Consider the following 72,089-nt stretch of genomic DNA (forward strand, 5'->3'; position numbering starts at 1 on the left):
GTAGCCAGCCTAATACAATGGTGGAGTAGCCTATAAAACGCTGGAATGGACTACAGTTATGTCACCAGTTCAGAAGAAATTCTATAAGGCACAGAATTTTATCTTAAAAGGTAACGTAGATACTTTTAATCAGCAACCAATACATGGCACTATTTATCCCATAGCCAGAATACATGAATCCGCAAGTCACTGGGTTAAGGAAAGAGGAAATTCATCATTATACCTAATAACCACTCACAAAATTACTGTCCTGAAAACTTTTGAGTTCTTCTAATTGGGAAATCTTGGTTTCCAAGGGAGGTATACCTCCATCGAGATGACAGAATCAAATCCTGCTAAACTGGAAGTTGAAACTGCCACCATGCTATTCTGTGCTTTTGCTACATTGAATCAAGAAGTATAGAAGGAGATGGCTATACTCATTGGGGTATTTGATTCTAATTAACAAAGGGAAATCTGGTAGCTACTATTAATAGGGTCAGGAAGGATCTAGTCTGAATTTCAAGGGATTTTCTGGACCTCCATTCATTAATTACATTTCCAATAGTCTAAGTGATGGGGAATTACAGCAAACAAGAACAGACAGGATCATGGAGGATTCAAAGATTTCAATAACAAAATGTGGGGTCTCCCTGACTAGAAGGGGGGCCAATTGAGTTCATGCCTGAGAACAAAGAAAACAGAATGGGCTGGGCAAGAAGGGTGTTATAAATGACAATTTCAGCTTATCATCTTACAACAATTAATTCTATAGCAGTGATTTGTACTTTTGCAGTAGACTGCTTTTTGTAATGTAGACTGTTACATCCATGGCCTCCAATGGCCAACATTGATATTAATATTCTTGAGTAGTTTCCTTTACATTGACTCTGGGTTTGGTTCTGATTACTTTTGACCAAATGAAACATATCCAGTGGGATTCAAGTAGAGCCTTAATAAGGACTTTTCATTGGGAGGGACTCCTTCTTTTGCAAAGTTTTCTTATTTCCTTGTTTGGTACAAACTCCCTGGGCCATCAGATTTAATTTCATATTTTCATTTCTATCTGTATGCAGAGTAACACCAAATTAGTTACTCTAACCAGAATCGTTTTCATGAGTTCAAGATCTGTAATTTTAACTGTGTGTTGAAAAAAGTTTCAACACATCAAAACTAAACTCTTTTTTTTAATGCTTATTTATTAATTTTTAAGCCAGAGAAAGAAAGAGAGAGCAGCAGAGAGGCAGAGAGACAAGGAGAGAGAATTCCCAGAAGGCCCCATGATGATCGCACTGAGCTCTGTGCGGGACCATATCTCACAATCCATGACATCATGTCCTGAGCGGAAATCAAGAGCTGTTCACTTAACCGACCGTGCTACCCCGGCACCCCAAACTCTTTTATTGTTTGATAACAGTCATACTAACAGGTGTGAGGTGGTATCATATTGTGGTTTTGATTTGCATTTCCCTGATGTATTAGTAATGTTTAGCACTTTCTCATATACCTGTTGGCCTTTTGTATGTCTTCTTTGGAAAAATATCTATTCATGTTGTTTGTCCATTTTCTTAGTTGGGTTACTTATTGTTAATTTTTTTTGCAGTTAAATTGTATTATTTGTATTCTTAAATATTTTGTATAAAACCCTTTATAAGATATGTGGTTTGGAAATACATTTTCCTAATCTGCAAGTTGCTTTTTCATTTTGTTTGCCGTGCTGAAGCTTTTTTGTTTGATATAGACCCATTTGTTTATTTTGCCTTGGTTGTTTAAGCTTTTGGACTCATATCCTCCCCCCCACTCCCAAGATAAGGACATTATGCTAAGTGAAATAAACCAGACACAAAAAGAACACAAAACCCTGCATGATCTCACTTATATGTAGAATCTAAAAATGTTGAATGCAAAGAACCAGAGAGTAGCGTTTGTTACCAGGGGCAGAGAGGTGGGGGAAAACAGGAGATTAGTCAAAGCGTACAAAGTTGGTTATGTAGGATGAATAAATCTAAAGATGTAATGAGCATGATACAGCATGATATAGTTAATAATACTGTTCTGAATAGTGGCAATCTGCTGAAAGAATAGACTTCAGGTGCTCTCATCACACACAAAAATGGTAGCTATGTGAGGAGATGGATACGCTAGTTAGCTTGTCTAGGTAGATACCAAGTAACCATTTCACTACATAAATGTATATGAGATCATGCTGTACACCTTAAATGTAAATATTTTGATTAAAAATAAATTACAAAATCTCTTTTCCTATCTCTAAAACTTTCTTCTGTTTCTATTGTCAAATATCCAGTCACTCAAGATGGAAATATAATACTTTTTCTTACTTTTACTATTTACCTCAGCAAATTCACTTCAAATATTTTCAATTTCTTTCTTCTTGGGAAAAGAATGATCATAATAGATTAATTACCAGAGTCTCATAGTTTGTCTTTCACCTGCTTTTCAGTGGTGATGCCCATTCAATACAGTCTGTACTATAGTCAAATAAAATATTCTGTTGTATAAATCTGTTATCCTAGCAGAGAGCAGGAAGCAAATAGAACTGCCAAGATTTTAAAGGAAAGTGTGGACAGGAAAAAAGTGATTGAATAAACAACTAGCAAATAAGAGTTGAGATCTTGAATTGCACTAAGCATGATATAACCGGAGAAATTTATCTACTATGTTTGTTTTGCAATGGGTATAACTGAAGTATTTCATGAAAATATCAAATTCTTATATATAGGAACTTTTAAATAATTGTTACATTCTAAATTTCGATAATACCCGTTTAGGATTGTTTACTTTTTCTCATCAAATCAATGCATTTCTAATTCTTGGTAAATGGCTATAACAATTATTTTTTAAAGGTTGCCCTTAAATATACTAAATAGTTATATATTTACAAATTTAATTATATCTTATTGCTTATATATAAAAGTCATTTTTTTACATATTTCTGAAGGTGACATTTATACTGTTTGAATGATGTATTCACAATATCTTCTCATGTATTCGATCAAATTGTGCAATTTCTTGGGGCACCTGGGTGACTTAGTCAGTTAAGCATCTAACTTCAGTTCAGGTCAGGATCTGGTGGTTTGTAAGTTTGTGAGTTCGAGCTCCACATTGGGCTCTCTGCCGTTCAGTGCAGAACCTGCTTCAGGTCCTCTGTTCTCCTCTCTCTGCCCCTCCCCCGAGTGTGCACACCCTCTCCCCCGCCCCCTCTCTGTCTCCCTCGCGCACGCATGCGCTGTCAAATATAAACATAAAGAATTGTGCAATATCTTAAAACTTATTAGTTTTGATTTGGACAAGTTTAAAACATAGAGCTTAGCTATCCTCTACCAGCCGGAGATGGATTAGTGGCACTATTTAACTGAGTAGAATATTATGAAGGTCACAAATCTCAGTCAGGGTTAGATTATCAGTGAGGAAGTATTTCATCACAGTGAGAATGTGGTTACATGTTTACATTTATAGATGGATCCAAACTAAAAGGAATACTCTCATAGAACTTATAGTAAATACAATTCCTCATCCTATTAAAAATCATAATAAATATTAAGAAAATATAGATGTATAAACTTGTTAATGAAATCTATGCATAAAAATAGAAATAATAATAATAATCATTAAAATGTATTTTGTTTTTTAAATAAGTCGATTTCAGTGTCTTTGGAAATATTAACAAAATAGGATATTATTGTTTGAATAAATAATTTTTGAATCATATACATTATAGACTACATGTAGATTTTTTTCCTCATTTATTTGCCTAACTTAATTGTTCTGATGAAAGTGGCTATATTGTATAAATACCTCATGCATTCAATCTGCTTCATTTAAAGACTCAGTGCACAAGTCATTAATGATAGCTGATAATCTGGCTTTGCAAGTGGCCGTGAGCCAATCTGCTGCAGATGCCCTGTTCCAGCTTGAGCAGCTACTAACTTAGTATCTATTTCGTTATTTACTTGACTCTTTTATGCTCCAACTTCCTCATCTGAAAAATGGACCAGTGCTATCTATTTCAAAGAGCTGTAATGAGGCTGAATGTGTTCATTTATAATATACTTCTTAATACCCTGCCTTGAATTAGCAGTGTTTATTGTGAATTATTATTGTATTTGCTCATTATATAATGAGAGTTGATTTACAGGAATTTTTATAGGAATAGGTAAATCCTGTGTAGAATTTTCACTTCATTTTATTTTATTTAAAAACACTATTTATTTATTTATTTATTTATTTATTTATTTATTTATGTATTTATTTTGAGAGAGAGAGAGAGAGAGAGAGAGAGCAAGGGAAGGGCAGAGTGAGACTCTCAAGCAGCTTCTGCACTGTCAGACCAGAGCCCGTCACTGAGGTGGAACTCATGAACTGTGAGATCATGACCCAAGCAGAAATGAAGAGTCAGGTGCTTAATTGACTGAACCACCCAGGTGACCTGCATTTTCATTTTAAGTTGAGATTGGAAGGGTGCCTCTCTGATCCGACTGTTAGGCATCCAAATTTGGCTCAGGTCATGATCTCCAGGTTTGTGGGTTCAAGCCCTATGGCGGGCTTTGCCCTGCTTGGGATTCTCTCTCTCTCCCCCTCTCCCTCTGCCCCTCCCTGACTTGCAATTTTCTGTCTCTCAAAATGAATAAATAAATTTAAAAAATAAGTTGAGGTTAGAAATAGATTTTACCTTCTTAGGATGGCCCTAAAGATATGTCTAGTTCTTGCTATCCTGTCATGCTGCAAATCATGCCTCAGACTAATGAACACTAGTTGAAAAGCTTTGAGTTATTTGTAATTAACTGCTTTTTAAACAGGTGTTATTGTTATTATTATTTTTATTTTAGAGAAACTTTTTCCCTGAAAAGTGTTCAGGATTTGGAAAGCACAATTATATTAATTGTCTCTGTATCTCTATGGAGAAAAGTGAGAAAAAGCATTGTCTTTATTTTGAATATAATAATGTTTTTTTAAAACTATCTGGTAATTAGTGAACATCCATTCTATTTAAAGAATTAGTAAAATTATTTCTCAGATATTATCGAACATAATAGCAAAAGAAATAACAATAACTCTAATCTATACAACTTAAAAATATACTAAGACCTTTGTGGTGCCTGGGGGCTCAGTCTGTTAAGCCTCTAACTTCTGGTCAGGTCATGATTTAAGGGTTCGTGAGTTCGAGCCTCCTGTTGGGCTCTGTGCTGACAGTCAGAGCCTGGAACCTACTTCAGATTCTGTGTCTTCCTCTCTCTCTGACACTTCCCTGCTCGAATTCTGTCTCTCTTCAACATAGATTAACATAGGGGCGCCTGGGTGGCTCAGTCAGTTAAGCCTTCGGCTCAGGTCATGATCTCACAGTTTCTGGGTTCGAGCCCCGCATCTGGCTCTGTGCTGACAGCTCAGAGCCTGGAGCCTGCTTCAGATTCTGTGTCTCCCTCTCTCTCTGACCCTCCCCTGCTTGCACTGTCTCTCTCTGTCTTTCAAAAATAAATAAAGAACATAAAAATTTTTTTTCAATAGATAAACATAGAAAAATTAAAATAAAATATACTAAGAGCTTTAACATACATTATTCATTAGATTGCATTTTTTTCCAATTCTAATATATTACTGATTATCGTCTGAATGTTCCCCCTCCCCCCATAATACATATGTTGAAATCCTAACCCTTAAAACTGCTAGGATCAGAAGGTGGGACTTTGGGGAGGTTTAAGTCAGGAGAGAAGGACTCTCAAGACGGGTCAATGCCACAGCGATCATGCAGAGATCTCTAGCCACTCACACCATGTGAGGACACTGCAAGAAGCTGGCCATCTGTGGACCTGGGAAACGTTCCCAAACACTGATCTCAGATTCCCTCATCTCCAGAACAGTGAGAAATAAAATTTCTGTTGGTTAGAAAGCTACCCAGTCTGCGGTATTTTGTTACAGCAGCCCAAGTGGGCCAAGACATTAGTGAACATTATATTAAATTTGAAACTACAAGAATGATTATAGTGAATATTCTCTTCCCAAGATGTAAAGAGTTACCAAGGTTTCTCAACCTTACGAGCTATAATTGAAGGTTTTTGTGTGATCACGTAGAGTGACCAATTATCCTTTACTTTGAGAACAATCTCTATTTTGTCCAAACAGAAAGAAATTGTACTAGGTATTAAACTAGGTGGTTTGTATGTATTATATTATTTAAACCTCATGGCAACTCTTTTAGATTAATATTACCAACATTTTCATAAGTGGAAACCACAACAGTCCACTGGTCAAATAACTTGACCAAAGACATTCAGCTAGAAAGTAGCATAATGTTCTTTACAGCTCTAAGCCTCCTGTGTCTGTATGTTTTAGAAGTTATTTTCTTTAAAGACTTTCTACTTTATACACATGCATTTAATTTATACATTCTAAATATATCACATTCTCTTTAAATTGTCAAACTCTGAGGCTTTTTTTTCTAATTCACTTAAGGCATAATTATTATAATGGAAGGTCTCCTTTGTGATGAAGTATACACACAAAAAAACGATTAAGTAAGGATTTAATAATGACATTTGTATCAAATAGCAGAATTCTGAGAAAATTAAATACAAGAAAATCAGTGTTGCTTCATGAACTGAGTACCATATGGTATTGTATTAACATACGGTTAATAGTATGTTCTTAACACAGCAAGCAGATGTGATGCATAGCATGAGATTTTGGCTGTGAGAATGGCACGTATGTGGCCTAAGAGTAAGAGGAAGGAGAAGGTACAGTAGAAATGTCTAGCAACAGATTAGAACTCTGAGATGATCACTTATTTTATTTATACAAATTAACATGTTCAGTGAGGTAAGAATCATATATGTATGTCCATATATGTAGTATTTTATATAAAATTAAACAAAGAGTAGAAAATTTTTGTTTTTGAAAGAATTCAAATAGATTCGATAAAAAAAACCACATCTTGATGTGAATTTAAAAATTACTTTTTCAAGGGAGTACAAAGAAGGAAAATCCTACTTCTTTCCACCAGAGGGTGGTATTGTAACGTTATAGTATTTCAAATAAACCTGGCTGCAGAAAAAATTTTTTTCATGATTTTTACTGAAAAAAAATATTTATGTTTTAATTTAAATTCAAGATACTTTACAATGTAATATTAGTTTCAGGTGTACTCAGCACTTTGAACAGTAGCTGGTGCTCATCACAAGTGCACTTCTTACTCCCATCACCTGTTGACCCATCCCCCACTCATCTCCCCCCTGGTAACCTTCAGTTCGATCTCCATAGTTAGGAGTCTATTTAGAGACTGTTTCATGGTTTACCTTTCTCTCCTCCTCAGAGCCTCAGTTTTATCATGAATAAATCAGTCATGACATTATCTTGTGAGTGTGTTGTAAAGACTACATAAATTTATTAATGTAACATACCTAATACAATACCTGGCACATGGTAAATGAGTGATAAGTTTTGCTATTGTTATGCTTATTGAAATAGAAGAATAGGACTGCCAATATGGAAGGCATAGAAACTAGGAAAAACAACAAAGGCAAATTTTCTTCCCTTTTCCTAGATTAAGGCTGGCTCCACTGGGGCTATTTGACATTTGGCTCATATTGCAATTAATGGCCCCTCAAACCTAGATCAAAAAGAAAGATTAAGCGATCAAGGGAACATGGGTACAAAAATTTCTTATCTGATATGCATTAACCTAAGGGGATTCCACATTCTCTCTCAGCTTGGCCGTTGTTCTGTTAAAAACTGCCATGCTCTCTGTGGATGCGTGCATTCTGCTCTGCTGAGCCCTTGGGAGGGTGAATCTTGTCACAGGGAGAGAGCCTCTCCAGCGGGCTAGCCAAACCCCCAACAACCTTTTGCCTTTCTAGCACTTCACTGTGCACAATCTTTCTATATTGGAGTTCCTACCACCTTTGACGAGAGCTTTCTTGGACTGAAACTTTTAAGATGAATTAAGGTTGACTTTTCTAACCCAGGTTTTACCTCTGACCTCAAAATTTTCACCACTTTAAGATGTTGAGTTGGAGCAATATCACAACCTCTCATTTTTATTGCTCAGGCTTAGAGACGTCCATCAGTAGAGCAAACCCATGTAAATGCTGTCTGTGAGACGCACAAATTTTGTGTTCTTTATACATCTCTTAAATGTCAACACTTTTAAGCTCTCAAAGTGAGTGTCGCTCATTTATTTGTTTGCTTTTCACTTTGTACTTTCTTGCATGGCAATCTTACAAGCAAGTAATCTTACAGTCTTACAATCTTACAACCTCGGCACAGGTCATGATCTCGTAGTTCATGGGTTCGAGCCTTGCATCAGTGTGCTAACCGCTCAGAGCCTGAAGCCTGCTACAGATCCCGCGTCCCTCTCTCTCTGCCCCTCGCTTGCTCACACTCTGTCTCTCTGTCTCCCAAAAGTAAATAAACATTAAAAACTTTTTGTAAAAGTAAAAAATAAATAAATATAAGGCATGTAAGGTAAGTACATACTTCTCTAAGTGTATAAGGATATTATTAAATTCTCTTAGAATGGATCAAAGCCTTATTTATCTCTGGGTTCCCCAAAATGCCTCATTATGTAATTTTCACGCTTTTAACGTACAAAAAAATAAGAATAAATTAAATGCTTTGTTATATTTAAATAATTTATTTTAGGGGGTCCCTAGGTGGCTCAGTCATGAGTTTGGGCCCTGGATCAGGCTTTGTGCTGACAGCTCGGAGCCTGGAGCCTGCTTCAGATTCAGTGTCTTCTTCTCTCTCTCTCTCTCTCTCTCTGCCTATCCCCCACTATTTGCTCTCTCTCTCTCTTTCTCTCTCTCTCTCTCTCTTTCAAAAATAAATAAAAATTTAAAAAATTAAATTATTTTATGAGACAAGCATGGTTATAACATCACTTAATTTCCACTCCATGGTAAAGAAATTACGCTACCTTTTTTCTACTTAAAATATTCAACTATTAAGAGATGGGGGAATTTAAAAATTAAAAAAACAAAATTAAGGCTATCAAATATTCTTGATATCCAAATAACTATGTAATAGTGGTTAAGAACAACAAGCCTGTGCCAAATACACTAAATATTAGTATAAAGGCAGCTGTGTATTCATTATGGACTTGTCAGGTTAAAATTTCTAACCATTATTTCTTCCTTTGTAATGTGTAGATAATATAAATACCTTCATCATGGTATTTTTGCAAGAGTTCAGTGAAATGCACACTTAAAATATTATAATGTTTATTTCAGTGTAAGTTTTCAGAACTAATACTAGTAGCTTTTTTAACAAGACATTTGCAAATGTGAAGATCATTGGTATAGCAGTCTTACCTTCTTTATTTTTAACCATGTAGGGATCTGTGTAGCTTCGAGTACAATCTAGGTGTCACATCACGTCACCAGGACTTAGATGATCTCCCCTCACTTCTCTGCTCCACTTCTTCAGTGCTTGTTCAATTCTCGATCCGAAAATGGACATGATAACCCTGAGTCCAGTCGCCACATTCCCTCTCATTTAGAGCTGGAGGGAAGAGTTCAATGACATCTTTTCCAGCTTTTACAGGAAAAAAAAAAATGTGTGGCAAAATGTATTGCAAGGCTCACACTAGGTCAGGTGACTATTGTTTTACCAATTTGTAAGGGCAGGGGAGATATCAAAACCAACTGGCTCAGAGCAGGACCATATATATTTTTTTTCTTTTCCTGAAGTCAGAGTTCAAGCACTTACTCAAACTTTCAGTTACAAGAACAGGTAAAATGAATGTCCAAATAAATGTGAAATACTAGGATTGCATTCTGAGTACCTAAAGGATACATACTAAGAATTTAATACTTCAAATTTGTAAATATATCCAATGGTGAAATGGAGGAATAATAAGGTTTTCATAGCATTTTTCTTTTATTTTTTATTATAATATTAAACCCCAAATCAAGATATGCTTAAATCTAAATGAATTTTTATTAATTTATGCCCATTTGTAATGTTACTTTCTAATTTGAAACATAAAAACAGATATTACAACTTTTGCAATCTATTGGGATTCGGTCAGAATAAAAACATTTTCTTAGAAGAAAAGCTTAAGTATAAGCATATACAAAAAAACATTATTTGTAAAATATATTCTACTTTTCAGTTCAAATAGATACTCTTTGGGATTTTGTGGGAGAAAATAAGTAGACAAGTTTTCTATCCCAAATAATCTGACCTACAAGTGGGTGTGGCTATGAGAGGAAATCAAGGTGTACACAAAAAAAAAGGAAGGTAATTTGAGAAAAAGTTAATGCAATATAGTGATAAGAGTTTCATTATAATGAACAGTCAAGAAAATTCAAGGACTATTTAAGAACTTGAATGATCAGATCGAGTTACAGGTGACAATATTGAGGTTGATGGTGAGTAGTTATTTTTTTCTAAATAGAAGGCACTGGGGCGCCTGGGAGGCTCAGTCAGTTGAACGTCCAACTTCAGCTCAGGTCATGATCTCATGGTTCATGGGTTCAAGCCCAGCACCAGGCTCTGTGCTGACAGCTAGCTCAGAGCCTGGAGCCTGCTTCAGATTCTGTGTCTCCCTCTCTCTCTGACCCTCCCCTGCTCCCACTGTCTCTCTCTGTATCTCAAAAATAAATAAAAAATATTTTAAAAAATTAAATAGAGGGCACTGTGTATAGAAAGAGAAAGAGAAAGAGAGAGAGAGAGAGATCTTGACTAGCCTGTTACATGTATGGTGAAAAGTGGAACATGTTTAGGCAGTGAGGTGGGGAGAAACCCAATTACGATAGTGCACATTATAATCAAAGTAAAACGCTGGGATTTTATGTTGACAATGGGAAACATTTAAACAGAAAGTTATCATAAGACTGCTTCAAAGCATGAATCATATATATTTTTATATTTGACTGTCCCCATTAAAGAGGAAGAAACAAGGGCTCCTGAGTGGCTCAGTCCATTGAGCATCCAGCTCTTGGTCTTAGTTCAGGTCACGATGTCACGATTTATGGGTTCGAGGCCTGCTGGAGGCTCTGGGCTGACAGCATGGAACCTGCCTGGGTTTTTGTCTCTCCCTCTCTCTGCTACTTCCTCGTTCACTCATGTGTGTGTTCCCTCTCTCTCTCTCTCTCTCATAATAAGTAAATAGGGAGAAGCAAATCATGGGATGGTGACTCTGCAGACTATTATAATTCTTGGCCATAGAAACTTACATTAGATGTAGTCAAGCTTGAAACTACCAATGCTCACTGATTAAAATACATGGAAAGAATGTTTTTAAGACCTTTTAAATTACTGAAAAAAAGATTTTAAGATTTGGTTAGGTAGTTAAGATTGCTAGATTAAGAGAGCTCCATTGACATTCTTAAAGAAAAAATTGAAAAATTAATCGAGGCCTATAAAGAAACTTTGATTATAGAAAAATTGGACTAACTGATATGGAAGATACTTTGTGGATAATAAAACAGTATTTTAAGTGTAATCTTTATTGTAATGAATTTTCACTCTTTGTAAGGACTCAGGAACCTAGTATTCTAAAATACAACACCAAGGTAATCATTATATAAAACAATATTGAAATGGAAATCTTTATATATTATTTACACCAAATTTTTCAATTGCCTGTATAAAACAATACAGTCAAATACTACCATATTCAATGGTATGCAACACTAAAGAATCTGTCAGTTGTAGCTGAAGTTCATGTTTAAGTATTAAAATAGTGCAGCTTAAAGAGGAAAAGAAAGAAAAATCTTTTAAAGATGGTTTATGAGATTCTGTGTCTTCTTTTTTTTTTTTTTCTTAAGACTTTATGTTTAAGTAATCTCTACACCCGATGTGAGGCTTGACCCCACAACCTAAGATCAAGAGCCTTCTCTACCGACTGAGCCAGCCAGGTGCCGGGATTCTGTGTCTTCTTTAACACCTCTTGTTTCCATGGTGGGAATATATCTCTGTCTCAAATCAAGCGAGAGAATATTACTCTAAAGTAACACCTGGAAACTTTGTATGTGTTTCAGAAGTTTAAGGGCACTTAGAGGCTGGTGTTAAGAAGGGGACTAAAACGAGTAAAAGTGAAAGGCTGTGGCTTAGCTGACGGTCTTGGCACTCTGACAATCCATGTTCCCTGAAGATTAAGGTGGGGATGCAATTTCTTGAGTTCACTTCCGTTTTAGAAAAGTAATCTATCCAGAGGGCTTCCCACCCAGAGGAGACTGGTAGCCACTCTCAGATGCAAAAGCTGAGTAATGATCAAAGAAGCCAGCTCAAGGGCAGAGTTATCCGTATCAGGTAGCTACTTCTGAAGGCCCCAGAGCAGGTACTCAGAAGAGCCCATGAAATCACTCTAAAGGAAAAGGAAGTAGTTTTGAGACTCTGCCTCACCCAGGAGGCAACCAGGCTGGATTACTAATAGATCACCAAGATGCACAGCAATTAACTTCTTTCCTATCTTCTACCTTCCCTCCTCCCTAGCCCATTGATGCCAGAAGCAGACCTTGTTGTTACAGTAAAGAAGAAGCGTGTACCTGCTAGGAAAATAAAAACACTGTCCACATACACTACACATTAAATTGCCAGTTTTCCAGCTGAAAGCAGGCCACAGCAGGGGGATAAAGAAAGTTTTACACTGGATCAGTGCATGGAATTACATTACAAAGATGCTGACTGAACATTTAGTTATTTTTATTTTTAAATTGTTTTAATGATTATTTTTAAGAGAAGGGGGGGTGGGGCAGAGAGGAGAGAGAGAATCCCAAGCAGGTTCCACACTGTCAGTGCAGAGCTTGATGTGGGGCTCAAACCCATGACCCTTGAGAACACAACCTGAGCTGAAGTTGGATGCTCAACCGACTGAGCCACCTGCTGCCCCTGAACATTTATTGAAAAGGCACTGTTCTTAGATGTTAATATGATCATAAAACTTTTATTATTGGACATCAAGAAATTATAGGTTCTCTAAGTGGTAGGGAAATAATTAGGGCGCAGAGTGGATTTGAGGTGGCAATGCATCAAAATTTGAGTCGATTTTTATTTCCCACCTGTGTGTCATTTATTACAGTGTGTGTGTGTGTGCTTGTTTTCTTATTCACTAGTATGTCACAGTTCATAGCCCATGCCAAAATTTGCCTCAGTGCTATGCTTCTTGAAGTAAATTTAAGTCATGAATTATCCAAGTGCATGGAAATACAGAGTGTCAGTGGAAGGTGGAGTGTTTTAGACTTGATTTGCCCCTATTAGGGTGTCATTACTAGTGATGACAAGGTCAAAATAGTCTTCTAGGACAGTATACGCTATCAATTTTATGCAGAAAACAGGATGGAAGAACCCTGTTTAAAGAGTTTGTACACTTATTTATCTATATGATAAATACTTTAAAGTGAGAATGTAGAGAAATATTTTGGAGATAAATATTTCATGAGATGGAATGTAGAAAGTACAATAAATAGAATTTGAAACCTGGCCTAAAACTGTAAGCCTAGAAATAAAAATTGCAAAAAAAAATGTTCCTTCAGATCCTTTACTATTTTCATGCTGCCCAATAGTGATATCATGTTAGGTTTATAGAAAAATAAGTGTCTTTAAAGCCATAAAACAATGAGTAGGTTGTTTTTTAATTTTTTAATGTAATTGTCTTTATTGTACTCTGCTGGATATTCGCTTTGACCTATGTGGTCAGTGAGCATTGTGTGTATAACATCTGAATTCAAGTTGAATTAGCCATTTTTTTAGCCTGGTCACTGGACATCATCAGAGTAGATAGTTTAAAATACATTTTATTTAGTGATGATTTATATTGGTAAACTTCATTCATTTGAAAATTTAGAATCTGATGAGTTTTGACCTGATATTTCCCCAAACCCTCAAATTATATATATAGTCAAGATACGGAGTGTGTCTGCTCCTCCCCACAGTCCGCTCATGTCTCTTTATCGTATACTCTGTCCTTCACCCTGCTGTCTCCATGCAGTTACTGCTCCGCTTTTTATTATTATGCAGGTTGCATTTTACCCTTATAGTTGGAGTGATATAGTCTGTTTCCATCGTCTTTTACCCCACGTAAAAATGTTGACAGCAATCCATTTTCTTGCATGAATCACTAGTTGTTTATTGTGTTGTCTTTTAAAATTACTTAGTAATTCTAATTATATGGATATATTACATTTATTTAATTTTTTCATCATTATTGGATAGTTAAATTACTTTCGAATATGCTATTAATAAAAGGATACAAACATTCAGGTCCAGATGTGAATGTGAATATATACTTTTACTTATTTTAGCTAAATACACAGCATGGATAGATTGGATTGTGTTTTAGGGGAATGTTTAATTTTATAAGAATGTAACAAATATTTCCAAAATACTTGTATCACTTAAAATACCCAACAGAAATGTATGAGAATTTGTCTTTCTACATCCTTGCCAGTGCTTAATATTAAAAAACTATTTATAATTTTAACAGTCATTTGCTGGTATTTACTATTTTAGTTTTCATTTATTTGATAACTAATGATTTTGAGCATTTTTTGATGTGCTTATTGGCCATTTATATATGTTGTAAAGGACATGTTAAAATTTTTGCCAATTATTAAAATGTATTTATATTATTATTGCATTTTAAGAGTCTTTTGTATTATATACAATTTTTTATCTGATGTATGGTTTGCAAATAAATTTTTTCCATACTGTCACTTATATTTTCATTTCTCAACATGGTCCTTAGAAGATAAAATGTTTTTAAATTGATCAGGTTTTGCTTTTATTCTTTAATAATTTGTACTTCTCATATAAAAGAGTTTTTTATGGCAATTTCAAAAGATTATGTACTATGCTATCTTCTATGAGTTCACAGGTTAGCTTTTACATTTATATCTGATCCATTTGGGTTAATTTTGTAATTATTTTAAAATTAGGGCAAATGTTATTTTTTAAAATTCATATATCAAGTTTTTCAAGCATCATCTATTGAAAAAACAATTATTGAAATTCCATAAATTGGAAGACAGCCTGACTGGGGACTCATTGTTTTCATTTCTTCCTTCATTGCAAAGAAAACAATATGCCAGACAGCACACTTAGCTGTTATTTTTACCTTCTTCAATTGATTTTTCCACAGTTGGTCATAGTACTATGGCTTTCCAGATAGTATGATATATGTCCACCTTGATGTTTATTTATTTTGGAAGAAGAAAGAGAGAGAATATGAGCAGGGGATGGGCAAAGAGAGAGGGAGACAGAATCCCAAGCAGGATCCAGGATCCAAGCTGCCAGCACAGAGCCCATTGCACGGCTCGAACCCATGGACTGTGAGATCCATGGACAACAAGATTCATGGAGTGCGAGATCTACGGACTTAGAGATTATCACCTGAGCTTAAGTCAGAAACTTAACCTACTGAGCCACCCAGGTTACCCTGCTATCTGTCCACCTTGGAACTTCCATCTGTAAATGAAGAAAATTTTGTTCATCAATAGAAAGTAGTTCATAGGATACTGCCCATTTGGCAATAGATCCATGAGCTCCTCAGGTAGTTCCAAAGTCAATTCTAGAAAAAAATAGGCCACCTGCTCTTGAGTACCTCCTTATATTCCTTCAATAGCATGCTTCTGTATGAACCATTTTAGTTTTATTAGGGAAAGCTCCTGGGCATTGTCTTTCTTATTGGAGTGTTTCTTTATCCAATGTCATGTAAGACATTATAGATGTTTCAAGTTTTGATTATTTTATTTATTTCATTATAGATACAATTTCAAATAACACCGAATAGCAAGCCAATAATTATTTCTCAAACAGTGTATTCTAATGCCATGGCTGAAAATGTTCTGATCCAATATTCCAGAGGTCATACTGAAATTTTGCCATAAGTTCCAGACTGAATAAGTTGCAGATATTTCCAAAACTATATTTGAATGAGAGTCATACAGACTGAAAGTCACTGATTGAGTCACACTGTTGTCCAATGCAGACACACTTTGCTGTTGTTCAGAAACCATTCAAATATGTCTTTTTTGGGACATTGGAGCAGTTCAGATATGGAATATAAATTCTTCCAAAATATAAAAACATGACCACTTCTTCCACACTTCTTCCTTAGTTCCAGGGACTGTCAAAGATAACAAATAACATTTAGTTGCCTATGAAAATCATAAATGGTTTCTGTCTATGATATTTTAAAAATCACATCATTCGGGGCAAGCCTTTGGACATTTGTTGGATTTATTAAGCAGTTTCGGTTAGTTGTATGTGTCACCACTATTTTTAAGTTAATCCTACCTTGGTCTTCCATTTATTTTTTTTATTTTTCTTTTTTATTTGTTTTTATTTATTTTTGAGAGACAGACAGAGACAGTGTGAGCAGAGGAGGGTCAGAGAGAGAGGGAGATACAGAATCCGAAGCAGGCTCCAGGCTCTGAGCTAGCTGTCAGCACAGAGCCCGACACGGGGCTCACAGACTGTGAGATCATGACCTGAGCTGAAGCCGACACTTAACCGACTCAGCCACCCAGGCGCCCCTGGTCTTCCATTTCTAATATTATCATAATATCATCCTTGTAGTGTGTTACTACACTCAGGATTTGCATCAAGTCCAAATCCCTTCTAACCAAATTTTAACAGTAAATTGATGAAATCAAACACTGCTACAGTAGACAGTGAGTTTGAGTTGTATATTCTGTGGAAGAAAACTAGTTGACTTTTTATCTAGTTTAGTATTGATAAAAAGCATTTACAAGATCTCTGATCACCAATCTCTTTTGGTTTGTCTTATTTCCTGCACTGTTGAAGCCATGTCAAGGAATGCTGGTACTATTAGGTGAGTGTGGTGCTAAAGAGCTCAGTTGGGCTGGGTGCAAGAGTTAAGGTTTAGGTGTCTGTCACAATAGCCAATTATAAAAACAGCAAAAAGTGAGAGTCAATCATTCACTGTGATGGTGTAAGTGTCTAAAACTCCCTCTGTCCTATCTCTCCCATGGAATGGTGCACCATTTGCGGGCTAAGTGAATCAGCACAGATGTGGACATCATCTCACTGTTGAGAAAGCCCTGTTAGGTTTATGGGCTCTGGACTGTAAGATGGGGAGGGGAAGGCGTAGAAAAGCATGGGGTACTGAGTCAGAGTGGGGAAAAGTATCTTTAAGGTTTCCCCTACCTATCATCCATGAAGTGGTCTCAGAAGAGGATGGTACCTGAAGAACCCCTCTTCCCAAGAGCTCAGATAGAGTAGAGATAACAATAATCAAGAGATTCTATGTTTAGTGTCATATTATTTAACATTTTTAAAAATATTTATTTATTGAGAGAGAGAGAGAGAGAGAGAGAGAGCATGCCAACAGGCTCCATGCTGTCAGTTCAGAGCTTAACAGGGCTTGATCTCACAGTGGTGAGCCAAAAGCAAGAGTCAGACTCTCAACCCACTGAGCCACTCAGAAACCCTATTTAACATTTTCTTATGTATCCAAGGAGCCAACTCTTCAGGAATTGGGTCTGTCATTCCTAAATTCCATTGGTTACTTTTATCTTCATTAACTGACATCAGTGGAGCTGTCATCTCATGTTGTATCCCGCGGGCAGGGGCCGCTCATTCCCAGCGATCGGCGGTACCTGTTCCGTCTGCCCCGACCGACCGGCAGGGCGGAGAATCGTCGTGGGTCCTTCTCCTGAGGGAGGGAGAGAAAAAGGGGGCAGGAGAGGGAGACGCAGAGAGTAAAGACAGAATTCATGGTTTTCGGATCAGGTGAAAGAGAGAGAGATTTATTCAGAAAACCGTCTTTTATAAAGGTTTCAAGGCGGGAAAACAAAGCAGCTGACCAAGGTCAGTTACCAGGTAAACAGAGTCAAAAGAACATCAAAAGAAATGCCCAGATTTGCCTCAGCAATGCTGGGAAGGGGGGAGTTAGCACTGAATAATCCAAAATACGGTTTTGATCTTTTGTGCACCTTGGCCACTCACGTCTGGCCCAGCATGACAGACGCCAAAGTTATTTTGGCCAGGAAATGGCAGTCTCCAGCCTCTAGATGCAAATCTTGTTTGCTGGCTCACTCTCCGGAGAGTGATAATCCTTGCCTGAGGCAGACAGAAAACTTGGTGGCCCGACAATCTCATGCCTGACAATGGTGACTGGGCAGCCATTCAGGTATCCAAAGTTCATCATTCCTACCCTCTTCCTTCCTTTCCCCAAACAATGGTTTTATCCTGTTTCAGTGAGTCAGTGATGCTATTTTTTTCAGGCTTTTTTTCTTTGTTTTATGTTTGATAGTTTAGAATACTATGACTTCAACACCACTAATCTGTTTCTAAAAAGTCTATTCTACAATTAAAATCATTCAGTGTATTTTTCTTCTTAGACATTAAAGACTTTATCTCTAGAATTTCAGTTTGGATATTTTTATAACTGCTCTTTACTGCAAATACTTAGTTTCATCCAACTTATTGAACATTTTGTTTACATTAGAACTTAGATTTCTTTTTTAATAATTTTAATATGTCAGTTATTTCTGAATCTATTTCATTTGATTGATTTATCTGCACATTGTGGGTCATATTTTCCTGCTTTATTATGCCTAAATATTTCTTATTGGATGTAAGCCTTTGTGGATTTTTCTTTGTCAATTATTATATATTTTTGTATTCATATAAATATTCTTGAAGTCTGTACTAGTATTTACCTAAGTTACTTGGGAATTCTGATGAGACAATAATGACTTTCACCACAAATATTCATGTCCTTTTCTCATTAATCTGTGAATATATTATCTTACATGGCAGAAAAGACTTTGCAAGTGTGATTGAGTTATTGATCTTGAAATGGTGGGATGTCTTGGGTTATCTTGGTGGCCCAATAAAATGATCAGTCTGTTTTTGTTTTTAATTTATTTGAGAGAGAGAGAGAGAGAGAGAGAGAGAGAGAGAGAGAGAGCGCGCGCGCGTGAGCAGGGTAGGGGCAGAGAGAGAGGGAGACATAGAATCTGAAGCTGGCTCCAGGCTCTAAGCTCTTAGCACCAAACCCGATGAGGGGCTCGAACTAGCGAACTGTGAGATCATGACCTGAGCTGAAGTTGGATGCTCAACCTACTGAGCTACCCATGTGCCCCTAATGATCAGTCTTTATAAGAAGGAAAGAGGAAGATAAAGTAGAAGATGGCAATGTAACTAAGGATGGAGGACCACATGTGCAGTTACCAACATTTCAAAACGCTTTTCATAAAGAGACACATTTTATGTGCTATGTTTCTTTTTCTTTCTGACATTTCACTTAGCATTATAGCTTCTAGGATCCTTCTTATTATTGCAAACTTCAAGATTCTATTTTTTATGGCTGGATAGTATTCCATTATATATATATGTACCAATTTTCTTTATCCATCATCTATTGATGGACACATAGGTTCTTTCCATATCTTGGCTATTGTAAATATTCTTGCAGTGAACAAGGGTGCATATATGTTCTTGAATCAGTGTTTTCATTTTCTTTGGATAGATACCCAGCAGTAAAATTACTGGATCAGTTTTTGAGTAATTTTTATACTGTTTTCTGTGGTAGCTGCAGCAGTTTATATTTCCACCAACAGTACAGAAAGGTTCGCTTTTCTTCACATCCTCGTCAACACTTGTGTTTTCTTATCTTTTTGATAGTAGTTATTTCCCTAGATGTGAAGTAATATTTTGTAGTTTTGATTTGGATTTCCCTGATGATTACTGATGTTGAGCACCCTTTAATGTGCCTATTGGCCACCTGTATTGTTTTTTTTTTTTTTGGAAGAAGGTCTATTCAGATTCTCTACCCATTTGTTTTAAATTGGATTGGTTTTTTTCCCTCTTTTTTGTAATTGAGATTGTATGAGTTCTTTATATATTTTAGACACAAACTTTGTGTTGGATATAAGATTTGCAAATATCTTCTCCCATTCACTAGATTGCTTTTCCATTATGTTGATGGTTTCCTTCACTGGCAGAGCTTTTCAGTTTCATTTAGTCCCAAATGTTTGTTTTTGCTTTTGTTTGCCTCATCATTGGTGTTAGATCTGAAAAAAAGCATTGCTATGCTAAGACCAATGTTAAGGAGGTTACCCTCTATATTTTCTTCTAGTTTTGTGGTTTCCGGTTTTGCATTCAAGTCTTTAATACATTTTGAATTAATTTTTGTCTATGGTGTGAGAAAGTTGTCTGATTCCATTCTTTTTCAAGTAGCTATCAGGCTTTCCCAATATCTTTAATTGAAGAGATTGCCCTTTTCCAATTGTATCTCTTGCCTCCTTCACCATAATTCAGTGGGTTGTATATGTGTGGGTGTTTTTCTAAGCTTTCTATTCTATTTAATTTATCTATATGTCTGGTTTTATGCCACTAACATATCTGTAGGTGAATCTAAAAACAAAAGAAACAAACAAGAACCCAGAATCAATGATAGAGAGAATAGATTCATGATTGCTAGATGAAAGAGGGGTTGGAGGATGGGTCCAAAATGAGTGAAGGGGATTAAGAATCACAAACTCTTAAGTTATAAAATAAATTGGTCATGGAAATATAATGTAGAACATGGAGAATATGGTCAATAATATTGTATTAACTTTCTAAGGTGACACATGGTCACTAGACTAATTGTGGTGACCACTCCCCGATGTGCACAAATGTTGAATCATTATGCTGTAGACATGAAACTAATATAAGTGTATGTCAATTATACCTTAATAACTTTGTAAAAAGCCCACTTTACTGTTATAAAATAGAAGAATTCTATATGTATTAAAAAAGACAAAAATAGAGAGATTTAAAAATTATCCTAAACATAAATCCTGTTGTGCTTCAAAGTTAAAAAAAAAACTCCAGTGTTTCAGCAAGTAGAGTCAAGATGGAGCTTTATTAAGCTGGTTGGAAAAGTAGTTCCTGTTTTGAAATTCAAGCCCCTTCTGTGTCATGGAGTCCGTGGAACTCAGGGAAATCTGTGTTTTTGTTTTGTTTTGTTTTTTCAATTTTGTTTTTCCTTCTCAGGTCATTTTGGAGCTGGGAAAGACTGAAAGGAACTATGAGCAGACATACCTTACTAACCAGTCTTGAAAGGTACAGATTTCTAAACGATTATTGTAGACTGCACCTGCTGACTCTCACCATCTTTACTCCAACTCATGACACTTAATCCATATCCCACTCCTAACACTGACCATCTTCCTTGTGTGTATTAGCTGCCAGACCCCTTCTTGGAATTTGTTAATGCTTCTGGGATTTAATAATTGTGAATAGCTATGTTAGAATACTTTGTTTCTTCTTTCTTTTTCATGAATTGAAGCTGTCTGTTTAGACATTTGGCTTCCTTACTAGGGCAGGGTTCAGAAAATCAGCTGACTCTGAATTTGAGGGTGGGAAACCAGCAGAGTCATAATGCTATTTTGAGTGAAGTGTCTTTCTAGTGTTACTTTTACTGTTTCTCTATTTATTATGTCCTCCCATGGCAGCCATGACCTTGCATTACTGTGCAGCACAGATGACTGGCAGAGAAGGCTGCTGCCCTCCTAGAAATACTGTGGCCTTCACCCTTAGCTTGCACGTTTCCTGGGCTATTCCCAGCCAGTGATTTAGCACAGCTGCAGTATGAGCATCCACTCATTCTGACGGTCATGGGGCTTGAATAAGTGGTAACTTTGCCTTTGGTCTCTGCATTAGCCTCGCTGAAGTTTTCAGAATTATGCTCCAACCTCACACTCTCTCTACACATTTCTCACACTTTCATCCTCTCTTGTTATAGATGTCAGTCCACTTTAAAGTCTGAAGGTTATCCTTACCTACTCCTTCTCTACTCTTTACTTTTCATAGGGGTTTCCTGCAATAAATCTCTTGTAATCCAATCCCCTCTTTTTATCTGTTTCTTAGAGGATCCAAACTAAAACTCTGCCACCGAAAGAAATCTGTCTATGTTACGTGTGTGTGTGTGTGTGTGTGTGTGTGTGTGTGTGTGTGTGTGGTAGTGGGAGTGCTATTAAAATTCATATCACTTGTGGAAAAAACACTCTTCTTTTGACAGGTCTGCCAATTAGAATGGCTGCCAAATAAAAATAAAGCTTAAGCTAATATAGTTTAATCGCTTAGAACACTTCAACTATTTCAATTTAAAAAAAGAAAACAGAGAACTTAATAGGGGAGATAAAAATATATTCCAAATGAAAATATATTCCAAATGAAAATAACACTAATATAACATTTTATTTATTTTCAACATTTTATCATGTTCGAAATAAAGAAAATAAAATTGCCATTTAGTGGCTGACTCCTGATGTTGTTATCTACTTGTTTTCAAAACTGTAAATTGGATAAAAACAGTGAACAATAAGATCAAAATGTCTCCTACACATATTGATTATTTAGGGAATGTGTGCAACTACAAATAACACTGTGTATTTTAAAGACAGATGTTCTTTATACGTAAACTTAAGAAGGCAATATCACTTCTGATTCCTTTCTAAGTCCAATTATGCGTCCTTGAATTTTCAAATGTTCCACTGTATTAAGCATTTTGTGTTCTATTCTATAGTAAATCCTTGCTGGCATCGGATTACTTCACAGTTCTTTACTAAATAGAGTTGTTTTGCTTTCTCTAATTTTTCTGTTGGGGTTTTCATAAAAATATTATTCCCTCCTTTAATAAAATTACATTGTAAAATAAGATTAATTTTATTAAGCATATATTAACTGTTAAAGGAGGTGAGGCTATCACAAAATAAATATTTGTTTTAAAACATTTGCCCATTTTCCTTTACACTTACATTAGTTATATGAAGTGTTATTAGAAAAGAAATACTGTGACTATGTATGAAGCATCTTTGAAAATATTCAATATACTTATTGATAAATTCAGGTTCCCAAACACTCCTTTATTCTTTGCTTTTGTCCATGCTGATCTGCGTGTTTGACATTTCTTAGTTATCTTCTCTATCTGAACAAATCAACCAATCTTTGTGATAGATCTTATTTTCTAAAATTGCCACAAATCAATTCTTGCATTTCATGGGCGATTTTTACAATGAGATGTCATGCTCCTCCTATGAAGAGATGAATCTCTTGCATTCCACTAGCATCTGGACAGGCCTCTTCCTACATCTAAGGTAATTTCTATAACATCCCAAAGTCATATCATAAAATGCAATACCATTCACTTGGCTGTCTTCAGATATTCACTTTTGCATTCCAGCCACAGTGCTGAAGGTCAGGCAAGAACAGTTTGCAAACCATGTGAGAGAACCATCTTCAAGGTGATTCTTTCCGTCCCAGTCCAGCCACCCCAGTCAGGCCACAAACAGCCAAAATGAGCCTTTTATGCTCCATACTTCCCAAATTGTAAGTTCAACGTCTTAATTGTTAATTATTGTTTTTTGGTGATAACTGAACTGTTGCTTTAAGGCATTGTTTTGAAGTCACTTGCTATGTATCAATATTACATGGAACATCACAGTTTTAGTCTGTTGAGGCTGCTATAACAAAATACTACAGACTGAAATGACTTACATTCATAGACATTTATTTCTCATAGTTCTTGGTTTGGAATTCCCATATGGTCTGATTCTAGTTAAAAGCCCTTCTCAGAGTTCCTGACTGCCTGATTCTTGCTGTGTCCTCACATGATCGAAGGACCAGATATCTTTCTGGGACCTCCTTTATAAGGGTCCTAATCCCATTCATGAAACCACTGTCCTCATGAATTAATCACACTCAAAAGGCCTCACTTTTTACTATCATCACCTAAGGCGTTAGGTTTTCAACAAATTGATGGTGGGATCCAAACATTCAGACTATCGTAACCACTCTCCAATACCCAACTCAAATATTTCCTCTTCTGGGGACATTTTTGTCAAGTCCTCCAGACCCCAGTAAGCCATTGCTTTTTGTACATGAAAACATTATCTTCACATCGGTAACACAATACTCATTTATATGCCTAGCTCTTCTACTCTACTAGCATGTCTTTCCAAAGCATGTAGGATGACTCACGTGGTTTTGCCTGTGCCTTTCGTAGTGCTGGACACGTGGGGAGTTACGAGAATGCATGTTAATAAATAAACCTAATAAATTAAGGCAGAAAGGATTAAAACAATGAAAGAATAAATAGTAGTCTGACCTTGAATATATTAATGTATCTGAATGTCAAGATAATAAAAATATATTTTTTTTTACATATTTTTTATATTAACCTCTGCTTTACTGTGTTTCCTTGGGCCAGTTTTATACCCTCATTTCCTAATTTAATATTAGACTCTTAGGATTTAGAAATATATTCGAATTGGTCTTAGTTTTCATCGAATTGTTTTCTAATTAAGAATAAACATAGAGAGAGAATAATAACTTATCCAGGACTACGTAGTGTCCTATGACTATTTCTCCTTACTCTAGGTCAAAATACGTCTTTTTGTAAATTTTTATGTCAACACTCATATTTTGTTAATGAGCAAACCATAAACCAGCGAGGTTCTGTAATTTGCCTTAGATCACAAAGACAATTGGTGGCAAAATAAAACTGGTGTCTGAAATCAGAATCTGGTCTCTAAATCATAAACCAGTATCTCTTATATTCGCATTCATTGTGTATGGTTGTGCTTAATTAGGTTTAAAACTCAAATCAAGAAAGTTCATCAAACTTTTATAATGCAATATAATTACAAATCTCACTTATTTAGGAAATTATAGTACTATTCTCTTTTCCCAACACCTTTTATGTCATTTCTCATTGAAGCACTAGCAAGTCATATAATTTTTCTCATGAATGTGGTGTTTCTTATTCTATAAGACTGACTCTGTACATTCTCCTCAGAGTATAAGTAAAATGACAAGACATTAATTTGTTCCCCACATTAAATTGAAAGTTTCACCCATATAAACACATAAGGAGTCATTTTATCATTATAATATAAATGTTACACATAGTATTAAATAACAAGCCTTCCTGGCATCAGTAATGTGCTTTAAATATCTTTGTTTTTTATTTATTTAGTTAATAATATATGATGAATTTTGTATCTATAATTTTTTTCTAAATATATTTGATAAACTAACTTGTACTTGCCTAAGTTGTGTGTTCTGAATCATTTATTTCCTTGCTATATATTTCACTTTATTGTTTAGCATATGACAGATGGAGCAGAACCTCCAATTTTTGCTCTCCTATTTGGCTTTTATGCCACAAATTACTTTTCATGACATATAAAATGTCTCATAACCTTTGCAAGTTTTGCTTGTGCCACAAATTTATCATTTTTCTCCCAGAGAGTATTTTATGCTTACCCTATCAGATTGTTTTAACTGTTGCTCTGTGCACCTTCTATCCTATGAAACATGAGTCATGGCCTTCTCTACATTGTGATGATAAAATGTTTTTAAGCCCATATATAACAAACCATTTTTTGCCTATCATCTTGATCTTAAATGAAGTCTATAAGTTTGAGAAGATGCTTTTGTGAAAATATTTGAACAAGCAACCTTGAAACAACGTGAAAACCATTTATAAAATAAGAAAAACTAGTTATATTCCTATTACTCCCACAAGAAAAATGGTTTTAATTTAGAGTCTATTTTTTCCCTGTCCTTTTTCATATCCATAACTAAATTTTATATAGTGATTAAACTATGCTTATTTCGAAGAAAGATAAAATATTTGTTTGAAATTATATTTTATGTGACTGTTGCACATCTTTTCTGTATATTAGTATATTTTAATATAAAAGGAGATCTCTCATGAACCCTGAATGTCAGAAAAAAAGCAAATGAAATTGAAAATAATGTGAAATAGCATAAAAACAGCAACATACTTTCTGACACAATTGTGGTCATGACCATTTTTGGACAAATAACAAAAGACTATATGTTATCCCCACAAATGGATACAAATAATAGCCATAAACCATCCATATCTATTTAAAGTTAATTTTAAATGAATTGAAATTAAATAAAATTTAAAATTCAGTTTTCAGTCACATTGGCTATATTTCAAGAGCTCATAGTTTAATATAGCTAATGGCTATCATATGGGAGAGCATAGATTATGTAACACTTCCATCATTAAAAAAACAATCTACTGGACAAAGTTGCTGTTTAATAGAAGATCTTGTGTAGGTCTCTATATCTTCTTATAATTAATTAAATAATTAAGGCAATTTCCTCAAATATCAAGATTCTGCATATGGCTCTTTGTAATCTTCTAATTCCCCAATTGAGCCCACAAGAAAAGTTAATTTAAGTACACTGATCCCCCTACTATTTTAAGAACCAGTCATATTTGCTTCAACATCATTGTATACATGTCACTTGCAGCATTTGACTATTGCAGAATAACTTTTAAGTTAACAAGGAAAGTAAATTATCTAAATGAAAACAACAATGAAATTGCCATGAGGCAAACCACCAAGAAATTTTGAATTATTGAAAGATGGACAATTCTTTCTTTTCTACCTCCTTCCAAAAGGAAAGATTTTGCCCTTAATTCACATTTTTTCACTCATTTCCCCCCACCCCTACTTTATTCATTATGCTTCTGAAAAAGAGAGTAATTTGTGTGTTGGTAAATTTGGGAAGGTAGGTATAACTCTCTCCTGCCTTAATTCTTCATGAGAATGAAACATGTAAGAAAGTGAGAGAACAAGTGTTTCCCATTTCCTGTGAAAACCATCAATATTTTGGTTTGTACAGGGGGCACCAGGGTGGCTCAGTTGGCTAAGTGTCTGACTTTGGCTTGGGTCATGATCTCACAATCTGAGAGTTTGAGCCCCACTCTGGGCTTTGTGCTGACAGCTCAGAGCCTCGAGCCTGTTTCAGATTCTGTGTCTCCCTCTGTCTCTGCTCTTCCCCTGCTCATGCTCTGTCTCTCTCTCCTTCAAAAATAAACATTTAAAAAAATTTTAAATATTTTTATTTGTACAAATCTTTTTCTCATCAGTATATCTCAAGCATAGAAACAACAAAAATAGCCATCAGTTATTGTCTTCTGAATGTAATCTTTTCTTGGCCTACTAGTAGGAGTCCTCTAAATGATTCTGAAAAACAACAAAGTTGGAAGATTTAAACTCCATGTGTTTACATTATTGTCCTGTATTAACACAACTATAAAAATATAGATCAATAGAACAAAAGAGAAAGATACCAAAGATAGGTGCATAAATATATGCATTCAATTATCTTTTGAGAAAGGTGCTTAGTTTATTCAATGATGAAATGATAGTCTCTTCTATAAATGGTATAGGAAAATTATAGATATCTATATGGAAAAAAAAAAAAACAAATCCCTTAGACCAGTGTTTCTCAAACCCATTTTTTGTTATCATTTCCACACACACACACACACACACACACACACACACACACACACAGTAGTCTTTTTAGTTTATTCTTTCTAGTCACTACTAAAACTATGAGAAATAAAATCTCTTCTACTGACTGCAACTAAATGGAAATCTCAGAGGTTGGTAAATTTGTACAGGTTTGACCGAACTTAATTCCCAAGTAGGAATACTATTTAGTTCTATTCTAAAGTCTCTCCCAAAAGAAATATGATCTAATAGAGTCCTGAGCTGAAACTATACATTTCCAGAAGATTGTGTCCAGGTCAAAGTCACTCAGCCCTACAACCTCTTAGCTTAAATGATTTTAAAAGTGTCTGAATCTAGAATACAAGCCTTTGATCTAAGGCAATCAAATACAGTTATTTAATGGAGACTTCTGGAGTTTTAGACTCAAAGCTGCTTGATGCAGCTGCTTGACATATACCTACTGAAAAGAAAAATTACTAGCTTGTTATGAGTGTGGAAAGAGATTTCTATCAAGGAAAGGCACACAATTCTGGGTGATGTAAATAAAAAGTTGAGTATAGACAGAGCAGCTCAGCAGAGTTTATTGATAAACTGGAAATGTAATATTCAAGAGGGGTTCACAGGGGGAAATTCAGGAGCAGTTCACAGCATATACAGTAGTCCCCATTACCCATAAGGGATACGTTCCAAGACCCCCAGTGCATACCTGAGACCACAGAGAATGCCAAACCCTGTATATACTATGTTTTTTCCTATACCTATGATAAAGTTTAGTTTATAAATTAGGCACAGTAAGAGAATTATAACTAATAATAAAATATAGTGTACTAAAAGTTCTGTGAATGTGGGCTCTCTCTTATTGTACTGTGCTCACCCTTCTTGTGATGATGTGCAATAATAGAATGCTAACGTGATGAGCTGAAGTGAGGTGAATGATGTAGGTATTATAGCATAGTGTTAGGTTACTATTGACCTTCTGGCAATATGACAGAAGGAGGATTATCTGCTTCCAGACCTAAGGTGAATGCAGGTAACTAAACCCCACCACCCAAAACAACATTGGGGTTGCACCTGGGTGGCTCAGTTGATTGAGCTCAGTTGACCTGGCTCAGATCTCACAGTTTGTGAGTTCAAGCCTGTATTGGGCTCACTGCTGTCAATGCACAGCCTGCTTTGGATTCTCTATTCCCTTCTCTCTGCCCCTTCCTCACTTCTACTCTATCTCTGAAAAATAAGTAATAAAAAAAAAAAACAGGGATAAAAGAGGACTTTTGTGTACATAGACTGCCTCACTGCCTGTGCAGTCAATGAAAGAGCCTTGGTTAGTCTACTCCCTTTGCTGTAGAGTCTGAACCCTATGAATTTCTCCCAGCCAAGACAAAACATGGTACTTGTCTCACTGATAGTGGTTCATAAAATGAACATTGTTAATTATTTTTAATTCTTATTTGTTTATTTATTTATTTATTTAGAGAGAGAGCCTGTGGGTCTGTCAGCAGGGGAGGGGCAGAGAGAGAGAAGGAAAGAGAATCCCAAGCAGGCTCCAAACTGTAAGCACAGAGCCTGACATGGGGCTCAATGTCATGAACCATTAGATAGGGACCTGAGCTGAAATCAGGAGACAGATGCTTAACTGAGCCATTCAGGTGCCCCTAAAGTTGCAATTCTGACGAATTTGTAAATGATAAATCTGGTGGGAAAAAAATGACACTAAATACACAACAGTAGGCAGAGCTGAAAATCTTGAGTGTACTTAGGAATTAGAGTCCTGCCCAAGAAATATATTTGGGTATTGATATACTATTGGGCTGAATCCAATGACCTTACTGTATGTTCAGAAAAATGGGTCCTAGATGGCAGGATAACTAAAAAAAAATCCTCGTACAAAGCACTGAGTTAAGGAAGTCTCTAAGGAAATTTAGAGAAAGAGTCAAGGTGGGTGTTAGTTATGTGCCCACAAAAAAGTCTTAGTTGCTATCTTAGAAGAGGATTGAAATGCTAATGAAAGTCATTCATTCAGATCTCTAAAATTAATGCATTTTTTCATGAAATGACAAACATGGGCTTGCTCAATCCATGTGCAGAGAGAGAGAACAGTAAATCATTATCTTTTCACTAGATGAAGCCACTAATATGCAAGGAACTGTACTCAGTATCCAAAGAGAGGAAAATACTTGAAGATGGCTTTGGCAAGTTTTTTTTTCTGATAATGGGTAATAAGTATATGACCTAGGATGTCCTTAACTAAGAATGTTTCAGCAGATCTCTGTAGATGGTTCTCTTTAAATTGCCTATGGTAAATTAACTAGAATTCATTGGATGCAGCTAGCTGGAGAATGGAGTTATACACATCGACTCTCTCCCAACATGCCTAATGAAGTATAAAAACTAAGACGCTCCAAACTAAATGATTTCCTCTCAGCTAACATGAGGTACACCTAATACTCTTCTGTTTCTCTAAAAGCAAAACATATTCTCATGCAGAAAAAGATACATTTCTTTTTCCTTTCTTCTTTGAATCCACGTTTTATTGCTCGCTTTCCAGAGATTGATGTTTCTATATTTGCATTTGCTTTTATTTATATTTTCTACTAATAATTATTAAAGTTTGGTATTGGGTAACATATATGATTTTGTGAGATTGCTTTTCAATATATTCTTAGTGATTCTTTTTCTAATTTCTTATTTAAAGCACTAAAGTTTACTTGGAAGCCATGATATTTCATAATTTTCTATCATATTGTTCAAAATATATATGATTTTAAGTCTATGATCCATATTGAGTTAGTTATTGTGAAAGGTATAAAGTCTGTGAGATCTGTGTGCTTACATTCTTTTCCTTTCTTTGTATGTGGATGTAGTTGTTCAAAAATCATTTGTTGAAAAGAATATCCTTTCTCCTTAAAATTGCCATTGTGACTTAGTCAAGATCAGGTGACTTATCTTGGTGAACATACTATGTGGACTTAAAAATAAACATCATTTAGGTAAAGCTGGTTGATGTCATTCAAATATTTTCTACTTATTCTATCAGTTTCTGGGAGAAAGTTGTTGAAATTTCAAGTTTGATCTTAGATTTGTCTGTTTCTTATTCTTTTAATTTTTGCTACATTTGTGAAGGCTTATTATTATTTGGATATATTTTTTATGATTGCCATATATATGTTTTTGATCAATTGACCCTTGTCACTAAGAATTATAGCCCTTTAACCCTGGCACTGTCCTGGCCTTGAAAACTTCTTTGTACATTTAATAAAGCCACGGTTCCTATCTTATGTTCATTGTCTGCATGGCATATTTGTTCTTCATCCTTTTGTTTTCAATGTATATGTACCTTTCTGTTTAAGGAGCGGTATTTTTATCAACAGTGTGCAATTGTCTATTTTTTTAAAATCACGTTTAATGATATTTGTCTCACCTCTTTTCCACTTTGTCCCAACCTTTCTTTTTTCCTCACTATTCTTTCATTTTATATTTCTTTTGGGTTAATTAATGTTTTGCATTTTGTAGCTATATAACACTATGCACATTTTTGTGGTTTCTCTAGATACTTCAGTTCCATCTTTAAAGTATTGCTATTTATGCTCATATAATATTATGTTACATAAATTAAACCATAACTGAGTATTATGGCATTAATTACATTTACCTTCTCTTGGCATGTGTGCTCTTGTTGGCAAATATATATTAGACCTTGCAGTTTATATTATTATTATTTTATCTAGGGGTGCCTGGGTGGCTAAGTTAAGCATACGACTTCAGCTCAGGTAATGATCTCACAGTTTGTAGGTTTGAGTCCTGCATCGGGTTCTGTGCTGATAGGTCAGAGCCTGGAGCCAGCTTCAGATTCTGTGTCTCCCTCACTCTGTCCCTCCCCTGCTCGTGCTTTGTCTCTCTCAATCTCTCAAAAATAAGTATTTAAAAATTATTTGAAAAGAAGCCTCATTATTTTAAAAAGTTACATGTGATTTAAAAATCATTCATATTTACCTACTTTATTCTTTCTGGGCTCTTCATTCCTTTCTGTAGATTCATGCTTTTGTTTCTGGTATCAATTTCCATTAATCTGAAGTGCTTTCTTTATTATCTTGTAGTTTGATATTTCTGACACCAGTATCTTTAAGATTTTGTTTATCTAAACATGTATTTATTCCATTTTAAAAAACATTTTCACTGGATTTAGAATTCTAGTTTGCTGTTTTTAAATATATTTCAGCACTTTAAAGATGTTTTATTGTCTTCTGGTTTTATTTACTTAGAGGAAGTCAATTGATGTTGTTTTTATTGTTCCCAACCATAAATTATATATCGTTTCTCACGTTGCTTTAAATTTTGTTTTTAAGTTTTTTTTTTTACCACCTTATGCTAACTAAGGTAAAAGCTGAAAAGAAATGGAACAGTCTGGGAATTTCTTAGGAGCTAATAGCATATTTTGATCACTAGAACAGTGTGTGTGTGTGTGTGTGTGTGTGTGTGTGTGTGTGTGTGGCCAGAAGTAGGTGGAGTAAAAGGAAAAACAAAAAATGCACTGAAGTTTACTTTTTCTTGTATTAAAAACATATAATGGCAATTTCTATAATAGAAAAGATAGGAATATTTTTGTGTTAGGGAAGTATGTTGATGAAAATGGAGAAGTAAGAGTAAATATCTTGAAGGTAGAGGCATGACTGATTCATATAGGAATGAACACAATACCTAAGTTAGAGTATAAAACAGTAGTATAACAGAACTCAACATTTCATCTGTTTTAAGAGCTTGGTTTTGTATTTCCACCTTGCACAATTGCATTTTCAATAGACTTAGCCATTACATTTTAAATTCTTTAATAGAAATTTTACTGAGTTGATTTTAATGTTAACAAATTACCGAAATTATTTTTATAGTGAATGAGTATTGGAGGAAGCAAATATGAAAGGTTTTTGTGTCAATTTCTCCAGGCAATTTGATGTCAAATATAGAATGTAAAACTATTTTTATGAATTACTCAAAAGATCCCACAAAGAAAATACAAATGAACATAAGCTTTAAATTACCTTTTTCCTACTATTTTATTTAGGCCTAATTTTAGAAAATTCATTTCTTCCCAAGAGTGGAAGTTATTTTCTTTAAATATGTATGTTAATTTTAAATTGCAATGAAATAAAATTTCAACACAAGTATTCTAAAATATAATTAATGATAACTATTATTGTTACAGTTTGTGTGTCAATTAAACGTAGACAGTAAATAGATCATGTAAAAACAATGTGCATTATTCTTAAAATCAAATCTGCATTTGGTATCTGCCTTATCTTGCTTATTTATTTAAAAGCCTTCTCAGTTAAGAAATGGGTTTAAAAACTTTAATGGATTATTAATATCTTTAATTTGCATTAAAGGTAACAGATTTCTATGGCATTATGTATCATTACTATTTATTTATCATTATCCATAAATATACTCTGTCTTGAATCTATAATCTTAAGTTTAAAAGTATGATATCTTAGGGTGCCTGGATGGTTCTGTCCATTAAGGCATCTGACTTGGACTCAGGTCATGATCTCACTGTTTATGAGTTTGAACACAGCATCCAAATCTGCTGTCAATACAGAACCCACTTCTGATCCTGTTTCCTCCCACACCTCTGCCCCTCCCTCCCCTGCTCATGCTCTCTCTCTCTCTCTCTCAAAAAAAAAAAAAGGATGATATCTTGCTTTTAGAATACTTAAGATGTCTTTAGATCATTGTGTCCTCTCTTAGTCCACTTAAGTTAAAATGTCCTTAGTTATATATGTATAATTCCTTGTTTCTATATTTGAAGGAGGCTATGAATCAGCAGAAATCTTTTCATTATATTATTAAAATTTCTTCCTGATTTGGGAAACTGGAGATGAGTTAGTGTTGTAAGGACATTTATCAGAGCATTTAGCAAATAATTATTGGAGATCTACTATGAATTGGCCTCAGTAGTTGTCATTTAAGAAATTATCTTTACCACAATATTCACTTTCATTCAACAAATAATTTTCAATAACTCTCTATGTGTAAGAAGTATTCTAAGGACTGGTTTTGTCAGTACAGGAGTGAACAAACTAGATGAAACTTCTGTCTTCATAGAGCATAAATTCTAGCAGCATAGATAAATAGATTAGATAAATTATAGATGATAGATAGATATATAGATAGATAGAGAGACTAGATAGATAAAGATAGTGATGAGGTCTACGAAGAAAAATTAAGCAGGTCAAGGCTTGGATAGTGACGATGTACTATCAGGAAAGGCTTTTCAAAGGAGCTTTAGACATTGTACTAACAACTGTAAAGGAAGTCATAGAAATCTTTGAGGAAGAGCATGGAGATAGACTGACCATAAAGTATAGAGGTCTGAGATGGGTAAAAGGAGACTAGAGGCACTAGAAGTTTGTAAATAAGGTGGAAAGTGGTATCCACCATCATATAATCTCATTCTTTGTCCTCTACTCAAATTAGTACAAAATTCCAAAAGAATTCTTCCTCAGATTAAAGCTATAAAGTCCCTAGAATTCTGTTCTCAGTGACTGTTTTCTTTATTTAAGTGGGACTATTTTCAGCATGTTCTCACATGTGTGGAAGGAATTATAAACCAGAAAACTGAGAGCATTGGCTATGTAGTTCTTATTTAACAAGACACTGCTCTACCTAGTCAAATACCACCTATATTCTTTGTTCAACCTCATGTAATTTTGTTGGAAGAATGTAAATATGCTATAACTTCTGCTTCATTATTTTTTATTTTTCTAATATCTTGTTAGATTTGATGAAGTGTCCTGAGTATATTGACTTAAATATTCTATTGGTAATTACCTAACATAGAATAGCCCCAGCTACACATAGCCACATAATTATACATTTATAATTCATGTAAATTTCCAAAACAGTGATATAATCTAGGTGTTGATTTAGGCCAGTCTTGTGGAAGAGATCAATTTAAGATTCAATCTGATCCTGCAGGAGCTTGGTTTGGGAGATTGAAATATTGACATAAATAAACAGTAATTGAGATTACACAATAAACTATAAAGATATTATTTATATTACCAGAAAAATCCTATTCTCCGCATACCCTTCCTAATTTAAGACATACAAAGGTCATCAGCTGGTCTTACCAAGTAAGACAGAAGCTTTCATGCCCCAACACTGAAGGAGGGAGCTAGGGTCATGGGAGCCACTACAGTCCTCTCATCATTTCATTCTTTTCAACACAGATTTATTGATCTCCCATCCTGTGTTAAAGAACTCTAATAGGTCAATTTACTCAAGTTTTAGATTAGCATATTTTAAGTCTTCTTATTAGTTCTTTATGGAGCCAGTATTCTTATTAGCCAAACTTCCCCCCCCACCCCCAGTCCACATTCTGTGGGGAATGGTAGATAATTAGCTAGATATTTGATTCCTTTCCTTAGGGTATCTAAGTTCCAAGTTTTACTATAACTATTTTAACATGGGAATGGCATATTTTTAAGTCGATAGCTAAAATTTTCATCATCAAGTTTAAACAGCAAAAATTTACAATGGACTTATTGTTAATTATGACACAAAAATCTTGTACATCATTCTTTTAAAAGTGTTATGAAATCTAAAGATCATATTTATTTCTATAATTATCTATTTTTAAACATTTTGACTAATCTCTATCTTCTATAATGGTTGTACATTTCCTTCTTTTTCTCAAGGAATTCATATATATTCCACTTTCCTCAAGTACTAATGCAAAAATATGTTAGTTGAAATTTAAATATTTCAATTAGGATTTTTTTAGGTTTTTATTTATATTTCAGTTAACATACAGTGTGATATTAGTTTCAGATGTGCAATATATTGATTCAATACTCCTGTATATCACACGGTGTTCACCACTACAAGTGCCCTCCTTAATGCCCATCACCTATTTAACCCATCTCCCCTCTCCCACCACCTGCCCTCTGGGTAACCATCAATTTGTTCTCTATAGATAAGAGTCTGCTCTTTGTTTGCATCTCTTTTTCTTCTTTTCTCCCCCTTTGCTCATATTTTGTTTCTTGAATCCCACACATGAAAGAAATCACATAATTTGTCTTTATCTGACTGACTTATTTCACTTAGCATAATTAGTTTTTAAAATTGTAATGACCAGATTGTTTTGTGTTAACAATCTCTTAGATTGTTATCTTACAATATATTATTAATACACAGCTGATAAAAACAATATTATATAAGTATGAAAAATTGTATTAAACCTATAATAGCAATTAAATTATAACTTTTTAAATTTATTTTATAGTTACCTTTCTAAATAGCTAAAAATAGAATTTTAGGGAAATAAAACTGGACAACAAATAAACATATAAAATTGAAAAATAATATTTTAGAATTTTATTGTGGACTGTGAGAAACTGTATATTTATATCCAACTTAATATGACATAAATATAATATAATATAATATAATATAATATAATAACCTGGTCATGAGAAAAATTGTGTTACAAAGGCACACTAGATAGAGATCTGGACATTTGGGAATTGTTAAATGATTTTATTTCATGCTTGATATCTAAGTCTTGAGTCACATATTTGACACAATTTAATAACATATCAATATCTGGAAGGGATAAATTAATAATAAATTAATAAACTAATGCTAATTAAATGAAGCTGCATTACTAAATTTTAACTATTATGTCTTAAAGTGAATTTGGTAACACTTGCACTACCCATATACATAAAAAGATACTCCATTCTTGAAAGTGTAATTTAAATGGCATTATGAAAATTACCAACAAAAATAAAGAGAAATCTTGGGTCACTGGTAAATAGGAGAATTGCAAATTGTGAATTAGCAGTATTTTAAAGTGTATTATTTGTGGAAAAATCACGAAACTATTCCATTTATGTTAAACCTAATAAGCACATGGTAAGATTGAATAAATGTTCCTAGAAGTAGTTGATGAATGAGAGGGTATAAGATGCTTATTTCAAAGTTAAAAATAATGTATTTGGAATGGTCAATAAAGTTAAGGAAACATTCAGAAAACTTACTTTATGAGTCTGAATAAAAGAAATATAATTTTATTCAGACTCATAAAATAAGGACGTAAGAAGTTACTATTTTTTAAATGTTAATTTATTTTGAGAGAGGGAGAGAGAGAACACATGAGCAGGGGAAGAGCAGAGAGAGAAGGAGAGAGACCCAGGCTGGCTCTGTGCTGTCCACGCAGAGCCCAATCCCATTCACCTTGAGAACACGACTTGAGCCAAAATCAAAAGTCAGATGATTAACTGATCCACCCAGGTTCCCCAAGTTATTTAAAACTAAAGATGCAATGCTGCTTTAACATAAATAGGGAACTCTTCATCTTCTTTAAATTAAGCAGGAAGAACATGACAGGTGTATGAGAGAATTTATTTTGTCTTCAAAACTTGAAAACAGTGGGGATGAAAAAATATTCATAAGAATTGTTATTTTTCAGCATACTATTTAATTTATCTAAAATTTTATGATTCTAAGATGGATAAATAGATGGATGATAGCTAGAGTGATAAATAGATATCAACTTCATTGGTTGGATGAAATAGGGCATGATTACCTTTAATATTATTTTTAAGAGAGAAAGAGAGAGCATGAGTGGGGGTGAGGAGCAGACAGAATCTTAAGCAGGCTCCATGTACAGCACAGAGCCTAACTTGGGGCTTGATCTTGTGACCATGAGATCATGATCTGAGCTGAAATCAAGAGCTTGATGCTTAACCAACTGAACCTCCCAGGAATCCCCCTTTAATATTTCTTATTCCAGAAAATAATTGGGATGAAAGAGTTGAGCTTCTTAAATTAAAAAAAAAGTTTTTCTTTAGTTCCAGTGAGAGTAACAATGTATTAAAATTATATTTTTGTGGGCTAGACCTTCAAAGTAGCTGGCATGACATACATTTGTCGGATGTATAAATCCAAATTACAATTCTAATCTCATGTAATTCTCTCCTAGCATGTAAAACAAGCAAAATTTTCTTCACTCTTCACTTTAGTGTAGTCGTGGAACTTCAGAAATTTCCTGAGGTTCACATACTAGTATACAGATCAGCAAACTTTAAATTTTGGACTGTCAGTTTGCTGCTGGGTCATTTTCATAACAAAAGAAAATTAAATCAAGATACTACGATCTGCACTAAAGTTTTAAAAGGCCCACAATAAACAAGGTGCAGTGCAGGTATCTTTTCTTTTTCTTTTTTTTTTTAACATGGAATATTTTTACTATATTAAAGATAAAATATGATAGTACAATTTAACATCTTCTAACAAAACATGGTTGCTATCTAACACTACCTGTGGTAATGGGAAATTTTTTAAAAATATAAGATTTTTTTTTTAAGTAGACTCCAATCCCAACATGGAACTTGAGCTCAGGGGAGTCATATGCTCTACGGCCTGAACAAGCCAGGTGCCCCTAGTCCAGCTACATTAATGCAAGTAAGCATGGCTAGGAACATAAAATGATGATACATTCCTTAGTTGTTTTAATAACAAAATAGCTGATGTTAAGTGGAATTTTAAATCAACCTTATTATAAATTTTAGAAATTGTTTAATACAGTCTTCACATATAAAACCATTAAGGGACAACATTTTGCCCCAGGCATTATCAAGATGATCTTCAGTCTGCCATTCTCTATATTGGTAAGCTGAGTGCCAAATAAGCATAAATATTTGAGTTGCCAAAGTCTTCCACAGATATAATTTTGTTGTCCTCTAAACTTTATTAATAATGTCTTCAAAAGTGAGTCAATTTATTTTTTATTTAATTAGATGTGGGAATAAACCACTTCTCTATTTCTAGTAAAGAGATTTGCCAAGCCTACTGTTTTGAAAAGTATTCTTGAAATCCTTGATTTTATTTCCTCCTTTTCACATTGAAGACCTAGGATAATTGTTTCCAGACTAATGTTAATCCAACTCATTGGTTACAGAAATCAAATCATGATTTTAAACTGCTTTGAAAATTATGCACTCACATGAACTGTAATGCTAATGTGGTTTTCTGAGAATTATCGAATACAATAAGTGGTCTGATGCAATCTTGTGAAGTTTAATTCAGTTGCTCAGTGAAATAGTATAGATTGAGTTATCCATCCTTGACCCACTGTTTTAATTGCAGTTACTTTTTGAGAGTTGACTCAATTTTAATACATATAATGTGGGACAGTTATCAGTCCTTTTATTGCTGATAAGACTGTTGGTGATGATAGGCACAGCTTATGTCCATTAGAACTAGAGACTAATAAAACAATGTGGTGAAAGATAAAACACAATTTCCGTGACCTGTTTTTGCTAACCAGTGTTAAAAGAAGAATACTTGTTTTTGCCAAAGAGCTGGGCTAGATGACTGACTTGCCACCTAAGGCCACTGTGGCTGAAGTTGGGCCATACACTGTGGCTGACTTGGGCCACAAACCTGGCGTATGTCTTTTTTCTTTTTTCTGTCTACTTGACTCCTTTCTGTCTACTTGACTCCTGATCCTTCTTTTTCTTTCTTCCTTTTATTCTGAAGATAAAAGATGACACCTCTAGGTAGGTGGCACTCAGGACGAAGGGACTTGTTGAGCCTGTCACAGCTCATTATGTAATAATTTAACAAAGTCAGAGAACCAGTTGAAGAGTTACTTTGAGTGCTCAACACTTTAAGCAAAGCTGGAAATTAGCAAATATTACGTTGCTTCAAGGAAGCAGTAATTTGTTTATAAAGTATTGTATATTTTTATCTGAATTTAATTTTATTCCTTATGTTAGTAAATACACATCATCTGCTTTCCTTAAGAAGAGTAAATGTCAATAACGTGTTAGACTTGTATGCTACATATCCCGATTTTAAGAAATCATTTTCAAAATAAGGTAGATATAGCTCACATAACTCAACAAAATAAGTTACCAATGTATCTTATGTACAAGACTGTCCTACATTGTAACTCTCTTTTTCATTTCTGACTAAACTATTAAATGTGCTTTCATTCTTAGAACAATCTTTGATAGAATTGATAGTCATACAGTGCACTCATTCTAATCCTACTTCTCCTATTCTCTAATTTTTCTTGACATGTTTCTGGGAAAGATGATGAATCTTATGTTATTATCTCCACTCTTATACTTTAAATCCAGTTTCAGCCCAACTGCCTTGAGGATAATTCTGGCTTATTATCTTTTATTATATAAAACTCAACATATGCCAAATCACTAATTTTATTTTTAAATTGTCACTATGTCCCTACTCCAAAAGTTCAGAACCACCTTGAATATGAAGACAGGCTAGTCACACCTCTCCTATCCCATGTGGCTCAAGACTTAACTCATGTTACCTGGTCACATTCCAAAACAGTCCCCAAGAGAGGAGTTTTTCTTTCTAAATTCTCATTCATTGTTGTCATTGCCACCATTCTTGCTCTGACCTCCATCACTCAAGGTGAAATATTACAATAATTGCCTTCTGGAAAGCTGACATGATCCCACATTTTCTATTTTTTCTCAAACATTGTACAATATATTACCCAACTTCCTAGTGTGCTGACTTTTATCTTTGAATCTTATCATTATTTTCTCTGGAGCTCTTATATTGAGAAATGAGTAGACCATGCCTAGTGGCCCTATAGCAATGAAGAGGTAAGGTTAAATGGAAAATATGTGCCTATTATCTACATTCATATATTCTCAGGGTATAGGAGAGGAAGTAAAAAGATAGACTTTTTATTTGTTTAAGCACATAGGGTGTGTTAAGAAATATGCAAGATGTCTGGTGACTATATCCTTTCTTCAAATTGACATGACCAGGGTAAATAATTGTGGATTGGTGGGTAACTTATTGGATGGTGCTTCTAAAGCATAAAGTGAAATCCAGGGTTTACCTGGAGATAAGGTTTTTAGAGATGACTTTATGTCATCCAAATTTTTTCATGCTACATTGTCTAAGTACTTGGTTCTAGTGCAATTTGTAATGAGACTCTAGAGATAGAGAAGGGGATCTCTTTCTTTTCACATGGCTGGATTGTAGAAATGCATAATAGATATAATGTAAAATCGGGCTCAAACATTAAATTAAAGCAGAAATCATACCATGGGATAATAATAATCATCATGGTAAATCTCAGATGGCCTTTACTACACAGTAGGCACTATTATAAAGTGTTCATGTATTAATTGATTTAGTTTTACAGTAATCTGGAATAAATAATGTTATAAACATATTTGAGATCAGAAAACTGAGTCAGGGAAAGGTTAAGTAACTTCTCAAAGGTCATGCAGCAAGGAGCTGGTTGAATCATGATTTTAGTATAAACTAAGGGAGAGCAAATTCTTTTCTCTCAACTTCTTTGTTGTACTACCACAAGGAAGGATGTGGGGAATAAAGGGATAATGTCCATCTAGTCTTTCATCAGGGATAGTGCAGGATTATGGTACTTCATACTCATGATGTGCTTTATGGAGGCACCAGGCAAAGCAATGAGGATAACCTTCTTTGGGATTATAGATTAGCCACAGGAAAGAAGATAATTATTCAGTTTTTCACTCACTAGACTAGTGAGTGTCTCCAGAAGAAAATGAACCAATACAAGGGATGTTCGACTTATACACAAGGAATACCCACTTTTAAGTTTCGAGTCATCTACTATATGTCATGTGATACCTTTGGGATTTGCCATGGGTAATCTGGGAACTAAGGGGAGAAAGTTTAGCCTTTTAATAAGTATAGATGAGATAAGGATTGTATTTGCATTGATTGAGACATTTTCATTCTTCAGATAATAATTATTCTGTTTCTTCACTTGGTCCCTTTCAGAAATATTCAAAATAAGGATAATTTAAGAACTAGAGAGAAGGGACATCTGGGTATCTCAGACAGTTAAGCATCCAACTTCGGCTCAGGTCATGATCTCATGGTTCTTGGGTTTGAGCCCTGTGTTGGGCTCTGTGCTGACAGCTTAGAGCCTGGAGCCTGCTTCTGATTCTATGTCTCCTTCTCTCTCTGAACCTCCCCTGTTCACACTGTCTCTCTCTGTCTCTCAAAAGTATTAAAAAACATTAAAAAGTAAAAAAAAAAAACTTAGGGATAACTTAAATATACACCAATAAATCCTACCTGGGTTGCTAACATCATTTTTCTCATTGTCATATCTAAAATCAAGATGCCAAATGTAAGTTATGAGATCATACAATATTTTGATTCTTTTCTATATTATTTTATCTTCATTTGTTCAAACTTTTTATTCATTTTATAAATAAATATCCATTGAATATTTAAAGTGTAAAATATTCTGTGGGAAATCACTACTAAATTGCATCCTGTCATAGATTATGTGTGTCCATTCAAAATTCTTATGTTGAAGTTCTAATTCCCAACATAATGCTCTTCGGAGGTACAGCCTTTGGAAAGTAATTACGGTATGAGGGTGAAGCCCTCACAAATGGGATTGGTGCCCTTACAAAGAGAGAGAAGAAAGATGATCTCTTCTGCTTGTGAGGATAGAGTAAGAAGGCCATCATCTACAGGAAAGGGCTCTTACCAAACAGTAAGTGAACTGACAACTTGATCATGGACCTGCCAGACTCCAGAACTGTGGGAAATAAATGTTTGATTTTTCTGGCGGATTTCTTTACTACTTTATTTTAAATTGATAATTTCTTGGATGCTTAAAAGAGCTAATCATTGAAGTTGTACTTCAGGATAAGGTTCATTAACTCAAACAAGAAGAAATAAAGGCAAATCCACTTCTGGTAGTTCATTTTTATCACTAAAATAGTTCAGTCTGATTCTTAATTTTTAGAGGAAATGTTTAATGCAGTACATTATTTCTGATAAAAGTTTATTGATTTTTATGATGAAATCACAGCAACTAGACAGATAGAAGATCAGAATCTGAAAAGACTGGATAAAAAATAAGGCAAATTGAAAAAAGGCACAGAGAAAAACAATGATTTTAAAACGAATGAAACAAATTTGAAGCACCATACAAAATGGAACAAAGAAACAAAAGTTAATATGAACAAGTGGGGAAAGAAACAAAGTTGAATAAGAACAAAGACAAAAGAGACAAGGAAATTAGCTTGTGGAATTTTTTCTTTGTTCTCAACTCTCAAGATTCAGGTTTTAAAAAGCAATCTCTAATTACCTATCTTTAAAAGTTTCAGACAGTTCATTTTACTTAGGATTAAACACATACAAAACACACACATGGTAGGTCAGAGTGTTATACAGCAAAGAGGATTCATTATGATTTATTTATAGGAGAACTGCTTAAGATACATCATTTAAGCAGTAAAATTAATTTTTAGACAAAATAATGAAACTCTATTTTATTTACTTTTGACTTTGAATACTCCATTAATGTGAGATTTAAATATCAAAGATTTCAAATTCTTTCTACTGCTAGAAAATTTCTCTTGAGTATGAGTTAATTGTATGGCAAATGAATTATAATTATTTGCTCTTCTCATCAATATTTAAATATATGATTTTTCTATGCCTAACCCTAGAATTGCTTTCACTGGAAAATAAGGGTGAAAAGTGGTATGCACATGTAAAATTCTAAAATCTGAACAATATTTGATTACTGTTTAGCATAAGTATGCATTATTTTTAAAACAGCATATTTGACATTTCCAAAGGAGTAGAAAAAACAATATTTACAGCTCAACAGGCCAAGAGCAAGTTGTTTTTCAATCAGCTAGAGTGAAGAAACCTCATAATTTATGATTCATAGGACATTTAGTAGAATTCCCAGAAGTACTGTGCTTCTGTATTGGGGAAATTATAGTTCAGATTAACTGCTTCTTTGCACTCCAATAACAAAATTTGAAAAAAAGATCCAAAAGAATTTTAACTGAGTCTGAAAATAAAGCTTACTGATGTTATTTTTAGAATACAAAAATGTCAAGTGCCCATGAGTATAATTGAAAATAGCTGGCATTCTATTAAAAATTACCAGTTAGAAAAAAAAACCCAGAAGATATTTGACCCACTATTAACCAATTGAAACCAACTCAGAAATAATAGGGGTTATACAAGTAGTGGACAGAGGCAATAAATAATTATTACAACTGCATTTCACATACTTAAGAAGGTAAATACATATTAAGTAGAAATATGAAAGATGTTAAAAAAAAAAAAAGTCCTAAACAGATCTGCTTCAAATGAAAATTGCAATGTCTGAGAATACACAGAATTAAATTAACAACAGATTAGAAATTGCTAAAAAATAAATTAATACATTTGTGAATTTGTGAGTTTGAGACAAACTTTAGCAAGAGAAACATTGCAAAATAAAACAGTAAAATGATGGGGGGGGGGATGAGTAAAGTATTTGTGAGCTCTGGGAAAGTTTCAAGTAGCCTAATATAGTCTAATGGAGAATTAAAAAAAAAAAAGAAAAGAATCAATAGAAAGAATACTGAGAAAATATAGAATATTTTCAAAATTTAAATAAATGATAAAATAGCAGATCCAAGAAGATGAATAAATGTCAACAAATGGAAGATAAATGAAAGTCTATTGTCACTAGGTTCTTACACCATATGTAAAGAACTATGATATACCCAGCGAGGAGACTGTGATACATTAAATATATATACAATAAACTGGGGCGCCTGGGTGGCTCAGTCGGTTAAGCATCCAACTTCGGCTCAGGACATGATCTCACAGTTCGTGGGTTCGAGCTCCGCATTGGGCTCTATGCTGACAGCTAGCTCAGAGCCTGGAGTCTGCTTCAGATTCTGTGTCTTCCTCTCTCTCTGACCCTCCCCTGCTCATGCTGTCTCTCTCTGTCTCTCAAAAATAAATAAAAAACAGAAAAAATTAAAAAAATAAATATATATACAATAAACTATAACTAAACCACAGTTAACAAAAATAATTATAACTAAAAAGCCAACAAAGTAGAATAAAAGGGAGTCATAAAACACTGAACCTAATGAAGGTAGAAGCAGAAGAAAACGAAAGTTAGGACAAATAGAAATTATATAAGAAAATGGTGTATTCATATCAAAAATACCAATAATAACATTGAATGCAGAGACCACCCAATTAATAGAGATAATTCAATGAACAAAATTTACAAGAGCTAATTATATGCTGCCTCCAAGAAACCAGTTTAAATATGAAATACAAAACGATTATTTAAGAAGATGAAAAAAAATGCCATAGTTAAACAGTTGGAAAAAAGTTAGATGGACTATATTAATACAGGAAAATGTTTTTCAGAGCAAAAAATCTTATGAGGACTAAAGAGAGTCATTTCAAAAACACAAAGGAACCAACTTATTAAGAAGCTATAGCATAATATTATGCACCTAATGACAGTCTCAAAATCTATAAAGCAGAAACTGGTAAAATTATAAGAAAAAATAATCAAATTCACAGATTTGTTTGGTGTGTTCACTATCCATCTTTAAATAATTGTTAAAATAAGTAGAAGAAAATAAGTCTGACTTATTTTTATAAAAATTAGAGGGGGGCCTGGATGGCTCAGTCAGTTAAGCATCCAAATTCAACTAAGGTCATGGTCTCGAGGTCCCAGTTTGAGCCCCAAGTCAGCCTCTGTGCTGACCACTCAGAGCCTGGAGTTGCTTCAGATTTTGTATCTACCTTTCTATTTGCTCAATCCCCACTCACACTCTGTCTCTCTCTGTCTCTCAAAAATAAATAAATGTTAAAAATTTAAGAAAAAAATTGAACAATACCAAATCCACTTGACTTAATTAACATTATAGAACATTCCTCCAAATAACAGAACAATAACATTATTTTTAAAAGCTTGTGAAAGATTTACCAAGGGAGAACATTTTCTGAGCCACAAAACATGTGTCAGGTTTATATACAAGTCATCAAATCATACAAAATTTGTCCTCTGATAAAGCTGATTTGAATTAGAAATTAATAGGATGATACTTGATAAACCTCCAAATATTTGGGAACAGGATAACAAACACTATACAAAATAGCTCATGGGTTCAAGATATAACTAAAAGGGAAATTAGAGGGGCGCCTGGGTAGCTCAGTCAGCTGAGCATTCGACTTCAGCTCAGGTCATGATCTTACAGTTCATGGGTTTGAGATCCACATTGGGCTGTGCTGATAGTTTGCTCAGAGCCTGGAGCCTGCTTAGTATTCTGTGTCTCCTCTCTTCACTCCTCCCCCATTTGCACTCTCTCTCTGTCTCCTAAAATAAATAAATGTAAAAAACAATTAAAAAGGGGAAATTAGACAATGAAAATGTGGGATCAATATCAGTGATATGCAGTTAAAATAGTAGGAACAGTATTATAGCACCAAATACCCATTTCAGGAGAAAAGTCCCAAATCAACCACAGATTCCATTCAATAAACTGGGAAAAGAAGAGCAAGTGAAACCCAAAGTAAGCAAAAGAAAGAAAATAATAACGTCAGAATGGAAATCAACAAAATTAACAGAAAAAAAAAACCTAGAAAAACCCAAGAAACCAAATAGGCTTCTTTGTGAAGTTCACTTATATCGATAAACCTCTTGGTCAGGATAAAATCGAGGAAACAAATTATAAAATCAGGAGTGAGACAAGAGTCATCACAACAGATATTAAAAGTAAACTAAAGGAAAGGCACCTGGGTGGCTCAGTCAGTTAATCTTCTGACTTTGGGTCAGGTCATGATCTCACCGCTGTGGGCTTAAGCCCCACATTGGGCTCTGTGTTGACAGCTCAGAGCCTGGAGCCTCCTTTGTATTCTCCGTCTCCCTCCTTCTCTGCTCATGCTCATGCCCTATCTCTCTTTCTCAAAAATAAATAAAGATTAAAAAAAAAAAAGTATAGTAAAGAGATATTATTAAAAAAATCATGCCTGAAACTTCAACAAGATAGGCAAATTCCAAGAAAGACACATACTAGTAAAGCTCACTTAAGGAAAAATAGATTATATGATATTTTTACTTCTATTTAAAATAAAATTTGTTTGTAGCTTAAAATATTCTCACAAAGGAAACTTCAAGTCAGCTGGCTTTATTATCAAATTTTGCCAAATATTTTAAAGAAAAAATGAGATTAATTAACTTGACAAAATACAAAGGCAAAGACTTACCAAAAAATTCGAAACACTGGCCAATATCTCTCATGAATATAAATTCAATATTTTTAAAATAAAAAATAAATGCAGCAACTTATGAAAGGAATAATACATCAGCACTAAGGGGGACATAGCTGAGGAATGCTAGATCAGTTTAATGTTTATACATCAATGTAATATACCATAATGATAGACAAAAACACGCACACATGAAAATACAATCATTTCAATAACTAGAGCATGTTCATCATGAGGTGACTTGATACACAAATCGTGTTATATCTAACACTGAATACTACTCAGCAGCAAAACAGAATGCAATACTATGGGTAGGTGAATGTCAAAATTATTATGCTAAAGTCAGAAAAAATATGTATATACATTCCATTCACAGGGCATTCTTATTTTAAAAAACTTTTTTTAACATTTATTTATTTTTGAGAGACAGAGAGAGCACAAGCAGGGAAGAGGCAGAGAGGGAGGGAGACACAGAATCTGAAGTAGGCTCCAGGCTCTGAGCTGTCAGCACAGAGCCTGACCTGGGGCTAGAACCCACAAATTGCGAGATCATGACCTGAGCCACCCAGGTGTCCCACCACTCATAGGACATTCTAAAAAATGAGAAGAGATCTCCAGTGACAGAAAGGAGATTGGGCTTTTCCTGGGGGTGTATGTGTGTGGCAGGGAGGTGTAATGCTGGGAGGAGAGGAAGGATCTATTGAAAAGAGGCAAAGGAAACTTTTGGTGTGACCATACATTCATTATCTTAATTGTGGTCATGGTTCATATGGCTCAGGAGTATATTCATATATAACACATTACAGACTTTATACTTTAAATATTTCAGTATATATCAGTTATATATCAGTAATCATATTTAAAAGGACATACTACTTTTTGACTAGTCTACAGTATAAAAAAATGATAAAGCTCAGATTGTGCTATTAATTTAAGGTTGTGATATTTGAAAAAATGTTTTAATATAACTTGAAGTATTCTTTTTCAAATAGCAACAACTGTAAGCCCAGTATTGAAAGATTTGTAAAATACAAATGGATTAGACATGCAAACTACTTTAATTCCTTTTATAACTCCAATTATTACCATTTGCCAATTATACGTCTCTTGCTTCTGTCATTACAGCAGTGGAGAACATCAAAAAGTCTATTTTTATAAAGATTATATTCCAATAAATGAGACAGAGAATAGAAAGAAAATAAATGATGATTAAGATAGAAAGACAAAGAGAAAGAGAGAGATGGAAGCAATAGGTGTGGGGGGGGTGGTCAGGGAAGTGGGTGCTAATATTTTAGAAAGAGCTGTCAAGCAAAAACCTCTTCAAGAATGTGAATTATTAGAAAGTCATGGAAGAGCTCACAAGGAAATTCCTTCCTCCTTTTCAGAACATCCAAACTATAGTATGGATCTAAAATCTTGGTACTAAATGTATTCTTGAATTCAGAATTTTTAAAAACATGTCTTCGTGGAAATAGTAGATTCACTGTTGTTATAAGCAGTACTCTAATTGAACATCCATAGTTCCATAAAACAAAATAAACATTTCATACCAGTGAATAAAGTAAAATCTCTAGATAGCTTTATGTCAGCTTAGGTCAGGTTTTATACCTGTGATTTTGGGTTAGGACAGATTTTTCACCAAAAACCATAGAAAAAGTTGTATCTGTGTGATCATATTGAATACAGCTTGAAAACACTAGCCTTTCTATCTTTCTCAACCTATTGCTGCTGATGATATGATATAGCATAGCCTCATGTAAGGGATAGAGCTGCATGTAATGGATAGAGGAAAACCAAATACACAGGCAATCAATTCTACCTATACAGTAAGTAAGATAGGTAAGAGTTAAGGGTCCAAAACAGGAAATGCTGGGTTTTATTTGGCTTCAACATTAATCAGTCATCAAACCTTGAACAATTGAATTAAACTATCGTTTTTTTTTTAATGTTTACTTATTTTTGAGAGACAGAGAGACTGAGTGTGAGCAGGGGAGGGGCAGAAAGAAAAACAGACACAGGATCTGAAGCAGGCTCTGGGCTCAGAGCTGTCAGCATAGAACCCAGCACGGCACCTGAGCCCATCAACCCCCACACCATGACCTGAGCCAAGTCTGACACTCAATGGATTGAGCCACCCAGGCGCCCCTAAAGTAAACTATCCAAAATTCAGTTTAACTACTTGATAAATAGATGTAATAATATCGTTAAGAGAAGCTATCAAAACTTGGAAATGAAACTAAAAGCTAAGGAGCCTAGGTCCCTGTGAGGACTACTTAGTTATTCAGGAAGTGTTTTGTTCACTGCTTCCTCATTGTCCCCAAATCAGTGTAATTACATGTTATTTACAGACTTTAGTAAATATGGAAATTATTTCTGTCCAATAGAAAATACAACATCAAATTTAGTAGATTAATATCTTACAGAATAACAATCACATTAATCAGTTTTGTATCTAGTCTATCGATCTTATTCTAGTGGTATTTTATTAAAATGTCTATAAACGCTTAGATCTTCAAATGTGTCTTGAACTATCCTTACCTTATGATTGCAGTGTAGATTCTAGTATAATTCCAGTATAAATGAGTTGATTAAAATACTTTATAAATATGACATTTGTATTTGTATACAGGTCATATTTGTAACATTTTGAAAATTACAGTTTAGCAATATTAACATTGCAAGTGTGGTTTAGGCAAGCTAAATCTAGGCAAATAGTAAGCATTCTGTAACTTTGTATATGTTAGTTTATTTCATTATAATTATTGTTTTCTTTTCTTTTTTTTTTTAGTTTTTTTACATTTATTTATTTTTGAGAGACAGAGAGAGATAGAGCATGAACAGAGGAGGGACAGAGAGAGAGGGAGACACAGAATCCAAAGCAGGCTCCAGACTCCGAGCTAGCAGTCAGCACAGAACCTGATGCGGAGCTAGAACCCACAAACTGTGAGATCACGACCTGAGCCAAAGCTGGATGCTCAACCGAATGAGCCACCCAGATGCCCCCATTGTTTTATTTTTTTTAGAAATGCTCTTGCACATTGATATATAAGAATGTAATTGTTGCCCAGAGGAGTCATGATAGAAGCATGTTATTAAAGTAAGCTATAACTGCTCTTAAAGCCTTTCAGATCTCAGACAGATGTTCCAAGTGCTCTACCTAGACTTTGTTGGAGAGAAAAGGGTAGATCTTCTTTCAGAGAAAAGAGGAACTCAGGAACTATGTATAATTTTTATCCATTTAGAAATCTCATATAGCTTCACCCATGAAGAAGCTGTCAAGTTTCATTAATTTCTTAGGGAACACTTTGTAATCCTTTTTCTATCCTGTCAACTCAACCCTTAGAACAGGAAGCAGGAAAAACATACTGATGATTTACTATAGGCCCTTTTATATAACATAACATTTTATTTTTATTTCATCCATATGCAACTCTCTATGGGAGTTTCCACTTTAGGAGTGAAGATACTGAGGCTCAGGAAGATTTAATTATTTTTCCAATATCATGAACTCCACTTGTTAAAGAACTGGAATTTTAATTATTTGCCAGTCTCCAAAGCCTTTTTATTTCATCGATACTTTGCAAACTTTAAGAAAACAGAAAAATACTCAAAAGCTTTATTTCTTTGACTCTAATTTCTGTGTTTGAAAACTAGGAAATCATACATTATATGTACTAGTATGAAAATGTTCTTGCACCAAGACAGGATTTTTTTTCTCCTATAATATAGGATCTTTTTTTTCCTCCATCAGATGAGCATTTGACATCTCAGCCAGATCAGTGCTAACTACAAAATGTATGATCTATTTGATCTGCATGCGGAATATATTGCTTCTTTTTCTTTTTACTGATTTTGACCCCACAGCTTAAAATTCAAGCAATGCCTATAGATTACATGGATACATTCATAGCTTTCCTGGTTATCCTACTAAGTATTGAGATTTCAGATTGCATTTATATAATCTATACATATTCCCACAGAAATGAATATTTGTTCCTAATGTGTTACTTTAGGAATTCTGATTGTTATGTATTTTGGATTGCTTGGATTTCTGATTGTTATGTACTTAGAATGTTCTCATTGATTGACTGCATAAAACACCATAAACACCCAGGAATGCAAAATTACTAACAATCAAATTAAAACCAGTTACTTCAAGCTCTTACTTAATGTGTAGTCAAGTACAATATAAACTCTTAAGGCCTCAAGGCTGATGTACATTTTCTCATTTCAGTCACCTTTGGTCATCTTGTGGATGTCTTTTCTGGAGCATCAGAGCCGCTGCTGGGATGAAAAGTACCTAGCCTTGACAAAGAAGATGACCCTCAAAGAGAGACAGATTCTGGTCTGATGCATGTTACTTACCAGCAGTTTGATTTTAGTTTTGTCATTGTTTGTTTGTTAATTTTTATTATCTTACCAGTCAGAATTTCTCTTTCTGGAATTAAGAGATAACAATACAGTGAGTAGTTGTGAGCAGTAAGTAAAATTGCACATATGGCACTTAAGAACTCTCAAAACTGAACTAAAATTAATATGATTGATTAATAGCCATTTTATACACATTCAGTAATCATTTTTTTTTTCTGATTCCTATCAGTACTCATGCATAGTAGGAGTTGGGGCTACTGGTTGTCAGACTAGAGCATATTTTCATTCCTGTCAGGTTTGTACTCAGAGAACACTTTTATGAATTGTACAATTCAAACCCCAAATGGTAAATCACTTGGTTTACAGAATGGCCAGACTTCATACAGCAACATTTCCATCCTTCCTTTTCTAGACTACAACACATGCAAAACACCTCCAGAGCATTCCCTCTCTTCTTTGTTTTCTAAGCCCCCGTGTGAAGGAAGACCTGGCTTAGTGGCTTTGTTATCATGAGCTAATCCTGCAGTTGCATTTGAATTACTGCACGCTATTGTAGTTAGTAATTGCCACTATGTAAATGCGGATAACACTTAGCTGCTCTTAAAGATAGCCTTGTATGTAAGCATACCACAGCTCTGTAAATTAGCAGTTCTCAAATGGGGGCCATAATCATAAACTCATAGTTTGCACATGCAATATAAGAGAGCTTATTTTAAATTATCACTGCTTTGTTTTTGTGGGAGCCCGCCAAATGAGTCGATGCTTTGGTTTTAGTCCTATTATTTATTTTTTAATTTCAAATAATGCTAGCGTGGGAAATAAAATTTCCATGGGTTTATGATAAGCCATAGAACATAATACCTAAAAGTTTTAATTCACAGTTGGAATATTTGGCTCAAATCTCTTATTTTCTTCATATTGGCTCTATGACCTTGGGCAAACTACTGCACTTCTGGAGAGTCTTAACCCATAAAATGAGAATAATAAACCTAGTTACTTCATAAGTTAAGTTTAGTGAGAATAGATGAGTTAAAGTGTTGAAATTATATAGAACAGTGCCTGAAAGAATAAGTTCTTAATAAATAGTATTTTGTTTGTCAAAAGAGATCACAGATTTTTTTTTTAAATGAGACATACTGTATGACCCTAATAACATTGGCTTCTAGACTACAGAAAATCTTGATTCTAGTCTTGACCTTGATTTTGTATAAGATAAGCAGGTTTCTTTTTTTAAATTTTGTTTTTATTTTTGTTTTTTATTTATTTTTTTGAGAGACAGAGAGAGCACGAGCAGGGGAGGGTCAGAGAGAGAGGGAGATACAGAATCCGAAGCAGGTTCCAGGCTCTGAGCTAGCTGTCAGCACAGAGCCCAATGCAGGGCTTGAACCCAAGAACCATGAGATCATGACCTGAGTGGAAGCCAGACGCTTAACTGACTGACCACCCAGGTGCCCCAATAAGCAGGTTTCTTAAGCCTCTCTATATTCTTTATTCTTTTCCTCCTTAGAGTGTATTCTAAATGCATCTTATAATTTTCTAATCTTTTTATTATTATTATTTTTAATTTGAGTATAGCTGACACAAAATGTTACATTAGTTTCAGGTATACAACAGAATAGAGAACCCAGAAATAAACCCACCATTAAATGGTCAATTAATAAAGGAAGCCCAAATATACAATGGGAAAAAGATAGTCCCTTCATAAATGAAGTTGGGAAAATTAGACAGCTACATTCACAAAATAAAACTGGACCACTTTCTAACACTATACACAGAAATAAACTTAGAGTGGATTAATTTAGATCTGAAACCATAAAAATCCTGCAAGAACACATAGGCAGCAGTAATTTCTTTGACATTGGCTATAGTAACATTTTTCTAGATATGTCTCCTAAAGGAAGGGAAACAAAAGTGAAAATAAACTATTGGGACCACATCAAAATGAAGAGCTTTTGCACAGTAAGAGAAACTATCAACAAAACAAAAAGACAACCTACAGAATGGGAGAAGATATTTGCAAATGATATTTTAATAAAAGGTTAATATCCAAAATATGTAAAGAATTTATACAACTCAACAAACAAAACAAGAACTTCAGTTAAAAAATGGGCGGAAGAACTGAATAGACTTTTTTCCCCCAGAGAAGACATACAAGTGATCAACAAACACATGAAAAGATGCTCAATGTCACTAATCATCAGGAAAATCCAAATCAAAACCACCTTGCAATAAGACCTCAGAATGGCTAACATTAAATATATATATGTAAGAAGTAACAAATGTTAACAACAATGTATACTAAAGAGAAGGTTCATGAACTATGAGTGGAACTCTAAATTGGCATAGCCACTGTAGAGACCAGTATGGAAGTTTCCCAAAAATCTAAAACTAGAAATGCAATACTATCCAATAATTCAACTATTGGGCATTTACTCTAAGAAAATAAAAATATTAATTCAGAAAGATATGCACACTTCATATTATTGCCAGTAGTATTTACAATAATCAAAATATGGGGGCGCCTGGGTGGCTCAGTTGGTTAATTTTGCAACTGCTAGTTTCAGCTCAGGTCATGATCCTAGAGTTCTGTGAGTTTGAGCACCACATGGACTCTGTGCTCACAGGGTAGAACCTGCTTGGGATTCTCTTTCTCTTCCTCTATCTCGGCTCCTCTCTCTCAATCTGTCTCTCTCAAATAAATAAATAAACTTAAAAAAATATGAAAACAACTTAAATGCCTAGCAATAGATGGATAAGGAGGATGTGGTATAAATATAGAATGGAATACAGCACAGTCATAAAACAGATGAAATTGTGCCAGTTGAGATAATTAGAATATACGGTATTGAGTGAAATAACTCAGGTTAAGAAAGACAAATACCAAATGATTTTGTAAGGCTAAACCAAACAGATGCCATGACAGGCTTTGTTTCCCCTCTAAGCCAGAAGGTCTAAGGTCAGTCTCTAGGGAACCATTTGGCCATTTGGCAGTCATACATTGCCCGGGGGTATCCAATCAGGAAAGCCCAGCTTCCTAACCCCACATTCCTAAGGGTAAGGCCTGCAGATGGGAACTTTAGATAAGCCCCTGTTACCTAGTGCTAAAGTTAACCCCATAGTCACCAAACAAGACCCTGAACTCGCTCTGTAATTGGTTAATTTCAAAGATACCCTAAATGTTGTAATTGGGTCCCGCCAAAAGTAACAAACGCTCTGAACAGTGTGTATGGTTAGAGCTGCTGCCAATACTGTTGTACCATTATGATTGGGTCACTGTACTTATGTCACAATTTCTTGTAACTCCCCCTTCCTAAACCCCATAAAGACCCTACTCAGCCCCTGCTCGGGGCTCCCAGCACGGATCCACTGCGTTGCTGAAGGCTGTGAGACCGAACTTGGGCCCGGCGAGCCTAAGCCGTAATAAACCTGCCCTTTGCTTTTACATGTGTGCCTCGGTCTCCCTGGTGGTCTCTGGTTTTGGGGTGATATTAAAATCTTGGGCATTACAATTTCACTCATAAATGGAATTTAATAATATGTATACTTGCTGACTTTAAAACATGTTAATATGTACCCTGCTTATCTCATGAATGGGTTAAGAAAGAGTAATATGATAAACATAAAATCTGTTAACATTTTGAAAATGTTATTAACTTCTATGATATTAAACAGGTGAAATAATGGAGATTTCTTTGAAGATACATGTATTTAAAAAACACATTTTAATATGTGTCCTAATATAAAAAGTAAGATCAAACTCAGGGAAATTTAAATAACCCTATCCAACTTGTGTGTATGGTATATGTCAGACAGTATACTATACTATACATTTACAATGTATTTTTATGTGTTTTTCTCATTTAACCTGAAAAATCAGGATATAATACTGATGTTATAACACTGACAATACAGAGTTTTTCTAATTTAATGTATAACATTATGAATATATTATTTACCTTTTACCACTGAGGAAACTGAGGCCTAGATTTAAGTAATTTGTTCAGTCACAAAGCTAGCAATTGATAAAATCTAAATTCCAATTCAGTGTGTTCAATGTCAGAGTTTAACCTCTTACTACTATGAAGTGCTGTTTCTCCACCCTAGTTTTCCCTTTCCTGCTGTGTTCTTCATTAAGCTAGAGAAATATTAATAAAACCCATAACAAAAAGTGTATTGTTTTTCGCATAATCCCCTGGAGTGGTAATACCCACTGCAAAGACTACTTTACCATGGGTCAAGGTAAGACTTTTTAACCTCAAGATGAACAAACATGCCAAAGGTGTATTGGAACAAAGAAAAATAGTCTGGTAAATATATGTCTTGGACTTCTTAATGGGGAGTTAACTCTCAGGGCTCAGAAAGCAGATATAAATACCTGATTGAAAGATATAGGAATAGGGCAGCTGGGTGGCTCAGCTGGCTAAGCATCTGACCCTTGATTGTGGCTCAGGTCATGATCTTATAGTTCATGAGATCAGCCCTGCTTTGGGGTCTGCGCTGACAGCACAGAGGCTGCTTGAGATTCTCTCTCTCTCTCTCTCTCTCTCTCTCTCTCTCTCTCCTCTCTCTCTCGAAACAAATAAATAAACTTAAAAAATAAATTTAAAAGAAAGCTATCAGAACACATTCATTTAAGGAAATATTGGTCCAACACTTGGAAAGTGAAAGGTGCAGGACTCAAAATTGGAACAGTAGAAAAAAATAAGTGAATAAAATGTGAGATAACTGCTCTCTATGAACAAGTGAGCGTTGGTTACTCAACATTAAGAACTGGAAGCTCTGTGGAGAATGAGTGTACCAGACTGCTTTCATAGTTCATGCAAACTTATTTCGTGATTCATCTGTTTAAGCTCAGTGAGAGACAAAGTAAAGCCTTGGTCTCTTTTATAATTGTAATGCTCTACTAACATTTTCTAACTCCAAAATATGGAGTATTAACTCCATTTACTGTGCTGGTGAAAGAGAGTAAAGGAGAGGTCAGTTCATGATTTTAAACACCTAATATTTGCTAACCAATGGGAATATGGTATTGGATGAATTTTCAAGAACATTCCTCAAGAACATTATATTTTAAGAGTAAGAATGCTTAAAAACATGTGAGTCATGAATCAAGAAATGAAATAGATTCAGGTATTGATAAGATAATGTGATAGACAATGATTTGTCTTTTCCATTTGAACAGAGAAAGAAGGGGGAAAAAAAACTTGGTGAATATTTGTGGGAAAATGGCTCAGACAAAAGGAATAACATATTCAAAGATCAAATTGGGTATGAAATTGACTAGATCTATGACTGAATATTGTGCCACTTCCCCCCCAAGTTCTTATGTTAAATCCTAATCCCCAACATGATGATATTAGGAGGTGGGGCTTTGGGAGGAGATTAATTCATGAGGTTAGAGCACTCAGGACTGAGATTAGTGCTTTCATAAAAGACTCTCCAGAGAGTTCCCAGACCTCTACTTCCATATGAGGATGCAATGAGACTGTGAACGAGAAGCAGGCAGGCTCTTACCAAACAGAATCTGCTGCTGCTTTGATCTTGGACTTCCTGGCCTTCAAAACTGTGAAAAATATTGGGGTGCCTGGGTGGCTCAGTCAGTTGGGCCTCCGGTTTCTGCTCAGGTCAGATCTCACGTTCGTGGGTTCGAGCCCCATGTCAGGCTCTGTGCTGACAGCTAGCGCAGAGCCTGGAGCCTGCTTCCGGTTCTGTGTCTCTTTCTCTCTCTGCCCCTCCCCTTCTCATGCTCTGTCTCTCTCTGTATCAAAAATAAATAAAACATTAAAAAAATTTAAAAAAAAGAGTACAAGAAGAACTAAAAAAAACCCTGTGAAAAATAAATTTCTCTTTAAGCCACTCAATCTGTTGTTCTGTTTTAACAGTCTGAACAGAATAAGACTCATATCCAAGGGACATTGAAAAGACTGTTTTGGCTGGATTGTGGTGGATAACGGAGAGTCTGACAAGACACAGTTCAGAAAAGGAGGGTGGATAGATCATGTTAACCTTATCTCCTAGACTCAGAATTTGGATATTATTCTAGTGAATGGCCAAATATTGGCATGAGTCCTATGATTTGTGCATAAGCATAGCCATGAGCATTTGGTGGGCAAAGTTAGACAATGTGTAGGTAAAGAGAAGAGTTAGGAGTTTGATACAGAAGTCTGGTCAAGAGCTGATGATGAGTCGGAGAGAGCTTATGAAGGTAAGCTTAGAGATAAAAATGATAAAACAGAAAAGCTTTTGTGTTGGAATGCTTGTGGAGCTTAAGGGAAAATAGAATATTGGATTAAGCAATGGAATGAATGATGAACCGATTTATTATACAGATATAGTTTGAGATGAACATAGTTTGAAGGGGGAATATAAATGATTGGGTTTGGAAATTTTAAGTTTGATGTACCTATTCAACTATATCAGGAATGCTGCTTAGTGGTTAGAGATGCAATTCTAAAGCTCAGATCCAGGCTGGAAAAAAAATTGAGAATCATGGGTCATGATATAATGTGAACATTGCCATAATATATGTGTGGCAAATTTATTTATCATGCCAGGCCCATTCAAGAATGGTTTTATAAATAAACTTTGAAACAAATTTTTCAAGGAATGAAATTATTTAGTATGTTTATTTAGCATCTATTTTCAGCCAAGCCCTTTACATATACTATTTCTGGTTCAGCAATCTAAACATTATGAGGAAACTGAAACATAGTGATAAAACATTACTTATTGAAAGCCATCAGTGGTTAAGAACCAGGGTTGGAACTTACTTTTGTGTTGAGTTGACACCAGCATCCCTTCCTTCTCTACCATATGAATCTTGGACTTTGCCCAACATGTAGAGAAACACCATGCACAGATAAAGTAATAGGACGAATGTAGGACAGGAGATGGAGCACAGTTTAACTGAAGGATGGAGCTCTCTGTGAGCTGAACTGTGGTAGGGAGGGGTTGTTGTAGGAGGTTGGAGAGAAGGGAGGGGCCACGTGATAAAAGCTCTCACATGGTTTGTCAAAGAATTCAACCTTAATCTTATATAAAATGAAAAGTCCATTCAAGACTCTAAGGTGGGGGGAGGGTGGAAGCATCCAGCTAGGGTTTTGTCGAGACCTAGTATGTTGGTACTGTAGGGATGTAGTTACCTACATTTTTTTTTTAGTTATTTAAATAACATAACTGTATTCTGTTATACAGAAGATGGATTGAATAGCCAATAATTCACAATTAATTCCTGATACCAAATAAAATTCTCTGGCAATTTACCCTGAAAACATTAGAATGTGGTTTCCTTAGTTTTTAGACATGACTATTTATAACAAAACAAATAAAATTCAAAATACCATTAAAATAAATAAAATTTACTACATTCAACAAGAACTCTGATCTTTTTTTATGTTTTTTTTAAACTTATTTTTGAGAGACAAAGTGAGCAGGAGAAGGTTGGAGAGTGAGAGAGGTACAGAATCTGAAGGAGGCTCCAGGCTCTGAGCTGTCAGCACAGAGCCCTATGTGGGGCTCAAACCCACAAACCGTGAGATGATGACCTGAGCCGAAGTCAGACGCTCAACTGACTGAGCCACCCAGGTGCCTCACTCTGATCTTTCATTAACATGTCATTAAAACATATCACATTTGAATAACATTATGAAATTCTGTAGTTAAAATCAGACAAATTTCAACAAATCTGGTATTTGTGAAGGAATTAAATACAGTCTGCCTATCTTTTATACATATCACACTAATACAGATAACCATATAATTTATGTTTGCTTAAATGTACAGGTATTGTGATATTTTACAATACAAATATTTTACAAAGGCTCTTAGAGCAGTGATCTCAGCCACACACATATCAACATGTGTATCAATGATTTGTGGAACACCGTACTGGTTTCCAAGTTCCATGTACTGGGAATATAGAAAAATAAACCATTACTTTCTATACCTAAGGAACTGGCATCACATTTGCATATTTATTTTCAGCCTCTGGAAGAAACCCTTTATTCATTAACTAAACTGCCTCTAGGGAAGTGTAATGATTCAGATGAGGAAGGGAGTCTATTCTCTTCTATGTTGAACTTAGCTGATTTTGAGGGTCTAAAATTGATTTCACTCCCTGGCAAATATAGAAAATACAAAGAGTAAAATAAGGATATTATATGTTTATACACCTATTATTTGAAAAATTACATGTTATCTGACAAACTAAGTTAAATCTCTATGGTCTCAATGAATAATCATAATTCTCACATCCCACTTGTTTTGTTTACAAATGCACACATTCACGCATGCATACACACAAATATCTCAAAGAAGACAGGTCCCCTAATATGCCCAAGTACATCCATGGTGATGCTCTTTATGTCACTATAATTGTTTTCCATAGGCTCCAGTCGTTGAGGGTCTGAAAATTGAAGAGCCACAGCTAGCAGTGCTGCCCTTCTTCCACTAGATGTCAGTGTTACTCCAGCACTTTCGGATAGTCAAACAGCACCGTGCTATCCACAGCTGTTCTACTTTAATGTGTTTTCCAATAGAAACTTAGCTGGTAAATTGTTAAAAATAATAATAAAAATGTACGGTTATTTAATGACAATAGATAAATTATAAACCAGAGTGAGAAAGTATTCAAAAGAAAACTTTACAAATTGATTTACAAATACAGCGTCTTCAAATAATATTCTAATATTCAGTTCTATCTCTGTCACAGTCTATGTATTGTATAAAATCTCACATATTTTCTGCATCTGGTGACCTAGGGATTGAAAAGTATCAATATTTTGATAATGAGCAACGAAACTCCATCCTTCCATGAATAGATGAGGGTGCATTTAAAGTGGCCTCCATGTTCATGATCACCAAAATACTAAGGGAAGCCTATCACTGCGATCCAAGACATTGTCCCATTGCAGTCTGCTCTTTGTTAGTTTGAAAGTATTCAGAATGGTTATAAGTGACTTTCTAAGAGCTATTGGTAGCTGTGGAAACAGATTTCAAAGGGTTTATTTGCCTTTAGTTACTTACTGACTTTGTGAAAAAACTGAAAGGCCTGAAGTGGTATTTTGGTGATGGTGATGTTTCTGTGATCTTGGAGAGGAGCATGATGGGCCACCAAAATGACTCTGAAATATTCCAGAATACACTGCACAATCTTCAGGTTTATTTTCCAATTGAAAAAGAAATATATTAAAGGGTGAGGAGGAAGAGACGGAGGTAGGACTGTAAGACAGAGGTTTCGAATAGGCTTTAGACTAATTTGGGCCAAAAGAGGACTTTTCCTACTTAGATTTTCCCTTCTTCTAAAACAGTTTTGTCCAAGTGGAGTAGATGTGAAGAAAATCTGTGTAGCTGCAGAGTCAAACGCATTATAGAGAAAAAAACATTTCTTTAACAATATTAAAAACGCTTATGAGGTTCTGTTTTATATACGGCTTTGTTTTTGTTTCCTTTATTTCCATATTGATCAATTTTACTGTTTTCCTAGCATACTTTTCTTTCCTTTATTTTTTAGTTTCTGCTTCCTTTTCTTCTCTAATCCACTGCCTTTACTTTTACTTCTTGGTTTCTCTACACATAAGAGATTATTTTCTTCTTATTTATTTAGATAAGTATTTTTACTAATTTTATCATTTGTGTTTGTAATTTTCAGTTTCAAAACAAAGAACAATTTAAGGAAAAAAATATATAGGTTTTTAGACCAAAGGTTAAGGATTCATTAGCTCATTTATTTGTTTTATTATTTTTAATAAGAAATGATTTCCTGAAAGACACTATGCCCTCGAGGGGCTACCACAGCTTTCAGCTGCTCCAGGCTCAAATGATTTAGTTCAAAATACACAAAAATGTCATTGTGATAGATAAACTCTGCCTCCAAGTTCAAAGCATTAAAGTGTTAAGTTGACAAAATAATTGTTATCCAACAACACCTACATTTCTGTTCTGATGTTAGTCTCTTAATTATTTCCTGCTTGGTCAGGATTCGTAGAACAGGGATGTTTGTATATTGATGCAAAATTTAATGCATGTTTTACAATAGTAGATTGAAATGACATAAATGTGAGAACATATAGAGAAATGCATAGTAATTATTTTATTGACATTATTATTATGTAGTGACTTGTGACATCATATTCTACAGCAGCTAAATGCCATATTTATGTAACATATATAGCATAAATTTATAAATATAAATATATATATGTATAGATTTACTTCCTCTGTCAGGTGTCAAATGTTTGTAATCTATTGATTTCCCATAATTTTACAGCACTTCTCATCGGTTTGTTAATAGGACACTTCATTTCTCCAGACCTGAAAATATTTCTGAAGTGTCCAAATTTCCCCATGGCTACAAGATTTGGACTTGTTAGAGATGTCATGTTTAGATTTTTTTTAAAGCAGTTTAAACAGCATTTGTTATGAAGCACTCTTAACAAGACAGAATGACAAGGACACTACCTTGGCTTACTAATTCACTTTGAAATCTAACATGCTGCTTTCTCTCTGTAGGCATATATGCACAGGAGATTTAAAAAAACTCTTGTTATGGCTTTGGGAGTGTTAAGAGGTGGGACAGTGGAGTAGTTGCTTATAGGACAATAACAAGACATCATAAACTGGAACCAAGAACCTTATATTTCCAAAAAAGAAAACAAATGTGGACATGTGCAATAACCAGAATAAGTACATTATTTTGAGGAAAAAGATGCATGCAGACAACAAATCCAAGAAAAAAAATTAACAAAATTAGACTGACCAATATCAAGTATAGTTACGGAAACAAAGATAATATTAGTGACGGCATGATATGAAAAATCTAATGGCCCCGATACTGTGAAATCTGCAATTTACTTATATAAATGATAGATTATCAGTGATGCCATCTGGGAATGAGTGGGTATGTAGATCCTTGAAGAAAGTGCCTTATTCATGCTTGTAGACATCCAGTAGGCAATAAGCTTGCTTGAATCATAAACTCGCTAAGTTCTCTAGCAGAAGCTTCTCTTCTATAGCAAGTCTATAACCTAAACAAACATTCCGGAAGACATTGAATATAAACTCGCCTTTATCCTTCTTAGTGGACTTTGTTTTCCTTCTCCTACAAAACAAATTTTTTATCTTAACTTGGAAACAAATGGCAATTTAACCAATAGCTGATTCTGAATTCACAAACATCAATGTTCAATGATACTTAGTCTTTCATTCTCTCATTCTATACTTTCAATACCTGTTAAAGACACTGTACAGACAGAAACAGATGACTCATCCTTATTCTTTATATTTAGTGGGAGGAGGCAGACAATATGTGAGCTAATAAATTAGAAGCATGGAAAACATCATATATATAAGATAGAAAGTTTTACAAATAAATTTTCTATAAGGACCGAATCATGAGTAACTCTCTAATACCATACATTCCACATAAGCAGAACTCCACTCATTCTCAGACCCTAATGAAGAAGTTTAATATTTGGAAGGGGGTGAATATATCAAAATAAAGAGATGATTAAAGAGTAATTGTGAATAGTTGGAGGTCCATTTGAGTGACTGCATGGAAATAAATTTAAATGGAGGATTTAATATACTTACTTTTTTTCAATGTTTATTTTTTGAAAAAGAGACAGAGACACAGAGTGTGAGGAGGGACGAGGGGCAGTGAGAGAGGATGTCACAGAATCTGTAGCAGGCTGCAGGTTCTGAGAGCTGTCAGCACAGAGCCTGACGTGGGGCCTGAATCCACGAACTGCGATTTCATGACCTGAGCAGAGTTGGATGCTCAACCCGCTGAGTCACCCAGGCATACCAGATTTATTATTGGCTAGATTAAAAGATCTAGTATGGCAACTTTTAGAGGGAAATTAAAAATAAATGAACAGGGGCACCTGGGTGGCTCAGTCAGTTGAGTGACTCTTGTGCAGCTTAGGCCACGATCCCCACATTCTGGGATTGAGCCTTACATCAGGCTTCATGCTGAGTGTGGAAACTCTTAAGATTCTCTCTCTCCCCCTCTGCCCTTCTCCTGTGCTCATGCTCTCTCTCTATAAATACATACATACATACATACATACATACATACATACATACATAAGTAAATTTATTTATCCTTTACTTATCTGATATAACCTAATCTTATCTTTTATAAAATATGACTACACAATATTTTGGTTTTAAAAAAGCATAGTCTCCTAAAGGATGTCTTCTCTAACCCAATGTGAGATTTACATTAATAAAGTAGGTAAAGGCCTATTTTGCCAGCATCTCTATCATATTTCTAACTTGTCCCTTTATTATTTTTCTTCTCCAGCTCACAAGCTCTGTAAGATCAAAGGCTTTATCATCTTGTATATAATAGTGTGCTCAGTGTTTACACAAATTACCAACAAGTGATAAATATTTAATGTGTATTTCTTGGATAAATGACTAAATGATGGTTGCCAACAGACAACATTGATGAAATCCAGTTCTTCAACTATGCCATGCTGACTTCCATGAAAAGTCAGCTGAAGAAAAATCTGAAAACCTGAAGATTTTTCTCAACTTCAATTCATTAACTGACCCATGGTATTCCTTTAGTCCTTTTGCTCTTTCGTTATTTTGGAATGTTCCTTATTGTCCTCCCTCTTCAAATCCCCAACACTTCTCTCCTAGTCTCCATGGTTCAGTATCTGCCTTGCTTCTTACCTCACAGAGAAAATTGACTACATCAGAACCTCTGTAAGCAGCACTTGACTGCATCTTTGCCCCCATTTTTTCTATTAGTACAGTCTTTGTTCCACTGAGTTGACTTTTCTACTTGAGCACCTAAACCCTCTTTCCTATTCAAGGATGAAGTTCCATCAGTTCTAACCTTCTTCTCTTAAATCAGAGATTTTTGTTCTGAATTTGATTTTCTTCTAAATTTGATCTTACCCATTATGCTGCTAATATTCTCTTCAGGAAAAAAAAAGAAAAGTACATCTTGCCTAGAGAGTTAACCCTCCAGATACAACTCAATTTCCCTTTATAGCAATGATTCTTAATATGGAGTTAATGAAGGACTGTGGATGAAGTTTAGGAGGTCAATCTACATGGATAAACATTTAAAAAATATATTTGATCTTTATTTTAACTGAATGAAGCATAATGTCCTCAATTATGCATCTTGACAATTCACCACACAGTATTAGCTCTAATACAATACTTTTCTTTAACATGTTAGGTTATCATAATATCACAAAATAGTCTTTATACTCATCATCACTTTGAAATGAGAACGCTACCCTCTTCCTGTATATTACTATTTAAAGAATAAGTACTCTTGCTTTGAGGTAGTACTCTTTGAATATTTTGTTTATGTTCACTTTTTAAATTGTTATCTTTATTGTCACTTCAAACCTTTCCAGTCAGGCCTTTGCTCATCCCACTGTACAAAATAGCTTTGACAGAATCAGTGATAACATACATTTACTAAATCAAATAATCAAATCTGAGTCTTCAAACTTGAGAAAGTGTTTGTCACACTTTGCTGTCTTATCTTTGAAGCACTGCCTTCTCTTCCAAGGCCACTCTCTCCTGTTTTCCTCCTACCTCACTGCTCATTCATTTTTGAGGTTTTTTTGTAGGCTTGTCTTCATGAACAGAACCCACTGAGGTTGCAGTAATACAGTACTCTGTCCTTAGACTCTTCTTTCTTTTTCTTTCATTGATTCTCTCTGTGTGATCTCAGCAGTTCCATGACATTAGGTAGACTATGTGATGATGATTCCCAAACTGTGTGACTCTTTTGGATTTCTCACCTGAACAATGGATTGCTATTTTAAACTGCTTTCTCAACATTTATCTTGACTGTCTACTAGATATATCAAAACAAACTTATATAAAATTGAATCTGGATCTCTCTCCACACCCCCATTCCAGCCTCCAGAACCTCATCCCACAGTCATATCCATCGCAGTTATGGTGACTCTTGTCTTTTTAGTTGCTTGGCCAAAATTTTCAGTCATTCTTCACTCATCTCTTTCATATTTCATATCTAATTTATCAACCAATCTGGTCTGTTCTACATTGAAAGTATATTCTGTATCTGACCACATATTTTTTCAACACCTTTCATGCTTGTCCAAGCATGCTTTTGTAGCCTGCATTATTTTAAAAACCCACTAACAATCTCTCTGTTTTCACCATGCTTTCTTTCAATATATTCTAAAAGCCAAAGTTTAAGTAAACTTCAGTTCATTTCATTGCTCTGCCCTGAACTCTCCAATACTTTTTCATCTCACTTGGGATACAAGCAGAAGGCCAGGACACATGTGGGTTATCTATTTACTTCATTGACATCTTCCATTACTTTCCTCCTGCCTTGCTCTGTACACACCACCTTAAACTTCTCTGAACATACAGCTATATCTTTTTCTCAGGATGTTTGTACTTTCTCTTGTCTCTGAAATATTATGATTCTATATCTACGTGACTTCCTCACTTATGTTTGATATTTATTATATGTACATTTCTCAGTAAGGTCTTCCTTTGCCACTTTATATTTTGACAATTGCCACCTTTCTTATTTCTAGTTTCTTTTATCTATTTATTTATCTCTGTGAAAATTATTGCCATATAAAAATATTTTACTTATTGTATTTGTTGTCTGTCCCTTTCCTTGCCTTTAGAATGTAAGTTTTAAGATTAAAATGGCTGTGTCTATCTACATCCACCCTCAGGGTCTACAATGTTATCTAGTAGTCATAGTAGTAGTAATAGTCATGTAAGTTTTTAATGAATGAAAGAGTAAGTAAATGACTGAATAAATGAAAATTTCCCATATATCTCTTTTTTTCCCTGTTTTAATCATCTGCTTTTAGAGGTTATATGGCAAATAATAACAGCCCAATAAATACATGATGAGTGAATAAAGTAATGTTATATAGTCTTTGTGTCACAAATTATAGTTTATAGAGAGTGGACAGAGGATCCAAAGCAGACTCTGCATTGAGAGCAGAGAGTCCAACCCAGGGTACTTAACCAACTGAGTCACCTGGGCAACAGTACATGCAAAAATTCTCAATAAAATTTTAGAAAACTGAATTCAACAGTACAATGGAAGGATTGACTCTAATGATCAAGGAGGATTTATCCCTGGGGTGCAAAGATGGTTGAACATATGCCGATCAATAAGTGTGATATATCACACAAAGGTTACAAATACATTAAAAATCTTATCATTATGATGTGGGTTCACAAGGGAATGGTCAAAAAAGAATTCTTGAGACATTGTTGGTGCAAAGGTTGCTTTTCTTCTAGCATGGGGATAGGTTCTCTGGGCAGAAAGAGCTTTATGTTTGATGTGTGAAATCAGTAGTTATATTCTTAGTGCTCAAGGGGCACTGGACACGCAGAGATTATTAGATCATAAATATCTTCTTTGAATTTCTATTTGTAAAACTACTTTTGCAAGATTTCTCTGGTGCTTATCATTCAGCTCAATATTAACTATCGGTGAGATATACAGAGAGTCATGGGACCCTTTAAGAATGCAGCAGCCAGCATGTATTTGAACCTTATTGAAACCATGCAGGCTACAGGTCAGCCTTCTGGGCTACAGTTGAATATTTTTCTGCTTCCACCTTTTATCAATAGGATAAAAATTATTTGATCATCTCTATAGATACAGAAAAAGTATTTGACAATTTTCAACATCATTTTATGAGAAAAAAACTTTCCAGAAATCTTATAACTAAAAATGCTATGACTAGTAGGAAGAGTGTTGGGTTTTTACCTGATTTCTCCTTTGCTAAACAGAATATTAGAGAATGTTTCTTTGAAAAAAACTCTGGTGAGATATTCCAGTTGTGGGGGTGCCCAACTCATTAGTCTCACTAATGTAATAACTCTGTATCTAGTTCTCCCCTCAGTTATATGAACTTCACTATGATTAACAATCCATGTCTCCATACTCTAAGGCTTAAAATCTTATAAAAGGTTATGCCCACATAAGTTAGTCAATAAAATTAATTAAAATTTGTAAAAGTATCTTTTTGAATTATTTACTGATAAAAGGCCGCCATAAAAAATGATGGCAAATATAAAAAATATGTGAGAACAGGAGTAATTTAGAAAGGAAGCAAATCCCTTTAAGGATCATATATTGTCGATGGACTTTTAAATGAGATAGAAAGTCAAGTTTGCCTTTACACTATGAAGTTTAAAGTAGCAACCAGTGGATTGGAGTTAACAGGTGGGAAAATAATATGGTCTACCTGTAGTAGACAGAAATATACAGAAGAAAGTGCTCACAAGAAGAGCTATTAATGTGGACTGTCACACTGGAACCAGATTATGGCGAATATTTAAATACAGAGGCTGATTTTTAATTTTGATTCAGGGAGCAATGGGAAGCCAAGATACTTTCTTTTAAAAATATTTTAAATTTTAGTTTTGTTAACATACTATGTTATATTAGTTTCAGGTGTACAATATAGTATTTCAACAATTCTATACATCACTCAATGCTCAACAAGGTAAGTTGCTTACTTATTTTGTTAATTCCCTTCACCTATTTTGCCCATCCCATACCCACCTCCCCTCTGGTAATCTTCTATTTGTTCTCTTTCATTAACAGTCTGTTTTTGGGGGTTTGTTTCTTTTATTTTGTTTATTTGTTGTTTCTAAATCTACAAATGAAAGAAATCATATGGTATTTGTCTTTCTCTGACTGACTTATTTTGCTTAACATTATACTTTCTAAATCCATCCATTATTGCAAATGGCAAGATTTTATGCATTTTTATGGTTGAGTAATATCCCAGTGTGTGTGTGTTGTGTGTGTGTGTGTGTGTGTGTGTATGTATATATCTCATATTTTCTTTATTCATTCATCTATTTGTTGAACACTTGGTGCTTCCATACTTTGGCTATTGTAAACAATATTGTCACAGGGGGCCATATATCTTTATGAATTCGTGTTTTCATATTCTTTGGGTAAATACTCAGCACTCAAATTATGGGCTCACATTTATTAATGGTTCATACTATATTAGTACTGTCCATTTATTATTTTACTTATTCTGTGCAGGAAACACATGAGCCAGGTATGATGAATATTATCATCCTTCTGGAAATGAGAAATTTGTGTCCAAAATAATCAAATTTTTTTAAAACCATAGAGCTGCTCAGCAGCAAGGCTCAGAACTAAACCCAGATATTTTTTCCCTCCAGAATTAATGCATTTTCCATGTTACACCACTCTGAGATTTACTTTTTAAAATTAATCCAGTGAAGAAATGGGCAGAAGACATGAACAGACACTTCTCCAAAGAGGACATCCAGATGGCCAACAGACAATGAAACGATGCTCAGCATCACTCATCATCACGGAAATACAAATGAAAACCACACTGAGATACCACCTCATGCCAGTCAGAGTGGCTAAAATGAACACATCAAGAAACTGTGGATGCTGGTGAGGATGTGGAGAAACAGGCACCCTCCTACACTGTTGGTGGGAATGTAAACTGGTACAACCACTCTGGAAAACAGAGTGGAGGTTCCTCAAAAAACTATCACTAGAACTCCCCTATGACCCAGAAATAGCACTGCTGGGGATTTTCCCAAGGGATACAGAAGTGCGGATGCATAGGAGCACATGTACCTCAATGTTCATAGCGGCACTGTCAACAATAGCCAAATCATGAAAAGAGCCTAAATGTCCATCACCTGATAAATGGATCAAGAAGATGTTGTATATATATACAGTGGAGTATTACATGGCAATGAGAAAGAATGAAATCTGGCCGTTTGTAGCAAAGTGGATGGACCTTGAGGGTGTAATGCTAAGTGAAATAAGTCAGGTGAGGAAGGACAGATACCATATATTTGTACTCCTAGGTCTAACAGGAGAACAGGAGAAACCTAATGGAGGACCAGGGTGAGGGGAAGGGAAAGAGAGTTGGGGAGAGAGAGGGATGCAAAACCTGAGAAAATATTGAACACTGAAAACGAACACAGGATTGAAGGGGGAGGGGGAGGAGGAAGGGAGGTGGTAGTGATGGAGGAGGGCACTTGTGGGGAAGAGCACTGGTTGTTATATGGAAACCAATTTGACAATAAACTATTTTTAAAAAAAAAGCATTTAAGAAAATAATAGCTACCACATTCTAACAACAATCATGGATTGTTATTAGCATTATTATCCCATGTTTTACATACAACTAAACTATTTTAGGAACTTTCCACATGTCAATAACTGTTCTAATCTCTTTGTGGACAAAAGTATTATCTTTATTATAAAGATGATATGCAGATACATTGAAAAACATTAAATAGAAGCAGTTTCATCGGGGAAGTGCCAATTATAGAATTCAAAAGCAGGCTATTGAAGTCAATACCTAAACAAGTCTGCCCTAAAAGAAAGGTGAAAAAATATATCTTCTGGATTTCCTTATTTTTAGTTCTTGCAAGATTAAGATGAGAAAAAGATATCCAGGAGTATATATTGTCAATAACAAGGAGAAATTAGATATTATTCAATTTCTACTTTATAACAAATCATCTGAGTAACTACACAATATATCAAGGAATTTATTCAGGTAGGGCTGTATATTTTTTACAGGTCTGAAAAAAATCTAATTAAAAGCAGCTGTTATGACTGTTGGAGTGGTGATAAATATTTACTATATGCAATGAATTATGGTACCTGTTTGCATATATTTACTTAACTTTTAAGAAAATCCCTTACAAAACTTTTTTTCATATTACATGTTAGAAGAATTCAGCTCAGAGAAGTTCACTAACTTGCTCAAGATGGCCTAGCTAGCTATCAGCAGACTGTAAATTTGAACACAGGAGTTTCTGTTATAATTTCCAAATCAATATTTTTTCAACTTAATGATATGAAAATTGCACTTGTTAAATTGAAGTCAAACTGTATTGTAGCTCTCTAATTATACTTTCATATATAATTGTTACCATCATATATATCACCAAAGACATTAAAGTGTAAAGCCATAGTTAGCATACATAACCAGTGTGTGTTTATAGGCATTTCCATAAATAAATATTTTGAGAATTATTAATGATACCTCTGTTGCAAATGAACAAAAATATTCTTTATAATCAGGAACTCAAAATAATAATGGAGTGTCAGGTAAACTTCTTTCTTTTTAACTGCAGATGATTTACTTAAATGTTTGAGTTAGAAATTAATTCTGAATCAAACCTTTGAAAATGTTTATATTTTCAGTGCAACCATCTGTCACTGCTTCCTCTAGTTTCCAGTCCCCGATGTGGCCATTCTACTATATCCTGCAGTTTCCAGGTCTGTAAGCCAATTCTTACCACGACAGTATTGACACACACATTTGTTGCAGGTGTTTGATGTTGGTCAGATTTACAAGTCTGTTCTAGTAGTTATAGTTTTAGGGAGAGTTCATTTAAAGTTTACTTTTGTATAAATACTTCTAATGCACTTTTTATGTGCCTACCATTTTTCTTCCAAGAAGATTTTCTTAGAAACAGGTTTTACTTTGTAGGTGAAATCAATTTCAGGACATTCATACCTTTTCCAAGTACAAAATATCTTTCACTTATTATCTGAACTTTATTTCTCTTAATGACATAGGCTTATCCCAAATACCATACAGTGGTTTTTATTTGTTTGTTTGTTTGTTTGTTTGCTTGAATACTTGGTTCAAATTTTGGTAAAAGAAAATCTCAAATACGGGCTTTTAAAAATCAATTCAGAGGGTAATTGTTTTTATGGCCAAATTTGATTCCAGGTAATAAATAGAAAAAAAAGAGAGGGCATGGATCACTAGATTTTCTACTTAGCAGTAGCAGTTATCTGGGAGCTTGAAGAAACAGGCTGTGTCCACTCTTACTGTCAATGCTTGCTTCCACACATGAATGATTATATATGTTTTTTGACAAAGTCACTTAAGCTTTCTGCCTCTGGGTCACTCATCTGTAAAAGTGAAATACAGTTATCTTCCACTTTTCTAAAAAGCTATGAAGAGTATAGTTAATTAGCATAGTCACCCAGATATAGAAACTTCAAATAAAGTGTAGGTATGAAAAATATTTGGTTTTTGCATAATTTCTTTAGGTATCCCAAACACAACAGAGGCAAAATATTTTTCCAAACAAATTAAATAACCTCGCATTTTAATAAGTGAAAAGTTGACAAAATGTCCTACCTAATAACATTAATGACCAATACTTGTGAGGAAGGGTTCTAATTTGGGCCATTTTTCCTCTGTTCCTTCCTTCCTACCTTCCTACTTTCCTTCCTTCCTCCTCCCCTCCCTTCCTTCCTTCTCTCTCTCTCTCCTTCTATTTCTTGTTTTGTATTCTATGCTCCTAAAGCACTCAATGTTTATGAGTTTATCAATATTTTCTTCACTATTGTGTACTGCATGTTTATTTTTCTAATTACTCAAAAATCTGTGCTCTAGTAACAGCACAGTAGCTTCAGTAACAACAACCTGTGTTCCAGGAACTGAAACTCCAGTTTGTCTTTTTTGGAGACACTCTCTTTACCATACATTTTCATTATGCTTGTCAGATGAGGGCTGAGATCTTCTTGACTCATTTTCTCTGGATGATGGAGTGTTTGTAGTTACCTATCCAAGCAAAGCCAATCTTGATATTCAATTCATTTGCCACAAAGATTTGTCTGAGTGCTCCAAATAAGCTGGATGAATCAAAATTCCATTTCAGTACGATTTTGAAGTAAGCTTCTATGAATAACCATTTCAGTTTTAATGATTAAGTAGTGGGATTGTAATAGTTAAGTTTCCACCATATGTACCCCTCTCACCATTGTTACATTTCCATTGCATTTTTCCCTATCAATATAGATTAAACTCCACTAGAAGAGAATAGAGCCAAGGTATAGAAGGAAACAAGGTCAAGAGATAAAATCCTGATGGCATTCAAGTTTCTGAATACCAGGCATGATTGCCTTTCTTGCAATTTACTTATGTAAACGAGTAAGTCCCAACCACCCAGACTAGTCTCAACCATGCAAATCATACATTATTTGGCTTAAGGTGTTTAGTGTTAACTTCCATGGCTTATGATAAAAAAAAGTACTGAAAAATACACTATATTTCTGCAGAACAAATGAGTAAAATACACTGCACCTAACATCATTTATGAAGGAAAAGAGAACTACCCACTCTATTTTTCTATTTTCTCATCTGTTTTTCTTTTTAAATACTTGAATATCTGTGTCTTAACATGTGGCCTGATAGTTAACTCAGTTCAACTCAGGTCAGTCCAAAAATAAGGCCTGGGATGTGTGTAGTACTCATAATGGATAAAAGTATCTGAAGAAGAATAAAGTACTACCCTGAAATATTAAATAAATTGTATACCGGCAATTTAGGTAAATTCAGTCATTTAATCAATCCACATGAGTAAGATAGG

This window comes from Suricata suricatta, chromosome 1, assembly GCF_006229205.1.
Source record: "Suricata suricatta isolate VVHF042 chromosome 1, meerkat_22Aug2017_6uvM2_HiC, whole genome shotgun sequence".
NCBI lineage: Eukaryota > Metazoa > Chordata > Mammalia > Carnivora > Herpestidae > Suricata > Suricata suricatta.